Here is a 71,719-nt window from a genome sequence, read left to right as displayed (position 1 = left end):
CTGAAAGACTGTGTCTCGGTCATCCGTTTCTCAAACACCATGAAGTGCGAGAATCCCAATGGAGGAGATCGAGTCTTGTGGGGAAAAGCGCACAAACCTCTGCAGAGTGTATAAACTAATCATGGTTAGCCGTGTCCCCGGTTATGGACATCTTGAGTATCTAGTACTTGGATTTTCACATGAATCTCATCATGTTACTTTAATTAATTTTGTTGGGTTAATGATGATACTTAATTGGGATTGAGGATGCTGTCAACCATTCTCAATATTTAACAACCACCATGATAGTTAAATAAAATTTATTCCTTTGCAGTAGGGAAAATTGGCTTTTTGCAAAACTATAACCATAGAGCCTTCTACCAGCCATATATGCATGTAGTATAGTCTTATTATGTTCATTACTCTCTATGTGTTACATTGCCAGCATATTCCATGTGTTGACCCGTTTTCGGGCTGTGACTTTTCAGATGACGAGTAAGGTGCCTTAGGTCGTGGTCTTATACTCAGTGATGCCGTTGGAGTTGATGGACTCACTTATCTTCCAAGTTTTCCGCTGTTATCGTTTTAGATGGCCTTAAGCCATATTTGTCATACTTATTTCTCTCTTGAGATACTCGTTGTAATAAGTGTATGATTGCTACTCTGTTATAAATCCTCCAAGTACTGTGCGTGTCAGCATTACTGATCCAGGGATGACACTGGTGCACGGTAGATCAGACTGTTTGAGGTCTGGTCACTACACGAATCAATAAATTTGGGTTGAATACTCTACCCTCGAAAACTGTTGCGATCCCCTATACTTGTGGGTTATCACCCTCCATTAACTTGAAGTAGAGGACGAGCCCCACCGTCAGGCTGTGGATGCGAGCAAATGTCTTCCATCCACGACGAAGATACACAACATAAGGGGCGGGGAAGTCGACGTCGACCCGCGTGCCACCGGTCCCGCAGCCCCCCATGTGCAATATGAGGGTCTGGGGCGGATCAAGCTCCATCTCCTGAGCGAAGGGGGTGGGGAGACGGAGACGACGACGTGGTGGCCGTCGTAGCCGGATGAAGATCTCGCGGGGCCGGTCCCCGACATGACCCTCCATCGCGGGAGGCACCACTGGTGGAGGCGCGGCCGCCACGCCACCTCATCCCCCTCTCCCCCGGCCGCCGCGCCGACCTCGGCCAAGCCCCCTCCCCCTTCCTCTTGCGGCTGGCTCTGCCGCCGCGGGCTCATGGGAAGGAGGGGCGCACTGACGAGCAGCAACCCTTGCCGCCACCGTCGAAGGCCCAGCACCTCCTCTCGCCATGGCAGATGGGAGAAACAAACACAGGTGAAGGAGGATGGGTGCTAAAGGAATGTGGGACGACGCCCTCCCTCCCCCTACTTATAAAGGGGCGAGGTCGGGGCTCGGCCGCCCTACTCAGCCAATCCAGCCATCAAAGGCGCAGGGAATCAGGACCGACCCGCCGCCCCAATCAGCGACGGCCCGGTTTCCCGCCTCCACCGCCCGCCACTTGCAAGAAGGACGCGTGGCGGGCGAGCAGGGTCGAGAGGACAAGCGAGGCGACCGTTCCCCGCCCCGTGATCAGGGGGCGTGGGCGCCTTGAAGACCGCGACCCGAGTCCATCCAGTAAATGAGCCGCGCCTCCACGCCTCCCTCTTTTATGGGGAAGGCGCGAGCCGCCTCTTTACCATGATGTGACGCATGCATGCGGAAACCGCCCCACGCATGACCCCCACGTCACGCACGACCCTCCACGTCGCGCGCAGGTTGTGGGGAAGCAAGCAGATGGAAAATTACTGCGGTAGAATCCGCCCCTCCTGCCCGCGCACCGTTTTGGGACTGGCCCAACAACGTCTCGCGCTTATGTGTGGCCCAGGCCTGGGGGCTCCTGTCGGTGTACAAAAGTAGGGGCGGTCCCTTTGACCCCTTTACTTGTGCACGGACAATCGGAGCCGCGCCCACGGCCACACTAAGCAGAGCAGAAGGAGGGAAGCCGGAGAGATGCCGAAGCACAAGATAGCCAAGGAAACGCCAAGACCAAAGATACCAAAGAGTGAGAGGGCGAGGTGGACTCCCCCGGCAAGATCCTTGCCAGGGTAGGCCTCCGCGGCCCCGGCAAGAACCTTGCCGGGGCAACTTGCCCAAACACCAACAGAGCGAGCCGCCCTTGAGCCCACGGGTTCCAACCCAACCAACTACGATTGGACCAGGGCTCGGGAGGCACCTCCGTGGTGGCATGCAGATCTTTGTCAAGACCATAGATATATGAGATCAGATGAGGACCAGAAGATGGCGACCCTCGGCGGGATCCCTGCCGAGGAGATCCACACTTGCCGGGGACGACTGCAACACCATGGCAAGACCCTTGCCGGGCCCCCGGCAAGGCCCTTGCCGAGGGCATCAGCGGGGCCACAGCCAGGCTCGCGTCAATCGAAAATCCATCGCCGTCCCCAAGCAGCTGCTAGCTCAACCGGCTGGGCAGGCACCTGCGTGGCGACGGGCGGCCTCTACACCAACTCAGCAAGCACCTGCGTGGTAGCATGCAGATCTTCGTGAAGACCCTACCACCACGCCACCTCAGCTGCCTGCCTGCCTACATGGTGCCGCATGCATCGCTGGCCAGGGCGCGTGTCGAAGCGAAGAGGAGCGGCGACGGACGGGATGGGCCTCGCTCCCGTCCCCGATAAAGCTAAGGGACACCTAAGCTACGCATTAAATGCGTCTTGTCCTGTAACACGAGCGATAAGCTCGCAGCACAGTAGGCCTTTCCACCTCCTGTGTGCCACTGTGGCAGCCCCTTCTGACTATAAAAGGAGGCCCTTGGCATACTGGATAGGGATTCGGCTCTTTGGAACTACACAGCCACCATAGCTAGTTCGAGAGCTCAAGAACACTCAATACATCCACCAAAGCAGGACTAGGGTTTTACGCATCCTCGCGGCCCAAACCTGGGTAAACGATCCTTGTGCTGACTGTTAATCCTGCTCTTCTCACAACCCCGCGCCCCGGCAACCGTAGTAGGGATTCTTGTGATCCCATAGGTGTCGTTTCCCACCGACAGCAAGCACTTATCTCAATCTCCACTCAAAATAAGGACGATATTAGAATACCACACCGGCCATTCTAGATATATTCTTAGGGCGATAGATAAATATCGGCCATTACCATGAGGTCCATGTAGAGTTCACCCACAAAAGCATGAATAGCCAAAATAAACAAATGAAATGGCAATAAAATATTTCGGCCCCTTTGTATTAGCAACAAAAATGTAACTAACCAAATGCATAGTTATTTGGTAATACCCTCTCATGATATAGAAAATTATGTTGCATCCATGGATCAAAATAAATCCATGGATGATAATTGATCATACCTAGGGATGAATTCCATGACAAAGGCATCAATGGCATGGTTGAAGAAAATGGATGATGTGCTAACCGAAGATTTTTGATGTTGTGATGCACATCTTCAGCTTAATTATTTGTTGCTTCCATCCTTCTCTTTCTTCACTTTTATTGTACTTGTTGCAATAGAAGCACGCACATCATTTTTTTATGAATGATCCTCTTGGGAACCCATGCCATGTTCTTCTGTCTCAGCTCTTGTGCACTAAGATTTTATAATTCCTTCTTTTGCCAATACGTTAAGCCGAGTGGGCATCTCGGCTGCGATTCTGTTTTGACCAATGGCAATTCCTTTTTGGCCTAATGCACTCTAAACTTCTTTTCTTCATATTTGGCACTTTGACTCTCAATAATTGGTTGCTTTGTCTCATTGCCTTTAGTAGCCAATGTCCACACTTTCATTGGCTCTTTCTCATTTGAGATCAAATCTGAAGCAGCACCCTTACGACCATCTCTTTTAACGCGGTAAACTTGTTTGACCACCTCTTTCTTGTTCCATGGGGTCCGGACCGATTCCTTATGATTGAAACGGTCTTTGACATGTGATTGTTCAAATGTTGATCTTCTCGGAGCTGCATAATATTGGTGAGATGGTCTAAAATAAGATGGAGAATGTTCCCTTGTATCATACCTGTCCCATGATGGATATGGATCTATATGAGCATAGGGAGGTATCCACGGCATTGGCATTGGCGTCCCAAAATAAGGATATGAATATGTTGCATTAAAATTCTCACTTTGCCAATACTGATCCTCGAATTTGCGCCTTGGGGGTGATCTTGGTTTCTTTTCATGATTGGGCCGATAAGCATTCTTATCTTCACTCTTCTTTTGATATTTATCCAATAGTTTAGCGAATGTGATTTTTGATCTCTTACACTTGCGCTTATTTCGTCCTTTGTTTTCTTTTGGTTTGCTTACATCGATCATTGGATTTGCTTGCCGGCCCCAGTCCTTGGCATCTCCATTGTAGATTCGATGGAATTCGAGCCCTCAAGATTATGTTCATTATGCTCTTCAACAACTTCTTTATTTGAAAGCTTAATCCCATCACCTGCAGTTTTTACCTTCTCTTTAAATGGACCGGCTTGAAGCAGCCGATGCAAAAACTTTCTGCATTGGGACCAATCGGAATAGACTGGTCATCTCTTGGTGTCTCAACAAATTTCAATCGTCCTTTATCAATGGCCGATTTAACTATTTGACAAACATATTGCAATCCTCAAAATTATGCTTGAAAGAATCATGCAACTTACAATACATTCGTCCTTGAATTGACGGCTTGCCATGGTGATCAAGAATTCTTATGTAATTATTTTTCAGCAACAAATCAAATATTTGATCACACATGCTTGAATTGAAGGTGCACTTTTTATTTTCTAGCCGATCTTGCCATGAGAACGGCTTTGGAATTAAGAAAACGAATGGTTCAGATTTTGCATCACACCATTCGGCTATGCATTGTGTTTTGCACTCTATCTCCGATGTCTTTGGGTAAGATATTATATTAGCATCGGTTTTCTCAAAAGAATTTAACCTTGGCTTTAAATTTCTAAAACGAAAATAGTTAGAACATACATGTCTCAATTGAGACCAAGTGCAAGCCAAGTATGAAATAAACAAAGCTACCCAAATAGATATGAACATTAGATAAATCAATGGGGAAAGCTTTGGCTGCAACAATAAGTCATTATCAGTCTTTATAAATGGCACAATTGGTTGACCGATATGTTCAACAACAATTTTATTGCTAACAAGTAAATTACTGATAACCCACAAGTATAGGGGATTGCAACAGTTTTCGAGGGTAGAGTATTCAACCCAAATTTATTGATTCGACACAAGGGGAGCCAAAGAATATTCTCAAGTATTAGCAGTTGAGTTGTCAATTCAACCACACCTGGTAACTTAATATCTGCAGCAAAATATTTAGTAGCAAAGTAGTATGGATGTAACGGTAACGGTAAAGTAACTAAGCAAAGAGCAATATGTGAAAAGCTCGTAGGCATTGGATCAGTGATGGAGAATTATGTCGAATGCGATTCCTCATGCAATAGTTATAACATAGGATGACACAGAACTAGCTCCAGTTCATCAATGTAATGTAGGCATGTATTCCGAATATAGTCATACATGCTTATGGAAAAGAACTTGCATGACATCTTTTGTCCTACCCTCCCGTGGCAGCGGGGTCCTATTGGAAACTAAGGGATATTAAGGCCTTCTTTTAATAGAGTACAAGACCAAAGCATTAACACTTAGTGAATACATGAACTCCTCAAACTACGGTCGTCACCGGTAAGTATCCCGATTATTGTCACTTCGGGGTTAACGGATCATAACACATAATAGGTGACTATAGACTTGCAAGATAGGATCAAGAACTCACATATATTCATGAAACATAATAGGTTCAGATCTGAAATCATGGCACTCGGGCCCTAATGACAAGCATTAAGCATAGCAAAGTCATAGCAATATCAATCTCAGAACGTAATGGATACTAGGGATCAAACCCTAACAAAACTAACTTGATTACATGGTAAATCTCATCCAACCCATCACCGTCCAGCAAGCCTACAATGGAATTACTCACGCACGGCGGTGAGCACCATGAAATTGTTGATGGAGGAAGGTTGATGATGACGACAGGGACAGATTCCCCTCTCCGGAGCCCGAACGGACTCCAGATCAGCCCTCCCGAGAGAGATTAGGGCTTGGCGGCGGCTCCGTATCGTAAAACGCGATGAATCCTTCTCTTTGATTTTTTTTTCTCCCCGAACGTGAATATATGGAGTTGGAGTTGAGGTCGGTGGAGCACCAGGAGGCCCATGAGGCAGGGGGCGTGCCCAGGGGGGTAGGCGCGCCCCCCACCCTCGTGGACAGGGTGTGGGCCCCCTGGCCTTGATTCTTTCGCCAGTATTTTTTATATATTCCAAAAATATTCTCCGTGAATTTTCAGGTCATTCCGAGAACTTTTATTTCTGCACAAAAATAACACCATGGCAATTCTACTGAAAACAGCGTCAGTCCGGGTAAGTTCCATTCAAATCATGCAAGTTAGAGTCCAAAACAAGGGCAAAAGTGTTTGGAAAAGTAGATATGTTGGAGACGTATCAACTCCCCCAAGCTTAAACCTTTGCTTGTCCTCAAGCAATTCAGTTGACAAACTGAAAGTGATAAAGAAAAACTTTTACAAACTCTGTTGCTCTTGTTGTTGCAAATATGTAAAGCTAGCATTCAAGTTTTCAGCAAAGATTATGGACTAACCATATTCACAATAACATTTAGATCTCATGTTTACTCATATCAATGACATAATCAACTAGCAAGCAATAATAATAAATCTCGGATGACAACACTTTCTCAAAACAATCATAATATGATATAACAAGATGGTATCTCGCTAGCCCTTTCTGAGACCGCCAAACATAAATGCAGAGCACCTCTGAAGATCAAGGACTGAATAAACATTGTAATTCAAGGTAAAAGAGATCCAGTCATAGTCATACTCAACATAAACTAATAATAATGCATGCAAATGACAGTGGTGCTCTTCAGCTGGTGCTTTTGAATAAGAGGATGATGACTCAACATAAAATAAATAGATAGGCCCTTCGCAGAGGGAAGCAGGGATTTGTAGAGGTGTCAGAGCTCGATTTTGAAGCAGAGATGAATAATATTTTGAGCGGCATACTTTCATTGTCAACATAACAACCTAGAGATCTCGATATCTTCCATGCTACACACATTATAGGCGGTTCCCAAACAGAATGGTAAAGTTTATACTCCCCCGCCACCAACAAGCATCAATCCATGGCTGGCCCGAAACAACGGGTGCCTCCAACTAACAACAGTCCTGGGGGAGTTTTGTTTGCAATTATTTTGATTTGGTTTAAGCATGGGACTGGGCATCCCGGTGACCAGCCATTTTCTCGTGAGTGAGGAGCGGGGTCCACTCCTCTTGAGAATAACCCACCTAGCATGGAAGATACAGACAGCCCTAGTTGATACATGAGCTATTCGAGCATACAAAACAGAATTTCATTTGAATGTTTAGAGTTTGGCACATATTAATTTACTTGGAAAGGCAGGTAGATACCGCATATAGGAAGGTATAGTGGACTCATATGGAATAACTTTGGGGTTTATGGAAGTAGATGCACAAGCAGTATTCCCTCTTAGTACAAGTGAAGGATAGAAAAAGACTGGGAAGCGACCAACTAGAGAGCGACAACAGTCATGAACATGCATTAAAATTAATAAACATTGAGTGTATGCATGAGTAGGATATAATCCACCATAAACATAAATATCGTGGAGGCTATGTTGATTTTGTTTCAACTACATGTGTGAACCTGTGCCAAGTCAAGCCACTTGAATCATTCAAAGGAGGATACCACCCTATCATACCACATCACAACCATTTTACTAGCATGTTGGCACGCAAGGTAAACCATTAGAACCTCCTAGCTGATTAAGCATGGCATAAGCAACTATAATCACTTTGTCATTGCAAACATGTTTCATTCATAATAGGCTGAATCAGGAACGATGAACTAATCATATTTAAAAAAACAAGAGAGGTCGATTTCATACCAGCTTCTCTCATCTCCATCAGTCCATCATATATGGTCATTATTGTCTTTCACTTGCACGGCCGAACGGTGTGATAATAATAGTAGTGCACGTGCATTGGACTAAGCTGGAATCTGCAAGCATTCAATACAAGGGAGAAGACAAGGTAATATGGGCTCTTTGTTAGATCAACAATAATGCATATAAGAGCCACTTCAACATTTTCATTATGGTCTTCTCCTCTCGACCCCAAAGAAAAGAAAAGAATAAAACTATTTACACGGGAAAGCTCCAAACAAGCAAAAAGAAGAACGAGAAATCTTTTTGGGTTTTCTTTTTAATTACTACTACTACAGGCATGGAAAGTAAACTAGCTAAAAGCTACAACTAATTTTTTTTGGTTTTTCTTAAGGTTTTTCAAACACACAAGAAGAAAGCGAGAAAAAGGAAAATAAACTTAGCATGGATAGTACAATGAAAAAGTATGAGCACCGACAACAGGAATGAGTGTGTGAACATGAATGTAATGTCGGTGAGAAATACGTACTCCCCCAAGCTTAGACTTTTGGCCTAAGTTGGTCTATGCCCAAGGATCAAAGTGGCCTTCTCCAGTGTACTGAGGAGGATCCTCGGGGTGCCACTGGTTAGCGAGCTCCTCCGGATCCCACTGATAAATAGACTGTCGATAAGGGTCCAGGGGTGGCTCCGGCTCAGGCTCTGGAACTGGTGTCAGGCTCCAGTACGCATAAATGGCCTCCGGCAGGATGAGGTATGTGCCTGAAAATATGTCAAACAAAGAGGGCGCGGGCAAGGTAATAATGTCACAATAATTTTTATCAAATATTAATTTATACTTAAGCATCTTCTTCTTATCTTTAACAATAAAGTCATGTGCTACCATACTCCTATAATCTAGAAAGACGGGAGGCAGCAACTTTTCTTCTTTCTCATAAAACCTAATGGGTATATTAAAGTGTGCAGCAAGGTGCGAGGCAAAGATGCCACCGAGGATGGGGCCCTTTGTACGGTTCAGGCTTAATCATTTAGCAATAATAGCGCCTAGACTGAAAATTGTATCATGAAACAAAGCATGGCGCAAAATAACAATATCAGGAGCACTAAGATTTCCACTGTTCCCGCGACCAATCAAACATCTACTAGCAAATATTGCAAAGTAACGTAGAACAGGAAAATGTATGCTAGTAATTCTTGCACCAGAAACTTTCCTCATTTCCCCTACAGCAATTTCATTAATAAATCCCTCCACATCATTACGGTGTGGTTCCTCTATGCTGCCCTCAAAGGGTATCTTGCATACCCGACAAAAATCATATAAGGTCATCTCCTTAAATTCATCATATAAATGAAACTCCACTGAAGGTGGTGATCTCCTAGCATGGAAATGAAAATTTTGCACAAAAATATTAGTGAGTAAGAGATACTGTTCGCGCTGATCACGGAGGAAGTCGGTGAGGCCTGCATTCTCAGCCAAATAATAGAAATCGTCATGAATCCCGGCTGCTCTCAAGAAATCATCACAAGGCCATTCACACAGACGAACTTCCGTGGTGCGAGGAAGATTATATTTGGGCTTCTTATTCTCTTCACTTTGCTTACCCTTCGAGCTTCGGCTCAAAGAGCCCCTAAATAATCTCTTCATCATTTTCTGAAAATTTCTGAAATTTTTAGTGACTCAAAATAAAAGTGAACCAAACTCAACAAAGTTGATAGCAACTACTCCCATAAGTGCCTAGAGACTATATCATGCATTAAAAGTACTTGGGACCAAATAAATTTGACATGCAAGCTCAAGAATAGGGTCACCTCAGCAGCAAAAATTTGCAATAAATAAAGCACTAGAACAAAAACTAATTGGACCATTGGAGGAGTCACATACCGAAGAACAATCCCCCAGAAGCAGTTTTGTGAATGGAGCTTTGAGCAAGGAGATCGAAAATGGCAGCAAAACGAGCTAGAACACGAGTTTGAGCCGTGTGGTGATTTTTTCTGGAGGAAGACGAAGTGTGTGGGTGCTAGAATAAGTGGAGAGGGGCCACATGGGGCCCACGAGGCAGGGGGAGCGCCCAGGGGGTGGGCGCGCCCTGCACCCTCGTAGCCAGGTGGTGGCTCCCCCTGGTGTGTTCTCAGTGCCAAATATTCTTAAATTTTCTACAAAAAATTATATGTCAATTTCGGGACATTTGGAGAAGTCTTATTTTCGGGGTATTTTTTTATTGCAAGGATAATTCAAAAAACAGACAAAAAATACTATTTTTACTTTATTTAATCTAAATAACAGAAAGTAAAAGGAGGGTACAGAAGGTTTTGTGCTTTCTAACTTCATCCATCTCATGCTCATCAAAAGGAATCCACTAACAAGGTTGGTCAAGTCTTGTTAACAAACTTATTCTGAATCGCATGGAACCAGAGAATTTTCGAATAGCACTAGGTTACCTCAACGGGGATATGCACGTCCCCAATAATAAGAATATCATATTTCTTCTTGACAGTAGGAAGAGGAAATTCAAAACCTCCAATAGTAATCGTTGGAATTTTTCCAATAGAATTGATACTGTGGACTTGAGGTTGTTTCCTCGGAAAGTGTACCGTATGCTCATTACCATTAACATGAAAAGTGACTTTGCCTTTGTTTCAATCAATAGCAGCCCCTGCAATATTCAAAAAGGGTCTACCAAGGATAATCGACATACTATCGTCCTCGGGAATATCAAGAATAACAAAGTCCGTTAAAATAGTAACGTTTGCAACCACAACAGGCACATCCTCACAAATACCGACAGGTATAGCAGTTGATTTATCAGCCATTTGCAAAGATATTTTAGTAGGTGTCAACTTATTCAAATCAAGTCTACGATATAAAGAGAGAGGCATAACACTAACACCGGCTCCAAGATCACATAAAGTTGTTTTAACATAGTTTCTTTTAATGGAGCATGGTATAGTTGGTACTCCTGGATCTCCTAGTTTCTTAGGTATTTCACCTTTAAAAGTATAATTAGCAAGCATGGTGGAAATTTCAGCTTCCGGTATCTTTCTTTTATTTGTAACAATATCTTTCATATACTTAGCATAAGGATTCATTTTAAGCATATCAGTCAAACGCATACGCAAAAACATAGGTCTAATCATTTCAGCAAAGCGCTCAAAATCCTCATCATCCTTTTTCTTGGATGGTTTAGGAGGAAAAGGCATGGGTTTCTGAACCCATGGTTCTCTTTCTTTACCGTGCTTCCTAGCAACAAAGTCTCTCTTATCATAACGTTGATTGTTTGATTGTGGGTTATCAAGATCAACAGTCGGTTCAATCTCTACATCATTATTATTGCTAGGTTGAGCATCAACATGAACATCATCATTAACATTATCACTAGGTTCATGTTCATCACCAAATTGTGTTTCAGCATCAGAAATAGAAATATCATTGGGATTCTCAGGTGTATCAACAACAGGTTCACTAGAAGCATGCAAAGTCCTATCATTTTTCTTTTACTTCTTTTTAGAAGGACTAGGTGCATCAACATTAGTTCTCTGAGAATCTTGCTCAATTCTCTTAGGGTGGCCCTCAGGATACAAAGGTTCCTGAGTCATTTTACCCCCTCTAGTCATAACTCTAACAGCATTATCATTTTTCTTATTGTTTAGTTCATTGAGAAAATCATTCTGAGCTTTAAGCACTTGTTCTACTTGAGTGGTAACCATAGAGGCATGTTTACTAATGAGTTTAAGTTCACCTTTAACTCTAGACATGTAATCACTCAAGTGTTCAATCATATAAGCATTACATTTCAATTGTCTACCAACATAAGCATTGAAGTTTTCTTGTTTAACAATAAAATTATCAAACTCATCTAAGCATTGGCTAGCAGACTTATAACGAGGAATATCACCTTCATCAAATCTATAGAGAGAACTTACCTTTACTACCTGTGTCGGGTTATCAAGACCATGTATTTCTTCAATAGGTGGTAAATTCTTAACATCTTCAGCTTTAATACCTTTTTCTTTCATAGATTTCTTTGCCTCTTGCATATCTTCAAGACTGAGAAATAGAATACCCCTATTCTTCGGAGTTGGATTAGGAGTTGGTTCAAGAATTGTCCAATCATTCTCATTAGTCAACATATTATTCAATAGCAATTCAGCTTGATCAACAGTTCTTTCCCTGAAAACACAACCAGCACAACTATCCAGGTGGTCTCTGGAAGCATCGGTTAGTCCATTATAAAGGATATCAAGTATTTCATTTTTCTTGAGAGGATGATCAAGCAAAGCATTAAGTAATTGGAGAAGCCTCCCCCAAGCTTGTGGGAGACTCTCTTCTTCAATTTGCACAAAATTATATATTTCCCTTAAGGCAGCTTGTTTCTTATGAGCGGGGAAATATTTAGCGGAGAGGTAATAAATCATATCCTAGGAACTACGCACACAACCAGGATCAAGAGAATTAAAACATGTTTTAGCATCACCCTTTAATGAGAACGGAAATAATTTAAGGATATAGTAGTAACTAGTTTTCTCATCATTAGTGAATAGGGTGGCTATATCATTTAGTTAAGTAAGATGTGCCACAACAGATTCAGATTCATAGCCATAAAAAGGATCAGATTCAGCCAAAGTAATTATCTCAGGGTCGACAGAGAAATCATAATCCTTATCGGAAATACAGATAGGTGAAGTAGCAAAAGCAGGGTCATATTTCATTCTAGCATTCAAAGACTTTCCTTTCAGCTTAGCTAATAATTTCTTAAGATCATATCTATCATTGCAAGCAAGAAAATCTCTAGCAGTTTCTTCATCCATAACATAACCCTCAGGCACAAAAGGCAATTCATATCTGGGGGAGAATCTTCATCATCACTTTCATCAATATTATCAGTTTCAATAATTTCATTCTCTCTAGCCCTAGCAAGTTGTTCATCAAGAAATTCACCTAATGGCACAGTAGTATCAAGCATAGAAGTAGTTTCATCAGAAGTATCATGCATAGCAGAAGTGGCATCATCAATAACATGCGACATATAAGAATTAATAGCAGAAGCAGGTTTAGGCATCGCAAGCTTACTCAAAACAGAAGGTGAATCAAGTGCGGAGCTAGATGGCAGTTCCTTACCTCCCCTCGTAGCTGAGGGAAAAATCTTAGTTCTTTCATATTTCAAGTTCCTCATAGTGATCAGCAGATATAAATCCCAAGTGACTCAAAGAATAGAGCTATGATCCCCTGCAACGGCGCCAGAAAATAGTCTTGATAACCCACAAGTATAGGGGATCGCAACAGTTTTCGAGGGTAGAGTATTCAACCCAAATTTATTGATTCGACACAAGGGATGTCGGTGTCAAAACTGGCAGGTCTCGGGTAGGGGGTCCCGAACTGTGCGTCTAGGATCGATGGTAACAGGAGACGGGGGACACGGTGTTTACCCAGGTTCGGGCCCTCTCTATGGAGGTAATACCCTACTTCCTGCTTGATTGATCTTGATGAATATGAGTATTACAAGAGTTGATCTACCACGAGATCGTAATGGCTAAACCCTAGAAGTCTAGCCTATGACTATGGTAATGTGTATGTGTATATGGCAATGAATGTTTTTTATCCGGACTATGCTTCCCGGTTTATATAGACACCGATGGGATCTAGGGTTTACATGGAGTCGGTTACATAAGAAGGAATCTTCATAGTTGGTCGCCAAGCTTGCCCTCCACGCCAAGTAGAGTCCAATCCGGACACGGTGCTGTCTTCGGACTTCATGTCTTCGTAGCCCATCAGTCCAGCCCATGGATAACAGGCCGGACGCCCGAGGACCCCTTAGTCTAGGACTCCCTCAGTAGCCCCTGAACCTGGCTTTCAATGACGAGAGTCCGGCGCGCAGATTGTCTTCGGCGTTGCAAGACGGGTTCCCCTTTTTCCGAACTCCAAGATAGTCTTCGGATGTGATGATTGTATCTGGATCTGTCACACACACCATACACAACCGCAGAGAGAATATAATATTTGCATGAATCTAATCTATTGATAGCTTTTTTCCAACACGACATCACGTCCGTCCGGTCACAATTTCGAACCGTTTTTCTTCTGCCATCCCACGTTGCTATCGGCACGTCTTGTCGAAACAGAGATCGTGTCCCCTTATTGAGGGATTCTCATCAATGCGGGCATGGGTAACTCAACCGTGCCGTTTATACAGCCCTTGGGAACAGGCGAATCCTAAGGCGAGTGAGGAGGCGTTTAATTTGCTGCCTTTATAAGGGGACAAGGATTCCCCCTTCCTCTTCTCACGCCCTCTCTCCGTCTCTGCCTTTCCGATCTCAAGCTCCATCGCCCAAGTTTTCATCTCCTTTCCACTCAAGCAACCATGTCCGGATCCGGTGGTCAGGGCAAGTGGATGGTCTCCTCCGTCAAGGAGGAGGACATTACTGAGCTCCGGGCGGCCGGATATTTGGCGAAGGAGATCGCCCATCGTCTGCCGGCCGAGGGACAAGCTGTTCCCACGCCGGAGCCCACAGAGAGGGTAGTATTCATCCCCCTTTTCTTCCGCGGGCTGGGGTTTCCACTTCACCCTTTCGTCCGCGGGCTGATGTATTATTACGGGATAGATTTCCATGATCTATCCCCGAATTCCTTCCTCAACATCTTGGCGTTTATCATCGTGTGTGAGGCCTTCCTCCGCATCCATCCCCACTTCGAACTGTGGCTCAAAGTCTTCAACGTGAAGCCGAAGGTGGTGGATGGCCAGCACGCGGAGTGCGGAGGAGCCATGGTGAGCAAGCTATCCAACGTCTCCTGGCCCAAAGGAACTTTTGTGGAGACAGTAAAGGAATGGCAGAAGTAGTGGTTCTACATCACAGAACCTCGCGGCACCACCTGGGCCGCAGCTGCCGAATTCTGCTCCGGAGCTCCCATGCGACTCACCACCTGGGTCGAGAAGAGTCCGGACTGGTGTTCTCCTGATGAGCTGATAGCGCTGCAGACGCGTGTCCAAAGCATGGTGACTAAGAGCGTCAAGCTCGTTGACGTCATCCAGGTGATGCTAGTCCGCCGGATGCTTCCGTGCCAGCGCCGAAGCCGCCCTTTGTGGGAGTTCAATTCGAAGAAGCACCAGACCATGAAAAGGCTCTTCGAGACATCTCACGAAGGGGCCTGGAAGTTGCTCTTTAAGGGCAACGAGAAGCCACCGGCCACGGACTCAGACCGTGGTCATAATTGCAAACACCCAGTCAGCGAGGTATGTTACTTTTGACGTATTCCCCGCTTTAAATGCTTCGAGGATGATGTTTGAGATTTTAGTATTGCTCTCTTAGGACTGGGTGGAGAGGGCGAAGCAGATCCAGTGTCCGGCTCCGCTGCCCAAAGAACCGGTCATCCCGCACCTGGCGAAGATGCTGGTCCCGGTGCCATACACGGCGCCGGAGAAGAAGGCCAAGGGGGCCAAGAGCGGCCCCCGTCGCAAGGGCACTTCGGACGCGACGTCCGAAGACGACGAGGCCCATTCCTCTGTCCCCGAGGACAATGACGAGGAAGAGGGGGAGGAGGAGGAAAACAACCCTCCTCCCGAGGAGAAGAAGAAGAAGAGGGCGGCCTCGGCACATCCGGAGGCGGAGGCGCCCAAAAAGGGGAAGGGCGCCCCAGCGGTTAATACCGTGTGGGACGTTGACAGTAGTCCGGAACGACGCCCCCGCGCTAAGCCCCAGGCCGCATCGTAAGTGACATGGCTTATTTGTGTGCACATCCAGCCCTTTCTCTTTATTTTAACATGGTTAACTACAATATTGCAGTCCGGCCCATGACCTTGTCCAGCGATCCTCATCTGAAGGTTCGTTGGCTCCGTCGGAGATGGCGAGTGTCAGGACCGGTTTTCCAATAAAACCTTTATTGAGAAACCGACCCTTTTATCGGACCAGTATAGAAAAATCCTTCTTACTGGTAGACAAATCCTTGATACAGAAATCCAGAAGTACTAAATATAATACAGGGTTGAGCTGAGGCTGCTCAACAATTTATTACAAGCACGCCGGTATTATTCATAAAGGCGGATATGACACAAGGGGTATGGTGGCATAACTACTGACTCGTAATAAAAGTGGTGGTGGATATGTCACAGTGAAGTGGGTGACATGACTCCTAGATCTTACAACTCATCGAGCGCCGGAGTGAGGCTCGATGACTTTTATTCTGGGTAGCGGAAGCGTATATAATACAAGTGACCATTTCCAGGATCGCACGGGACTGACTGGGACTCCTTTAGGTGTCGGACTAGCTATCGAACTCTTCATCCATAAGATCGCCTTCGTCAACATCTGGCCAAATCAACAAGCCAGGTGAGTACTATGAAAGTACTCGCAAGACAGTTTGGACATAAGATATAACAAATGCAAACATGATGCACATGAGCAGATTAGTAATGCGCACTCAGATAATAAAATTTGCACTGCATGGTAAATAAAAAGGAAGTCGGGCGGTAGTCCTCCCGAAATCCCAATGAAATAACTGAAGACCGATCGAGTGTCTGAAGCGACGCCTCGAAAAGGTAAAAATAAATTAACAACGCCGCAGTCGGGCGTCAAGGCGACACCACATAAAGGGCTTATATTGGAATGTAAATGACAGTGCTTGCCACAGTCGGACGTCTGAGCGACATCACATAAAGGGCTTATATCAAAACTAAATAACAAGAGTGCCACAGTCGGACGTCTGAGCGACATCACATAAAGGGCTTATATCAAAAGTAAATAACAAGAGTGCCACAGTCGGACGACATCACATAAAGGGCTTATATCGAAAGTAAATAACAAGAGTGCCACAGTCGGACGACATCACATAAAGGGCTTATATCGAAAGTAAATAACAAGAGTGCCACAGTCGGACGTCTGAGCGACATCACATAAAGGGCTTATATTTCATTATTCGAAATTCAAGTAGCTTATGAATTTAAATCATCTCAAGAAAATACTCAGGTACGTAATAATAAAATGGTTAGTCCATCCACAGGAATAACATTCAACCTGGTTTACCACTCATGTTTGTTCACCGGGGATTTTCACTGAGACTGACACAGAGACTGACGCTGAGTCGGACGTTGAGATTGATATTGATACTGATATGGATATGTTGACCAAAATCCTTGACCACGGACACGGTTACTCGGATGGGTTTTGACTCTGTAGAGTTTGTACTTTTAACCACAGCCAACGGATTTCAGTAGTCACAAGAGACTAGTTCCGTTTACGGTATTTTAGGAGAAACACATCTAACCAGTACACACCCATTCCACCTTCCGCTGCCAGGAATCACCCTAGGCAACGTTCAAGAAAAACTTTAAGACGGGGAGGCTACAACCTCGCGTAGCATGGGATCAAATTTATATCACGCGCTCTAAGGGGTGCCCCCCTCTTGGTCCCAACCGGAAACACCCATGCCCCCTGACCAGATGACTGGATTTAATCCAGGGCCATGGAACCCTCATCACGGCCCCTCTATTTGGTGTGTACATGGAAAGAGGTTTGCAACTTACTAAACCGTATTCTTTGCAGAAAACATGTGGTAGCACGAAAAGGGGACGGACGGTAACGTGGCTCGGTCCACGTTGACGCCGGAGTTTAACGGTTGACATAAGACTGGCATGCTTCAACAATACCATCTTACCACCTTTCATGTCACCACATGACCAGGTTATCTCCCATCAAAAGATTACATCAAGTTTCGAAGCATACTGGTAGTTGCCTTGCATGCAATATAACACTCACTGACGCTCTTATAAACATGCCATGCACTAACTATTCAAGCAAACATGCAACACACTCATCATATCAAAGGTTCAAACATGCTTGCCTGGTTCGGAGTAGTCGGAGTCTAGCTCGGCGAAGTTCGCGGTTCATGGTGTCTTTCCGCGAAAAGGTAAAAATTTCAAATAAATACTATAAAAAACTAGACAAAAATATAAAACTGACAGAAAAAGAATCAACCAAAAAGCATCTTTTGTTTAAAAGATATAAAGGTTTTAGTCCAAGGACTAATCTGTGATGAAACAGAAAAGACCCAGGGGCTAGTTTGAAAAAGCACAAAACGTTTCGGTAGGAAATATGCCAGCCCAGAAGGAAAACGCACTTTGCCCGAAGGCGCTTTCAGAAAACGGTTCGAATAAGAAGAGGAGAGGCTGACGAGGGGGTCCCACCCGTCAGGTTCAAACTTTGAAACAGGGCTCGCCGGCGCCCGAGGGCTGCGGTGGTCGCCGGCGTTGATCCACGGCGGGGCAGGGGGATCGGAGGGTACCTATGGGTCCATGGTGTCTTTCCGCGTCGGTGGGTGGTGGTCTTGGTCGTCGGCGAGCACCACGTCGACGGTGGCCTTAACTCCGGCGGATGGTGGTTCGGGCGAGGATGGTGCTCTTCGACGGAAGCTGCAATCTTCAAATTAGGGCGCGGGTTAGAGAAGTGGTTGCACTAGGAGGCTACTGGCATGGTTTGAGAGGTGGAGGTGCACGCACTTGAGCAAATCTTGTCGGATCCCGAAGCGGGTCGGGGCGGCCGGAGTCGGGGAAGAAGGCCTTCCCGAGGTCTCCCCAGTGGCTGGGCGTGGTTCTGGTGAGGTGGAGTGATGGTGCTTGGTCGAGATCGAGCTCGGGGCCTCCTTTTATAGTCGATCCAAGGCGGTTGCCGTGAACGGGATAACGCCGGCGGGCGATTACGGCGAGGCAGGGGTCGGGCAGGAGGTTTAGGTGATTGGGCATCATCGTGGTGGTCCACTGGTTCCGTTTCTCAGTTAAATCTCGGTCGGACTTGGGCGATACATCCAGCCCTCGACGGAACGGCCTCACGGGCACGTCGGCGGCAGGGAGCGCGCTCCGTGCCTTCCAGGCCACGACGACGGCTCTGCAGCATGTACAGGGAAGGGGACGGCCACGCGTAGGCTTCTGGTGGTTTGGGCGGAGCTGGATGGCGCCGTCCCTCGCTGCGCCTCTCTGGCAGCCGCGGTGAGTGCTGCTGCCGCCGCTCACGGGGGCGATGCTCCTCTGCCAGCTCACCGCCGACGCCCGCAACTGCCCAGGCGACCGTGCGGCACGGTGGATAAGAAGGGGGAACAGGGAGCAAGGCGCCACTGCGGCTACTGGCGAGATCGACGTGAGGTTCTGAAGAAAACGACACCGATGACTGAAACTGAACACTGAACTCTGAACCTGCACAGAAACAGTGTATGCCAGGTGTTCGACGATATGTTTTGGGCACGAGGAAAAATTTTCTGGAGCTGGGACTTGGTGAGGTGACCTCTTGATGCATCTAGAGGCTGCCTGATTTTTCTCGGATTTTTAGGAGAAGAAAACAAATGAGTTTCACCAAAAATGGCAAATATGGTCCAAACTTGCAGCAAGCAATTTTTGAAAATTTTGAACTGTGGACCAGTGGATCTTCATGGATCTTGGTTGAGGGTTCTAAGGACTAGCCAGGGAAATTTGTTTGGAATCAAAACTCAAAGGAATTCTAGTGGTTCCTTTGTAAATCTCTAAGGGCCAAAATAGGGGACAGAAAATATTTTTGATTAGAAATAAATGGAAATAAATTTAAGGAGGAGTTAAACTTGCTGGATTTGTAGCTTGACTTGACACAAAGTGGGAAGATGGCTTTTTGGAGGGGGATTTCAATTTAGGTCATGGCAAGAGATAATTTTTGAAAGGGGAAGGATCACTCCATAAGCCATAGGGTTATTATTTTTTTCTTAAAAGAAAAGATTTTCAAAAACTTTCCCAAAGAAAAACATTTGTGTTGAGTCAACACAAGATGAAAAACCCTCAAGACCAAAGATCAAGTTTTGGATGAACCCAAAGAAAATACTTGTCATAAAAGAAATTTTTTGAGAAGGAGAGTCCTTTAGAAAAAAAAAATAAATAACCTCCTTCAAATCAAATAAAGAATTTGATAAAACCAAATAAACTTTTTGGGGTGTTACAACACCTACCCCCTTAGGAAAAATCTCGTCCGCGAGATTTCAGCTGATCCTCAAATAGGTGTGGGTACTCTGCCTGAAGAAAATCCTCTCTTTCCCATGTTGCTTCATCCTCGGTGTGATTGCTCCACTGAACCTTGGAAATTTTAATTGTTTTCTGACGGGTCCTCCTCTCGGACTCCTCCAATATTTTTATTGGCCGCTCTCTGTAGGTGAGGTCTGGTTGCATGTCAATGCTCTCATGAGATACATGCTTTTCCGGGTTGCTCACTCATTTCCTCAACTGTGAGACGTGGAACACGTCGTGGACATCTGACAGCTCTTTGGGTAGGTCTAGCTGGTAGGCTACTGTGCCTCTTCGTGCAACTACACAGAAGGGTCCAATAAATCTTGGGGCTAGCTTTCCTTTAACTTTGAACCGTTGTAGGCCCCTCATAGGAGACACTCGTAGATACACATATTCACCGGGTTCAAAGCTGACTTCTCGATGCTTTCGATCGTAATAACTCTTTTGTCGGCTTTGAGCTGTTTTGAGTCGGTCCCTGATTTGTCTAACTTTCTCCTCAGCTTCCTTGAGCATGTCTGGGCCGAAGATACGACTGTCACCTGTTTCTGACCAATTTAATGGGGTACGACATCTCCGCCCGTACAATGCTTCAAAAGGTGCCATTTGTAGACTGGCTTGGTAGCTGTTGTTGTATGCGAACTCGGCATATGGCAAGCTTTCCTCCCAACTGGTTCCACAGGTGAGAACACATGCTCTCAGCATGTCCTCCAGGATTTGGTTCACGCGTTCAGTTTGTCCATCAGTCTGGGGGTGGTATGCTGTACTGAATGCTAGTTGAGTTCCCAGAGCTTGTTGTAAATGATCCCAAAATCTAGAGACGAATTGAGTGCCCCGGTCGGATATTATAGTCTTTGGGACTCCATGCAGACAAACTATACGGGAGAGATAAAGCTTAGCAAGCTTCTGAGTGGAGTAGGTTGTCTTTACGGGAATGAAATGTGCTACCTTGGTTAGTCTATCTGTGATGACCCATATGGCATCATTTCCGTGTTGTGACCGAGGTAGTCCGACAATAAAATCCATTCCAATTTCGTCCCATTTCCACTCAGGTATCCTGTTTGGCTGTAGTAGCCCTGCTGGTTTTTGGTGCTCAGCTTTAATGCGCTGACACGAATCACAACATGCGACGAAGGTGGCTATGTCCCTCTTCATACCGTGCCACCAAAAAATTTCCTCGATGTCCTTGTACATTTTGGTCCCTCCAGGGTGGATTGAATATGGAGCGGTGTGGCCTTCAGTTAGAATTTGCTGTTTGAGGCCCTCTATGTTTGGTACGCAAAGTCTGTCCTCGTACCATAATATTCCCTCATCGTCTACGACGAATTCTGAAGCTTTGCCCAGGCTCACTTTTCTCTTTATACCTTCAATGCTGGGATGTCCATGCTGAGCTTTCTTAATCTGTTCCATTAGGGTGGGCTGTATTTCCAAATTTGACACGTTGCCCTCAGTGACCATCACCAAGTTGAGTTTGGTGAACTCCTGCTGAAATTCAGGTCTCAAATTTTGTAGACTCTCGTTGCCCGAGCTGGGGTTTCGACGAAGAGCATCTGCCACTACATTCGCTTTTCCTGGATGGTAGTGAATGCCGACATCATAATCCTTGACTAATTCCAACCAGCGTCGTTGCCGTAAATTGAGTTCGGGTTGCGTGAAAATATATTTAAGGCTTTTATGATCCGTATATATTTCACAACGATTCCCCAACAAAAAGTGCCTCCACTCTTTGAGTGCATGGATGACTGCTGCCAACTCCAAGTCATGAGTAGGATAATTTTCTTCATGCTTCCGTAGTTGCCTGGAAGCATATGCGACAACTTTGCCGTCCTGCATCAATACGCACCCGAGGCCCTTCCGGGATGCGTCACAATACACTTCAAAACTTGTGTGTATGTCTGGCACAACCAAAACCGGTGCTGTTGTTAATTTCCTTTTGAGTTCTTGGAAGCTTTTCTCGCACGCTTCAGTCCATACAAATTTCTTATCCTTCTTGAGTAACTGTGTCATTGGTTTTGCTACGGTGGAGAATCCCTCAATAAACCTTCGGTAATATCCAGCCATTCCTAGGAAACTTCGTACATCTGTTACGTTGGCTGGTGGTTTCCAGCCAAGTACGGCCTTGACCTTTTCCGGGTCTACGGCAACACCTTCTTGGGTCAATACATGGCCTAGGAAACCAACTTGTCTTAACCAAAATTCACATTTGCTGAATTTGGCGTATAATTTATGTTTCCTTAATTCTCCCAGTACAATTCGGAGATGTTCAGCATGTTCTTCTGGTGTCTTAGAGTATACCAGAATATCATCAATGAACACCACAACAAATTTGTCCATAGATTTCATAAACACTTTGTTCATGAGGTGGACAAAATATGCGGGGGCGTTTGTCAGTCCAAACGGCATTACTGTGAACTCATATAATCAGTATCTGGAGGTGAATGTTGTCTTAGGGATATCTTCTGTCCGTACCTTTAATTGATGATACCCCGATCTTAAATCATTTTTTGAGAAAACCTTGGCTTGTGCGAGCTGGTCAAATAAATCATTTATCCGTGGCATCGGATATTTGTTTTTAATGGTGACCATGTTGAGTGCTCGATAGTCAATACATAATCTTAGTGTCCCATCCTTTTTCTTTGCAAATAATACTGGTGAACCCCAAGGTGAGGAGCTGGCTCGTATAAATCCTTTGTCCAGTAATTCTTTTATTTGCTTCTTTAATTCTACCAACTCGGAGGGTGCCATTCTATAAGGTTTCTTGTAAATGGGGGTGGTTCCAGGTGCTAGTTCAATGCTGAACTCTATTTCCCGGTCTGGTGGCATGCCTGGTAGTTCTTGGGGAAATACGTCAGGAAACTCACACACCACTGGAACTTTTCTTAATTATGAAATGTCCACCTTGTTCAACTTTGGTTGTCGTGACCTTGGTCTTTCTTGAGCTGCAACTTTTATTGTCTTGCCGTGATGATGAGTGAGAATTACAGTCCGATTGAAGCAGTCGATAAATCCCTTGTTGGTGGTTAACCAGTCCATTCCTAGGATAACATCCAGTCCTTTATTTTCCAACACGATGAGATTCGCCTGAAACTTTAGTCCTTCAAACTCAATAATCACACCTTGGCAGTAACTCTGAGTGATTTGCTTATTCCCGGGGGACTTGATGATCATGGATTTTTCCAAAGGAAGTATCAAAAAATCATGTTGCAAAACGAAACTCTTTGAAATGAACGAGTGAGAAGCTCTAGAATCAAACAAAACTGTGGAATGTATTGTGTTGACTGGAACGTACCGAGTACGATATCTGGGGCATTCTGTGCTTCCTCCTTGGTCACATGGTTCAGGTGACCCTTCTTGTGATTGTTATTGGGGTTGAAGTTGTTACGCTTGGGAGCTGGATTATTTCCACCATTGTTCGGCTTGGGGGCCGAGTTCCTTGGTTTTGGGCATTGTTTGGCATAGTGTCCTTCCTCTCCACAAGCATAGCAAGTAACCCTTGGGTGATACGTAAAGTCCTTGTCCCTTGCATGAAAATGTTTGATTGGGCGTGGAACATTGGTCGTGGATTTGTTCGCTCCATTTTTCTGAAAATCAGTCTTGTTCCGGTTGTTGCGAACATGATTAGTCTCATCCCTTTTGCGCTTGCGAATATCCTCCAAGCTGCGGCGCTCATTTTCCAATGTAATTGCCTTGTCCACCAGTGTTTTGAAATCTGGAAAGGTGTGTACGACCAGTTGGCATTTAAGTGCTGGCGCCAAACCGTCCAAAAATTTCTCCATCCTCTTATTTTCAGTCATATGTTCTTCGTAGGCATAACGAGATAATCGAGTAAACTGAGTATTCTACTCAGTCACCGTCATGCTTCTCTGCTTGAGGTCATCAAACTCCCTTTTCTTGATCTTCATAATGCTCCTGGGAATGTGCGCCCCATGAAAACCTTCCTTAAACTCTTCCCAGGTGATGTTATTTTCATTGGGGTGCATGTGTAGAAAATTCTCCCACCATGATGCAGCTGCTCCAGTGAGGTAGTGAGGTGCATAAAGTACCTTCTCACGGTCTGAACATTGTGCAATAATTAATTTCCTTTCAATGTCTCGAAGCCAATCATCGGCCTCAAGCGGCCTATCAGTGTGAGCGAACGTTGGGGGACGTGTCTTTTGTTGTTCAGACAACTTGGAATGCGGCTGGTATGGTTCACGGTGATTTCCCATATTGATAACATGATTCATCATTTCCTTATGCTGCTGCTGGCTTTGCTCATAAAGGCGGCATACTTGAGAAAATGCTGCTTCACTGCCTTGCTGACTTGACTGCCCCTGTGTGAAGTTGTTGCTTGTCTGGGTACCATAATTTTCTTCCGGCGGGCTTGGCATGGAACGAGTCTAGGGACGAGGCATTTTCCACTCTGGGGTATTTTTGCAAAACTCGTGAGAAAAACCGAGTGGCAAAAATGAATAATCTTGCAAGGGCGGAAATTTTAAAGACTCCAAGATTTTTCAAGAAAATTACTTGATTTCGCATGGAGAAGGACTGCTCAGTACATATCTTACACGCGAGTCGTAATTATACAATACATCACTCAGGATGTGCGTACACATTCCTGACATGTTATTTAAGCTAGTGCACTCCTCCGAGTTCCTACATGATGCGCACACAAACTACTTCTCACCAAACCTATGTACATATGAACATATCATAAAAGCTGGCACATCGCACGGCTGCTAGGCGCACTCAGTCGGAGAGGGTGAAAATTTCCTTCAGCCTGCCAAGGGTAAGACCCAGTGGTGCAGGAGACCCAACCTCCTCCTCACTAATAGGCTCCAGGCGCGAAGTACTGCGTTGAGGAGTTGGTGCGGGTGCGGCAGGCGGTGCAGCTCTGATTGGAGTAGGAGCAATGACTTGGTCAAACTCCTCAGTGGTAGGCAGGCGGCGAGCGGTGGCTAAAATGGCAGGTGCATAGGATGCTGAGGACGAGACGAAAGTCAGCGGCGGTGCCATGTGGAGAAGCTCCCTCCTGTTGGTGGAACAGCCCTGAACTGAGTCCATACGGGTAGCCACAAGGTCGTCCACGAGGTTGTCAAAAGCTGCCTCAAGAGCTTTGAGATATTCAACAAGCATCTCAATAGCCTCATCTCTCTCTCCCCTAGGGCAAGCGAATGCATAGTGACAAGTATATGGCACATGGCATGGGAGGTAGCGGTAGCGACGAGTCTTCATCGTAGGAAGAACATCCCGAAGACGAGCTATCGCCTCACGGGCAGCCATCTGCATGGCATGCCTCTCCGTAGGCATGGCCCTTCCCACAAAACGGAAGTGGCGAGACGCAGAACGTCCTCCCTTGAATTGCACCACGGCCTGGTGCATAGACACATTGTCGCTGATCTTGTGCTGGTAGAGTGTGAACTCTGGACGAGTCGATGGCCCGATCGTGAGCTTGGTGATGGAGACGAGAAGCTTGATAAACCCCTCAGGCACATTGGCGAACACCTGAGACTCGCAGTCGTTGCCAGCCATCTACAAAAGTAGGCAAAAATTCCGAATAGTCAAATCATAAATTTATGATGACCAACAGAAAATAGCTACATTTGCAAAATGTTGGAAAAGCACTGAAGACGCTAATAACTGATTAGCGATCTCACCTAGTGGCTTCCTACAGTCAGCCTGGCTCTGATACCAAGGTTGTCAGGACCAGTTTTCCAATAAAACCTTTATTGAGAAACCGACCCTTTTATCGGACCAGTATAGAAAAATCCTTCTTACTGGTAGACAAATCCTTGATACAGAAATCCAGAAGTACTAAATATAATACAGGGTTGAGCTGAGGCTGCTCAACAATTTATTACAAGCACGCTGATATTATTCATAAAGGCGGATATGACACAAGGGGTATGGTGGCATAACTACTGACTCGTAATAAAAGTGGTGGTGGATATGTCACAGTGAAGTGGGTGACATGACTCCTAAATCTTACAACTCATCGAGCGCCGGAGTGAGGCTCGATGACTTTTATTCTGGGTAGCGGAAGCGTATATAATACAAGTGACCATTTCTAGGATCGCACGGGACTGACTGGGACTCCTCTAGGCGTCGGACTCGCTATCGAACTCTTCATCCATAAGATCGCCTTCGTCAACATCTGGCCAAATCAACAAGCCAGGTGAGTACTATGAAAGTACTCGCAAGACAGTTTGGACATAAGATATAACAAATGCAAACATGATGCACATGAGCAGATTAGTAATGCGCACTCAGATAATAAAATTTGCACTGCATGGTAAATAAAAAGGAAGTCGGGCGGTAGTCCTCTCGAAATCCCAATGAAATAACTGAAGACCAATCGAGTGTCTGAAGCGACACCTCGAAAAGGTAAAAATAAATTAACAACGCCGCAGTCGGGCGTCAGGGCGACACCACATAAAGGGCTTATATTGGAATGTAAATGACAGTGCTTGCCACAGTCGGACGTCTGAGCGACATCACATAAAGGGCTTATATCAAAACTAAATAACAAGAGTGCCACAGTCAGACGTCTGAGCGACATCACATAAAGGGCTTATATCAAAAGTAAATAACAAGAGTGCCACAGTCGGACGTCTGAGCGACATCACATAAAGGGCTTATATCGAAAGTAAATAACAAGAGTCCCACAGTCGGACGTCTGAGCAACATCACATAAAGGGCTTATATTTCATTATTCGAAATTCAAGTAGCTCATGAATTTAAATCATCTCAAGAAAATACTCAGGTACGTAATAATAAAATGGTTAGTCCATCCACAGGAATAACATTCAACCTGGTTTACCACTCATGTTTGTTCACCGGGGATTTTCATAGAGACTGACGCTGAGTCGGACGTTGAGATTGATATTGATACTGATATGGATATGTTGACCAAAATCCTTGACCACGGACACGGTTACTCGGATGGGTTTTGACTCTGTAGAGTTTGTACTTTTAACCACAGCCAACGGATTTCAGTAGTCACAAGAGACTAGTTCCGTTTACGGTATTTTAGGAGAAACACATCTAACCAGTACACACCCATTCCACCTTCCGCTGCCAGGAATCACCCTAGGCAACGTTCAAGAAAAACTTTAAGATGGGGAGGCTACAACCTCGCGTAGCATGGGATCAAATTTATATCGTGCGCTCTAAGGGGTGCCCCCGTCTCGGTCCCAACCGGAAACACCCATGCCCCCTGACCGAATGACTGGCTTTAATCCAGGGCCATGGAACCCTCATCACGGCCCCTCTATTTGGTGTGTACATGGAAAGAGGTTTGCAACTTACTAAACCGTATTCTTTGAAGAAAACATGTGGCAGCACGAAAAGGGGACGGACGGTAATGTGGCTTGGTCCACGTTGACGCCGGAGTTTAATGGTTGACATAAGACTGGCATGCTTCAACAATACCATCTTACCACCTTTCATGTCACCACATGATCAGGTTATCTCCCATCAAAAGATTACATCAAGTTTCGAAGCATACTGGTAGTTGCCTTGCATGCAATATAACACTCACTGACGCTCTTATAAACATGCCATGCACTAACTATTCAAGCAAACATGCAAAACACTCATCATATCAAAGTTTCAAACATGCTTGCCTGGTTCGGAGTAGTCGGAGTCTAGCTCGGCGAAGTTCGCGGTTCCGTAACCTCCTCTGGTATCTACGGTATAAAGAAACCGCATACTAACGTAAATACCGTGTGTGTATAAAACTTATTACAAAAAAATTCAAATAAATACTATAAAAAACTAGACAAAAATATAAAACTGACAGAAAAAGAATCAACCAAAAAGCATCTTTTGTTTAAAAGATATAAAGGTTTTAGTCCAAGGACTAATCTGTGATGAAGCAGAAAAGACCCAGGGGCTAGTTTGAAAAAGCACAAAACGTTTCGGTAGGAAATATGCCAGCCCAGAAGGAAAACACACTTTGCCCGAAGGCGCTTTCAGAAAACGGTTCGAATAAGAAGAGGAGAGGCTGACGAGGGGGTCCCACCCGTCAGGTTCAAACTTTGAAACAGGGCTCATCGGCGCCCGAGGGCTGCGGTGGTCGCCGGCGTTGATCCACGGCGGGGCAGGGGGATCGGAGGGTACCTATGGGTCCACGGTGTCTTTCCGCGTCGGTGGGTGGTGGTCTTGGTCGTCGGCGTGCACCACGTCGACGGTGGCCTTAACTCCGGCGGACGGTGGTTCGGGCGAGGATGGTGCTCTCCGACGGAAGCTGCAATCTTCAAATTAGGGCGCGGGTTAGAGAAGTGGTTGCACTAGGAGGCTACTGGCATGGTTTGAGAGGTGGAGGTGCACGCACTTGAGCAAATTCTGCCGGATCCCGAAGCGGGTCGGGGCGGCCGGAGTCGGGGAAGAAGGCCTCCCCGAGGTCTCCCCAGTGGCTGGGCGTGGTTCTGGTGAGGTGGAGTGATGGTGCTTGGTCGAGATCGAGCTCGGGGCCTCCTTTTATAGTCGATCCGAGGCGGTTGCCGTGAACGGGATAACGCCGGCGGGCGATTACGGCGAGGCAGGGGTCGGGCAGGAGGTTTAGGTGATTGGGCATCATCGTGGTGGTCCACTGGTTCCATTTCTTAGTTAAATCTCGGTCGGACTTGGGAGATACATCCAGCCCTCGACAGAACGGCCTCACGGGCACGTCGGCGGCAGGGAGCGCGCTCCGTGCCTTCCAGGCCACGACGACGGCTCTGCAGCACGTACAGGGAAGGGGACGGCCACGCGTAGGCTTCTGGTGGTTTGGGCGGTGCTGGACGGCGCCGTCCCTCGCTGCGCCTCTCTGGCAGCCGCGGCGAGTGCTGCTGCCGCCGCTCACGGGGGCGATGCTCCTCTGCCAGCTCACCGCCGACGCCCGCAACTGTCCAGGCGACCGTGCGGTGTGGTGGATAAGAAGGGGGAACAGGGAACAAGGCGCCACTGCGGCTACTGGCGAGATCGACGTGAGGTTCTGAAGAAAACGACACCGATGACTGAAACTGAACACTGAACTCTGAACCTGCACAGAAACAGTGTATGCCAGGTGTTCGACGATACGTTTTGGGCACGAGGAAAATTTTTCTGGAGCTGGGACTTGGTGATGTGACCTCTTGATGCATCTAGAGGCTGCCTGATTTTTCTCAGAATTTTAGAAGAAAACAAATGAGTTTCACCAAAAATGGCAAATATGGTCCAAACTTGCAGCAAGCAATTTTTGAAAATTTTGAACTGTGGACCAGTGGATCTTCATGGATCTTGGTTGAGGGTTCTAAGGACTAGCCAGGGAAATTTGTTTGGAATCAAAACTCGAAGGAATTCTAGTGGTTCCTTTGTAAATCTCTAAGGGCCAAAATAGGGGACAGAAAAGATTTTTGATTAGAAATAAATGGAAATAAATTTAAGGAGGAGTTAAACTTGCTGGATTTGAAGCTTGACTTGACACAAAGTGGGAAGATGGCTTTTGGGAGGGGGATTTCAATTTAGGTCATGGCAAGAGATAATTTTTGAAAGTGGAAGGATCACTCCATAAGCCATAGGGTTATTTTTTTTTCTTAAAAGAAAAGATTTTCAAAAACTTTCCCAAAGAAAAACATTTGTGTTGAGTCAACACAAGATGAAAAACCCTCAAGACCAAAGATCAAGTTTTGGATGAACCCAAAGAAAATACTTGTCATAAAAGAAAAATTTTGAGAAGGAGAGTCCTTTAGAAAAAAAATAACCTCCTTCAAATCAAATAAAGAATTTGATAAAACCAAATAAAATTTTTGGGGTGTTACAGCGAGCCAGTCGCCACCGCCTGCTTACTCCCCCAGGGCCAGGGACGACACCGAAGTGCTGTCCCGGAGGGCCGATCCGAACCGGGGAGGCGCCACGAGGCGAATCCTCCACTACCGGACACATGGAGGAGATGATCCCCATGGAGACTGGCGAAGAGGGCCGCATCCAGTTTGGCCCTCAGCCGAATATGATTCCGGAGACCCATATGGCTCCGGAGTCGGGCGAGCAGCCCCCTTTGAAGGAGGGGGTGCGCCGCTTCCGCCGGTGATCCCTGTCCATCCAGGGGCGCCGGACAACCTGATGGAGGCACTACGAGGCGCCTCTGTTATGGACGAGCACCGCGTCCTTATGGGCGCGGTGATTGAGAAGGTTCAGTCCGCCAAGAGTGGACTGAACAACGCCTGCAGCAACCTGTTGACAGGTTTCGAGGTAAGTGACATAGAAAGAGAAAAAAACCTGTAGTCAGTAGCCCCTGAGACACTGTCCGGTGTTCGGCGAGAAGAACCGGGCAGAGGATCTATTGTAGGAGACTAACGTAGCATGTATGCATAAGCAGGCGTCGGTGTTGGCCACAACCTCGCATGCTGTCGAAGTCTCTGAATTGAGGCAGAGGCTGGAGCGGACCGAGAACGAGCTCGGTGAGGTTAGGGTGCGGCTCCAGGAGAAGCAAGGTGAATAACGACTTGCTGTATGTTCGGAAAGCGTAGGCGATGAATATTGACTGTAGTGTCGTAATATGTGCAGGAGCCGCGACTAAGGTCAAGGCCCTGAGGAAGGCCTTAGGGGAGGCCGAGGAAAAAGCTGTCCAGCAGCAGGCCGTTCGTAAGAAGCTCAAGGCCCAAGTCAAAGAAATCCAGCAGGAGCTTCAAGATGCGGTGAAAAAAGTGAGACCTTCGAGAATGATGCGTCGGCTAAAGAGGCCGAACTCACCAAGGCTCGTCAGAGCGCGGAGACCACAGGGAATGAGGCCCAGGCCGCCCTCCAGGAGATCCAGGATGCCAAGAAGATCACGGCGGGTAAGGCATTTAAGATGCAAAGCAAGTATGCGGAGAAGCAATACCTTTTACTAACCCGGGTTCAAAGTTCCCCAGGGGCTTTTGCGGATCTACCATGCAGCATATCACATGCTGCAGAGTTCTACCGAGTCGAAGGAGGAGGTTCTACGGAGAAGCTATTCTGGTCGCAGTACGCGATGCCAGAGCATCCCGTGTCCTTCACCGACCAGCTGAAGCAGCTGGTGGAGCTGCACAGGGTGGCCGAACTAGCCATGAAGGATTTGACAATCCGGCTATGGCCAGCCGAAGCTATGCCCGGCAGCTACTTCGGACTCGTGAGGCGTCTGGTGGAGGCCTGTCCGCGGCTGGACATCATCAAGCACTCCGCCTGTATTGAAGGTGCCCGTATGGCCTTCGCTCGCTGCAAGATGTGGTGGGCGAAGATGAACGCTGTTGAAGTTGCCAGCGGGCCGCCGGAGGGCAAGGAGCACCGCACACCCAAGCGATATTTCGCGGATGTCATAGAGGGGTCTCGACTTGTGGCGGCGCAGTTCGCAGGACATTGTATTTGAATAAATGTATTCATGTTGCCTTTGCCTTGTATTATGGGAACAAAGCCGGTGTCTGTAAAATAATTTTATTATGCTTTGAATTGTTTCCTCCTGTGCGGTCGTGTTATTTGTAATCTGAGGGTTGGCAAGTCGTCGGCTTCTGCCCTCGCGTAGATAGTACGGAGGTGTTCGGGATGGATTCTAAACAATCTTGATCCAATTATATGGTCCTCTGGAGGAGTTGTTTAGCACAACGAACAAGGCAATCGGACTGTATGGCTTAAACGCCCTCACTTAGCCATAGGAGTTTTATAATTAAGCAAGTGCGCAGCTCCTGGTCCAAGCCAGGGTGCTGTCAGCATCTAATCGAGAAGTGCCGATCCTTCGCATGACGCGGAAAAAAATCTCCAACGATTTTGTAACCCTCGAGCAGCTGACCGGCTCTCACCTTATCATGACAGTCAGTTTTCGGCTTTCTCTACTGAGGTGCTCGTCCGGTCAAGGCCAGGGCACAATTGCAGTAGTTCTCCCTTTACTACCCTAGCCGATAGAGCGGAACGTAGGGTAGCAAGCACAGGAGCTGGGCAACCCAACTATTGACCAAAGACATGATTCGGAGCCAATGCATATAATGCTGAATTCGGGGTGCCAAACTAATATATAAGAAGTGTTCGGACTTTGCTGCCGTATTGTGGGGCGACAAGTAGCCCCTGGCGAATATGAAACGTACAAAACAGTATCGATGCAGCAAATAAGCAAATCGAAATAAAACGAAGTAAGAAGCAAAAACCACAGAAACTGGTCCACGAACCATTTTTATTATAACTGGATGGATACGTCAAGGCATATCTTGTACAGATGGTGCGAGTAGTGCCCGGGCTATTTAACATGCCGGAACCAGTAGGGCGCAGCGTGCGGGTCCTGAGGGATGAGTATTAATACCGTCAAGAAGAACGTATAGAGGTTACCCTACACACCTGTGCTGCTTGCTTCCGTTGTATGCCGATCCTTCTAAAGGACTCGCGATCAGGCCTGCGGAAAAAGGAACCTGAAACAAGAAAAAGGTAAAAGTATGTGTGTCCGGGATCGGTCTGGCCGAACTGTAGACCCCGGGTTATCTTGTGCCTCCGTCGATGTCCATGGGATTTTGAGTGCGTAATTGTGTATGCGGGGTACGAATGCCACCACCTCGTTAGGACTGGGACGGAGGCCGAATTGCTAGTCGAGCTCTTGACGAGCCGCGTCGTCCTGTTGCAGCGTAGTCCGGAACCTCTTAATGATGTCCGAGAGCTCGACAGCCGTACTATGATGCTGCTTGAGAAGGCCGCTCTGTGCTTCTGCTGCTAGGGCGGCGGTGTGCTCCTCTGTTCGGAGGGAGCGTTCCGTATTGCCATTGACTGTTATGACGCCGCGTGGACCGGCATCTTGAGCTTGAGATAAGCATAGTGTGGCACTGCGTTGAATCTGGCAAACGCGGTTCGTCCGAGCAGTGTGTGATAGCCGCTGCGGAAGGGGACGATATCATTAACTCTTCGCTTTGGAAGTTGTCCGGAGAACCGAAGACCACCTCCAGCATGATTGAGCCCATATAGCGGGCCTCAATGCCTGGTATGACTCCTTTAGAGGTAGTCTTTGTTGGTTTGATCCTCGAGGGGTTAATGCCCATCTTCCGCACTGTGTCCTGATAAAGCAGGTTGAGGCTGCTACCACCGTCCATTAGGACTCATGTTAGGTGAAACCCGTCAATAATTGGGTTGAGGACTAGTGTGGCTGAACCGCCATGGCGGATACTAGTTGGGTGATCCCAACGATCGAAGGTGATCGGGAATGATGACCACGAATTGAATTTTGGGGCGACTGGCTCTACCGCGTAGACGTCCCTAAGTGCTCGCTTACGCTCCCTTTTGGGGATGTGCGTAGCGTATATCATGTTCACCGTTTTGACTTGAGGGGGAAATTTCTACTGCCCTCCGGTGTTCGGCTGCCGGGGCTCTTCGTCCTCGTCCTCACTTTGTGATCCCTTTTCTTTGTTTTCGACATTTAACTTGCCCGCCTGCTTGAAGACCCAACAATCCCTGTTGGTATGATTGGCTTGCTTATCCGGGGTGCCGTGAATTTGGCACGAACGGTCGAGTATGCGGTCCAGGCTGGAAGGTCCTTCATTGTTTCTTTTGTAGGGCTTCTTCCGTTGGCCGGACTTGGAGCCGCTAAATCCGGCGTTAACTATGGTGTCATCGGTGTTGTCGCCATTGCTTCGGCGTTTGTGTCTATTGCGTCGGAGCTTGCCGGTGCTGTTTTTGGCCTTAGTGGGGCCTGCCTCGTTGGCTGTGTTTTTACTACGAGCCAGCCAGCTGTCCTCTCCCGCGCAAAAGCGGGTCATGAGTGCCGTGAGGGCTGCCATAGACTTCGGCTTTTCTTGGCCTCGGCATTCGTCAGCCATTCGTCACGGATGCTGTGTTTGAAGGCTGCTAGGGCCTCGGCATCCGGACAGTCAATGATCTGGTTCTTTTTGGTTAGGAACCTAGTCCAGAATTTTCTGGCTGATTCTCCAGGTTGTTGAACTATGTGGCTTAAGTCGTCGGCGTCCGGTGGCCGGACATAAGTTCCTTGGAAGTTATCAAGGAAAGCCTCTTCCAGGTCTTCCCAGCTGCCGATGGAGTTCTCAGGCAGGCTATTTAACCAGTGCCGAGCTGGCCCTTTGAGCTTTAATGGGAGGTATTTGATGGCATGGAGGTCATCTCCTCGAGCCATATGGATATGGAGGATGAAATCTTCGATCCATATTGCGGGATCGGTTGTGCCGTCGTATGATTCGATGTTGACAGGCTTGAACCCCTCGGGGAATTCGTGATCCAGTACTTCATCTGTGAAGCAGAGAAGGTGTGCGGTGCCTCTATATCGGGCCGCGTCGTTGCGTATCTCTGATGGAGTCCGTCTGCGGTATTCGGCCCGGGCAGAGTTAGGTTTATCACGTCCGAATAGGTAGCCGTCGTCGTGCCTCGAGGCACGCCCTCGTGATCCGTAGATCGATCTTGTATGTCCCGCTCTATCGTCCAGGATCTGCCGGAGGTCGTACGTGTGACCCCAAACTCTTTCGTCTCTATTTTTATGAGGCGGTGGGGCAGGCTGCTGTTCGGCCTGAGTTGCCGCTTTATCCCGGCCGCGGGGCGGCCGGTCGGCCGCCCTGTCTCGACCACGTGGTGGTCGTTCCGCATTACGCGAGGGACATGTGTGCTTCGGTGCTTCCTCATTGAATTGAGGTAGTAGTTTGCGTTTTGGGTAGCTCTTGGCTGGTCGCCTGAGGTCGTGTTCTTCGGCTGTCAAGACATTAGTCCATCTGTCGACGAGCAGATCTTGTTCAGCTTGAAGCTGCTGCTGTTTCTTTTTCAGGCTCCTTGCAGTGGCTATGAGCTGAAGTTTAAAGCGCTCCTGCTCTAGAGGATCCTCAAGCACGATGAAGTCTTCGTTGCCGAGGCTTGTCTCCTCCTCGGAGGGTGGACGGTAATTGTCGTCCTCCGAGTCATCTTCTATGACCTGTTCATCAGGGTTGTCTCCTGTTGTCATGTTCCTCCTGTTCGGATGTAGCTCCGACAGGGTCTTCATTGTTTTCGGCGTCGCCTGGAGTACTATTCTCTCCAGTGCCGGTGTTGTCGTCCTTTGAGCGACGAGGCTTAGAACGGCGCTTGGGGCGTCGGCGTTTGGGCTGCGTCTCAGAGGTTTTATTCGCATCTGGCTCTTCTTTGTCATCACCAGATCCTTTGGGTGTGTCAACCATGTACACGTCGTACGAAGAGGTAGCCGTCCAACGTCCAGTGAATGGCGGGTCTTGGCCTTGCTCCTGATCGACATCGTCGTCCATACCGTCGATGTCGTCGGAGCCATAGTCAAGCACGTCGGTTAAGTCATCGACAGTGGCTATGAAGTGGGTGGCGGGTGGGAAGCAAAATTCCTCGTCATCCGTCTCTAGCTCGAACCGGACGTAGTTCGGCTGTGAGTCCTTTTCCAAGGACAAATTCTTTAAAGATTTTAGCACGTCACCCGAAGGCGAGTGCTGGAAAACGTCAGCGTCGCTGAACTCGAAGATCGATAACTGATCTAGCTCGGTGTCCGCGGGCGTACACAATCCGGAACTTATAGCCGGAGACAAGTCCGAAGTTCCGTTAAAGCGAATATCGCAGGGCGTTGAGTCCGTGTGCGGCTCCAACACCGCGGACTCTGTGGCCTCGGACGGCACGATCTGCTTTGGCTCTAAGGCCGTTGCAGCAGCAGGAACCATCTCCTGGGTGTGATCCGATGACAGATTAAAGTCACGTTCATCGGGGTGAGGGGGAGCGATCGCCGTGATCTCAAATCCCTTGAAGATCAAGTCTCCACGGACATCCGCGACGTAGTTCAAGCTTCCGAATCTGACCTGATGGCCAGGGGCGTAGCTGTCGATCTGCTCCAGATGGCCAAGCGAATTGGCTCGCAGCACGAAGCCGCCGAATATGAAGATCTGTCCGGGGAGGAAGGTTTCTCCCTGAACAACGTCATTATTGACGATCGAAGAGGCCATTGAGCCCTTTGCCGACGGTACAGTGAAACTCTCAATGAAAGCACCAATGTCGGTGTCAAAACCGGCGGATTCCCGAACTGTGCGTCTAGGATCGATGGTAACAGGAGACGGGGGACACGATGTTTACCCAGGTTCGGGCCCTCTCTATGGAGGTAATACCCTACTTCCTGCTTGATTGATCTTGATGAATATGAGTATTACAAGAGTTGATCTACCACGAGATCGTAATGGCTAAACCCTAGAAGTCTAGCCTATGACTATGGTAATGTGTATGTGTATATGGTAATGAATGTTTTTTATCCGGACTATGCTTCCCGGTTTATATAGACACCGAGGGGATCTAGGGTTTACATGGATTCGGTTACATAAGAAGGAATCTTCATAGTTGGTCGCCAAGCTTGCCCTCCACGCCAAGTAGAGTCCAATCCGGACACGGTGCAGTCTTCGGCCTTCATGTCTTCGTAGCCCATCAGTCCGGCCCATGGATAACAGGCCGGACACCCGAGGACCCCTTAGTCCAGGACTCCCTCAAGGGGAGCCAAAGAATATTCTCAAGTATTAGCAGTTGAGTTGTCAATTCAACCACACCTGTTAAACGTAATATCTGCAGCAAAGTATTTAGTAGCAAAGTAGTATGGAAGTAAAGGTAACGGTAAAGTAACTAAGCAAAGAGCAATATGTGAAAAGCTCGTAGGCATTGGATCAGTGATGGAGAATTATGTCGGATGCGATTCCTCATGCAATAGTTATAACATAGGGTGACACAGAACTAGCTCCAGTTCATCAATGTAATGTAGGCATGTATTCCGAATATAGTCATACGTGCTTATGGAAAAGAACTTGCATGACATCTTTTGTCCTACCCTCCCGTGGCAGCGGGGTCCTATTGGAAACTAAGGGATATTAAGGACTCCTTTTAATAGAGTACCGGACCAAAGCATTAACACTTAGTTAATACATGAATTCCTCAAACTACGGTCATCACCGGTAAGTATCCCGATTATTGTCACTTCAGGGTTAACGGATCATAACACATAATAGGTGACTATAGACTTGCAAGATAGGATCAAGAACTCACATATATTCATGAAAACATAATAGGTTCGGATCTGAAATCATGGCACTCGGGCCCTAGTGACAAGCATTAAGCATAGCAAAGTCATAGCAACATCAATCTCGGAACATAATTGATACTAGGGATCAAACCCTAACAAAACTAACTCGATTACATGGTAAATCTCATCCAACCCATCACCGTCTAGCAATCCTATGATGAATTACTCACGCACGATGGTGAGCATCATGAAATTGGTGATGGAGGAAGGTTGATGATGACGACGGCGACGGATTCCCGTCTCCAGAGCCCCGAACAGACTCCAGATCAGCCCTCCCGAGAGAGATTAGGGCTTGGTGGCGGCTCCGTATCGTAAAACATGATGAATCCTTCTCTCTGATTTTCTCTCCCCGAACGTGAATATATGGAGTTGGACTTGAGGTCGGTGGAGCACCAGGGGGCCCATGAGGCAGGCGGCGCGCCCCCCACCCTCGTGGACAGGGTGTGGGCCCCCTAGCCTTGATTCTTTTGCCAGTATTTTTTATATATTCCAAAAATATTCTCCGTGAAGTTCCAGGTCATTCTGAGAACTTTTATTTCTGCACAAAAATAACACCATGGCAATTCTGCTGAAAACAGCGTCAGACCGGGTTAGTTCCATTCAAATCATGCAAGTTAGAGTCCAAAACAAGGGCAAAAGTGTTTGGAAAAGTAGATACGATGGAGATGTATCAATTACCCTTCTTCATTGGTCTTTGAAAATTACTTATGAGGATTTTTCTAATAGGTGCATCAACAATAAAGTTCTGACCAAATCTGAAAATAGGTAAATTACTTGCTAAACATACCTCTTCAAATATATTGGGAGAGCATGATGGTTGTATCACTTTAATAATACTTTTCTCCGTCTTTGGATGGCTCCCCAATGCCTTGTCATCATCTTTTTCTTGATTTCGTGCATCATTAGTTTGAAGATCTTTGTCCACCAAACTTTCTTCGGCTACTTGTTCTTGTTCTTGAAGCGCGTCAATTTCTATGGCACGAAACTCATAGGGCAGGAAGTAGGTTCCATTAACTTCAGAAAAATCAAGTATGGTTGTCTTGCTATAATTTTCATGCCCTTTCTCAACAATGTTTGCCTCTTTGGATTTGATGGATTCTGAATTTATACTACTTGATTCGGCTTTTTCAACTGAAGCACTTTTAGTTTCCGAATCATCATTCTTTTCACCGGTTATATCAATTGGCAAGGCTTCTTTTCTTTTAGCTAATCCCCTATTAATTCTCTCTTGGCGAAGTACTTGCACCCTATCGCGCAAAGTTTTAACTCCCCTCTCAATTTCAGCTTGCTCTAGATTAGTTTGGCCCCCAATGCTTTTAGGATCTTTCGGCAATGAAGTGTTAGTGTTGCCGAAATTTTGCAATTGTGTAGGGGGTGTATAATATGCTGCGGTACTAGGTGGAGGTGTATGCACTGCTGTATAACCATATGCTCTCTCACCAATACTATCAATTGATAAAGTTTCATCTTCCTGCAAAACTTTAGCCTTTATTGCAGCATAATCAGGAAACAACCCCTTTTCATATTGTTCGAGGCAAAGAGCACTAATTCTCTTGTTTTGTGCCAAGCTCTTTTTTAATGCAGCCACAACCGCTTCTGGAAGGGATTGCTCCGCAATACTTTCAGATTCTTTCGGTAATGATTCATGAGTGTTGCCGAAATTCTTGAATTGCGTAGAGTATGCATTATATGCTACTATATCTGATGACGGCACATGTATTCCTGTAAAATTTTCACTTATTCAGCTATGACCATGAAGATGCGTGGCCGAATTATGAACATCTGCAGTTGCATACGGTGCTGAAAAATTACTAACATGAGGTGTAGCATATGATGATTGAGAGTAACTGGCCGAATAGCTAGTAGTTGGCTGATTCTCCCATCCATCGGCAAGGTTCGATTCACATATTGCAAATTAGTTGCCGATGAATAAAAAGGTGAAACACTTTCTTGTATGTTATTGAAAATTTTAACATGAGGTGTTTCAAATTGATTAACCAAACCCATCATGTTGTTCATCGGCATATGGATTTGTGGGGATGCCGATGCATGAGAGTTTGGATACATATGTTGTACGTTGCTAAAATCATAAGGATTTGAAGCATGAAGATTGTTTTGCATCGGCCCTTGCACATAATTAGATGCATGATTGATAAAACTAGGGCTAGCCAATACATTATGCTCATTAGGTGATCCAGCAACAACATATGGATTATTTGCATGTACAAAGGGGGATTGGGTATTCATATTACCTTTGTAGATTGCAGCAACTTGATGACGATCTCTTCGTAGCAAGAACGGGCTAGAGACCGTTCAAAGCTTCGTCCCCAGCGGAGTCGCCAAAAAGTGTGTTCGCACACGAACACGTCACCGTGTACCCTCGACGCCGGGGGTGATGCACCGCAGCTCACGTTGAAGGAGACCCGTCCGGAAGTGCGATACGCAAGCAATCCGGCGGCTGCTTTTGTAGACCCGAAAGCCCACGTGCCCGGGAGGGACCCCGTCTGGACGCGCGGCGGCTATGGGCCGCCCTAGGTCGACCTGATCGCCCCTAGGGCCTCGAGGTTCGCCGCCCTGCAATGAAGAAGAACGAACGAAGAACGAGGAAGAAGAAGGACAGGGGGAGAGATAAAAGTAAAGGTAAAAGTGGTAGATGATTGTTCGATTGTGCGTTGTTGTTCAATCGGCCGTGACCTCTTGTTTATATAAGAGGTGGATGGACTTCCCGTACAAGAAAAGGTCTTGTCTTGTCGTCCAAATCATCAAAATCTAGCCAAATTCGGACTTCTCACGACCTCCGGCCCGGATGATCCGGCCTAGCCTAGTTTTATGACAGCAGCTCACTGTTTTGGCTCTAGAATCCACATACGACCTCAGATTTGAACGAATTTTATATCGAAATCAACCGTCTCGACGAGACGCACAACTTTAATGTTGAACACTTTTCAATCTGAGGCCATCTTGAGGGTGTTCCTGTCCGTTTTCTAAAGTCTGCAGCAGAAAAACTTGTCCGGACGTCCGGACGATTTCCCGGATTGTCCGGCCTTTAAACGGATTATCCGGGACTTGACCCAGATCATCCGGCTTCAACTTTTAGCTTCTGTTATTTTGGTCAATTTTTCGGCCCCCGGCCGGATGATCTGGACCCCGGTTCGGATGATCCGGCCATGCAGTGCTGCAGCGCACAGTTTTTGTTGTAACTTTTGCATACGACCTCGGATTAAGACGATTTTTATATCAAAATCGTCCGTTTTGACGAGGCGAAGAACTTTGCTGTTGAAGACTTTTTCATATGATGCCATCTTAATTAGGTTTCGTGCTATTTTCTAATCTGATGTCAACACGGGTATCTCCGAAATTGTCATATCTTTTGCACTTGAGCTCCGTTTTGGTCTATCTTCATATTTATTTCGATCATCTTGAAGAGGGCCATCAAATAGTGACACAAACTCATAATTTTAACCTCATCTCATTATAGACTCAAATCACTCTTTGCGATCATGCCATTTTTAAGCGTCAACAGGTATCTATTTATCCCATGGCGTCACTGTTCTCTGAATGTCGAGGGGGTGCAAATGGCTGCTCTATGCTCTTCTTTGGGAAGACTTTGTAGCCTCGAGGAGCTGAGTGTGGATATCAAGGGTTGCATGGATGGCTTGATGCCACTGTCTCCTCCCCCCACCCCGTATTGCCTCGAGAGACTTTTGTTGTCACGGCACTGTCCGTTTTCCAAGGTGCCTGCATGGATGGGAGAACTCCGTAACCTTGATGAGCTACGATGCCACATTGATGTGCTACTAAATGATAGTGTTGGTATCCTTGCGGAGTTGCCCGTCCTCACTCACCTCGATTTGGTAATCTGCAAAGCCACTAGTGAAATGATTGCCATATATGGGGGAGGAGCATTCCCTGCTCTAAAGCGCTTCCATCTCCGGTTAAGGAGCCCTTCATGCCTGACCTTCCTGGCTGGTGCAATGCCCAAGCTCTGGGAGCTCCAGCTCAAGTTCAATGTCCACGGATGGAAGCAGAATGGGGCCGCGCCCGCCGGCATTGACCACTTGTTAGCACTCAAACAATTGTCTGCACAAATTGGTTGCGCCGATGCTCTGCGATCCGAACAGGCAAGCGCCGTGTCTGCCTTGAGGAGTGCTGTAAACATGCATCTAAGCCAACCTCATCTTGGAATCCATCTTTCCAATTACGACTTCTTTTTTGCCAATGAATAATTTATCCTTTGGCTCATGAGCAAGCAGCTGGTATGTGCAAATCTCTCTTCCTCCCTTCCCCTCCCTCCTACTCTGTTTGTTTCATAGGAACCATACCGTTTGAAGTTCGTCTACCTGTCCAAGGCACCATATTTTGTTTTTCTAGCTAGCTAATGACTTACAAAGAACTAATCTTTGCTCTAGCCACAAACGAAGTTTTAAATGTTGTGCACTTCTACACCTGCCTATTTCTTATGGATCTTTTGCCTAGTTTTCAGTACTGTCATTTGGGACAACACCATCATAACTCAGAACAGCAAGTTAAAAGAGTTGGAGATGCGCTGTTGTTTCATCCAGTACCATTTAGGCCCTCCTCCTCACCCCAACCCTAGCCGCCCCTCCTCCTCACCCCCGCCCTTCCTCCTCCCAACCCTAGCCGCCCCTCCTCCTACCCCCCCCCCCCTCTTCCCTTCCTCGCCGCCGCCTGAGGCAGCCGCCGGGCAAGCCCGGGGCGCCAAGGATGGTGGCAGCGGGGCCTCGGTTGCCCTGCCTTCTACGTGGGGAACCCGGATCTGGAGCGGCGACTCCATTGGCAAGGCATGGCCGGCTAGCAGCCGTGCGGGCGGTGGATCTGGCGTCCCGGCCGCGCGGGCGGCGGGATCCGGTGGTCGTTGGCGGCCGGCGGCGGCTTCTGCGCCGGTCGGTGCGCGCGATCTGGCGCCTCCCCTCCTCCCATGTTCGGTGTGCGGGCCAGCCTAGTCGGGCCGCGCTTCCTCTTGGTCGCCGGTTCTGTACAGGAGGCGCTGCTGGTGGCGGGGATCTAGTTCGGGCGAAATCCCTGGCCGGCCATGACCGGCCGCGCCAAAGGCGACGCCTGAGGGCGCCGTTCCCCTCCTTGGAGGCGTCGGTATGGACTGATCTCTTCACTTCCCCTTCCCCTAGTCTCCCGGGCGAAAGCCCTAACTTTGTTGGGCGGCGGCGGCGCTCACGGCGCCGTTCCCTTCATGAAGGCGTTGCTTTGGGAACCTTGGGGTTGGGTGGCGCTTGTGGGTGGTGGGCGACGGCGGTGGTGCGGCCCATCCTAGCATGAATTTGCGTCCGTTGCTTGGAGATGGACTCGTGTAGGTGAAGGTCGTCGTCTGACGTCGTGGTGGTGTCAATGGCTGAGGACCTGCCAAGGCTCGCGTAGGTGGAGGTCGTCGTTTGGCGTCGTGGTGGCGTCGATGGCGGAGGACCTACCAAGGTTGTCATCTCAATCTGCTTTGAAGATGGACCAGTGGAAGATGGCGGCGACGACACATGTGAGTGCGTCGGACCGGTTTGAGCCCCAGACCCGGCAGATGGCTCGGTCGGGGCCTCCGGCTTTAGATGTTAGGCTTAGATGAAAGGTCTGGGGATGTGGCTCAGCTTGCACCCCTTCATCATTTGGATAGGAGTAGCAGCAGATGTTGCCAAGATGGCGGATTCAGACATATTGTTGTTTTACTTTGTAAGGTCCTCGAGAATAATCAATAAAATGACCGCATGCATCTCCCAGATGCAGAGGCTGGGGTCATCCTCCTTTTCTAAAAAAACAAAATTTAGGCTCCCTGCAATGATGCTGATCACGATCTAGCTACATATGCATGTAACAAAACTTGTGATGGCGGCTTTCTCCCGGTGCTTGAATTATGGGCTCCCTTGAATTATCTATCGTGGTTGTTTCCGTATGCTTGTTTTGTCATCTTATCATACTTCGTACTGAAATGAAAGCTGCCTGTTTAAAGATTCATCGTAAAATTTATCTTCTCTTCTCTTCTGAGAAATGATGGATTTTATTGATTCAAAATGAAACATCAACGAGATACAAACACATCAATGAATACACATTTGTTATCTACACGATTAAGATGCACACAACTAACATCAACGTACACATAGAAAATAATAAGCCGGCAAAGAGCAAATCATAGAAGGCCGAAGCTGTGCCTAAGCGGATTGTTGAAAGAAAAATTGCAACGATGATCCACGCTGAGTAGGCTGAGCCAACGAAGATGATGCAAGCACGCACTACCTAATATCACAAGCACGCAAACTGAAAACCGTGCATGGCCGAAGCTGTGCCAAAGCGGATTGTTGAAAAAAAAGTGCAACGATGATCCACACTGAGTAGGCGCTGAGCCAACGAAGATGATGTAAGCGCACACAAGTGTCCAAACATCATAACCAGACAAACTGAAAACCGTGAACACACACTAGCAGGCAGTCGAGACGCCAAGAGCCATATGTGGAGCCAGGAAATATCCGTGTGATTCTGGTCGTAGCACAAACTGGCAAGAGCGGACAATACCACCAAAAATTTACATTGGAAACGCTTCGGCGATCACACGCCTCAAGCACAGGTGAATGTTGGAAGTAAATCTGGGCATGGCCACTCCCCAAGACAATACCACGAGCCGTCACTGCGTGCAAGGTCGTGGTCTGCTGCCACTAGCTTGTGACTAAGGCGGACAATCCAATACACCCCAAATTTCTTATTCCACAACCGGATATCTTAATCACAAGCTATTTTTTTAATAATACATTTTTATTAAATTTCAGAAATATTACGCCGTAATTATATATATATATATATATATATATAATTATATATATATTTAAATAATACTCAGTCGGCCTATTGCTAGCCGATTGGATCCAGTCGTCCTATTGGTGGCCCCCAGTCGGCCCACTGCCGGCCGATTGAATCCAGTCGGCCCACTGCTGGCCGATTGGCACCCAGTCTGCTTCCTCTAGGCCGACAGGTGCATGCACCTATTTATCTGTTGAATAGGTATTTGAAAAATGTTGAAGAAGTATTTGAAAAAATATTGATCACGCATATAAAAATCTTAATGAAGCATTTGAAAAAAATATTGAACAAGTATTTGAAAAATGTTGAACAGATATTTAAAAACTGTTGAATAGGTATTTAAAAAATGTTGAAGAAGTATTTAAAAAAATGTTAATCAAGCATTTGCAAAATAATGAACAAGTATTTGAAAAAAAATGTTGAACAAGTATTTAAAAAAATATTGATCATGTATATAAAAATGTTGAACAAGTGTTTTGTAAAAATGTTGATCATGTATATAAAAATGTTGAATAAGTATTTGAAAAAATGTTGAACAAGTATTTAAAAAAATTGAACAAGTATTTGAAAAAATGTTTACCATGTGTATAAGAATGTAGAATGAAAAACAAATCGGAGAGGAAAAAAGAATTTTGAACAAGTATTTGAGGTGACTGAGCCGGTCTTCTCCATTTTTTCTTTTTTTCGAGATTATTTTTTTATTCTCCGATTTTTTTTTCATTCTTTCTTTCTTCTCCGAATTATTTAATTATTTTGTTTCTTCTTTTCCTTCTATATATTCTTTTTTTGTTTCTCATTCTACATTCTTATATACATGATCAACTTTTTCAAATACTTGTTCAAAATTATTTTTTCCTCTTTGATTTGTTTTTCATTCCACATTCTTATGCACATGTTAAACATTTTTTCAAATTTTTGTTCAAATTTTTCTAAATACTTCTGTAACATTTTTTATATACTTGTTCAACATTTTTTCAAATACTTGTTCAACATTTTTATATACATGATCAACATTTTTACAAATACTTGTTCAACATTTTTATATACATGATCAATATTTTTTTAAATACTTGTTCAACATTTTTTCAAATACTTGTCCAAAGTTTTTTACAAATGCTTGATTAACATTTTTATATACATGATCAACATTTTTTAAAATACTTCTTCCACATTTTTTAAATACCTATTCGACAGTTTTCAAATATTTGTTCAACACTTTTCAAATGCTTGATTAACATTTTTATATGCATGATCAATATTTTTTCAAATACTTTTTCAACATTTTTCAAATACCTATTCAACAGATAAATGGGTGCATGCACCTGTCAGCCTAGAGGAAGTACGTAGACTGAGTGCCAATCGGCCAGCAGTGGGCCGACTGGGGGCCAATCAGCCACAAGTAGGATGACCGGATACAATCGGCCAACAGTAGGCCGACTAAGTATTATTTTTAAAAAATAAAATTATGGCGTAATATTTTTGAAATTTAATAAAAAAGGTATTATTTAAAAAAACAGTCAATTACAAATCGTCAATTCCATATAATTACATGCAACGTAATCTAAATCATCGACGGCGCCACGACCGTATCCATGTCCGGCAGCCGGCTAAGCCCCCAGGAGCGAAGGTGTGCTCGCTGGCGAGTTAGAGGAGGACATGGGACACGACCGGCTCACGGACTCGAGACGCCGCCTCTCCCATGCCCTACTCTTCCTTGTCGGAGCCCATGGCATCCACGTCGCCGATCGATGAGAGACCCATGACAGATTTGTCGTGGTCGGTGCCCGGCACGTCTACCACGGCGTGGTTGCGACGCTAGGGTTTGCCGGTCATCCGTAGCGGCGCCGTGGCGTGCGACTCCGCCTCGCCGGCCACTGCCTCGAGGGCTTCTGTGGCCTCCCGCGCCCTCTAGCTCGCATGGCGGGCACGCCGCGCCATATTAGCATTCGTCCAGCACGGGCCATAAGTGTGGGCATTTACCTCCGCCTCGACGCGCCAACAAAGGTGTTGCACATTTTCAAAAAAAACAAAGGTGTTGCACCTCTGCCACAATGTTGGGGTGCCAGACAGGCCGCATGGCCTCCTGTGAGGCAGCAGCGACACGCCTAGCGCCGGATCCAAGCGCCATTTGGGCGGGCGCAATGGATCCCGCCGGATCGAGTCTGACCGCTGTCGGGCGGTCTCCTCCAGGGAGCGGCCCGATGCGGACGGCCATCTTCTCCTTGGGCCCGCATGGGATGAGGTCCCGGTCCACAAATCGGGTAACCGATGATTCGGATCCGCTGGCCGCCATACTTGAGAAGACCGAAGATCAACGAAAAAGAGCTTGGGGACCCTGAGCGAAGTTGAGTGGTTAGGGTTGGTTCGGGGAGCGGATGGGGACGAATATATGTAGGGTCGGCGTGGGCACGACGTGGGCCGGATTCGACATGGCAGACGCGCTCAGGCCTCTCATATCCGCCCCTTATTTGGTTAGATACGAGGGATGATGGTCAACGTGGACGAATGGAATAGGTATAAGGCGTCAGTCTGGGTTGGGTTTTTTGACCGGTCCGAGATCAGGCCGTCCCTCCGCGGGGTTTTGGCCTTTTGGGAGCCCTGTAGATGCTCTTGGTGTTGTTGTATAGGAAGAAGCAACGTGTGTCACGCACGGCCCGTCCATTTTCCTCGTCGATGTCAACGGTTGGCCCATACGGCCTACGGGAACCGAAAGAATCCCGACGGGTACCAGCACCGGAGCCGACCACCACCACCCCCGACCCCTGCATTTACTTGTCGGTGAAAAAACGAAAACGGCAGCCGAAACGCGACCCAGCTTTTATCGAAAGCGATTAGCCTCCTCCAGTCCTTCCCCCTGCTACCATGGTCGTCCGTCCATGCGTGGCGGAGAACAACCCGCGAGGATTCGGCCGCGCCAATTAATCGGGGGAGAACAACCCCGTACCTACCCGCGATCGCCTCACCGGGGATCACGGAGCATCGGCGAGCCGGCCGCGCGTGGTGGCGACCCATGCCGTAGCGCCGTAGCGGGGCGGGCCGCCGCCATGGAACAGTCATATGCTCCAGCGCACGCCGCACGGGACTTGCATACGCGTGCCGAACGATTACTCGGCCGGCCGGCCGGCAGAGAGGCAAGTACAATGCGGACGGGTCTCTCTACAGTCTCAGGGTCGATATCGTGTGCATCGATCGAGTGGTTCAGACTCAAGACGAATAATCTGCAGAGACTGTAGCTACAAGCTAGCGGTGGCATAGTGATCCGAATTGTAAGGACTCTTGGACGCCTTCAGTACACCATAGACCATAGCTATCACAAGTGGTACTACGTTTTTTTTTTTTTTGCAGGCCGCATGACATGAACAGATCAGAGAGATATGCCTAACCGCCGCAATGAAACCACCGTGGTTCCAATCCGATTTCGGTCTCACGCATTCATTCAGTCACTACGAGCATCATCTTCGTGCGAGCGAGTGGTAGACCTGCTTGGGTTGACGGACACATGCCTTTTTGTGACAACCTCGTCTACCCGCCCCAACGCTGACACAAGTGAGTCACTCCCCGCGGGAGTAAGGCGAGGGCGACGCGTGGTTGTAAAGGCGCCCGTCATCACTGCCGTGTCCCGTGCCAAGTGACAGAGTAGCTAGCGTGGATAAACCAACTGCCCAACGGATCAGACCAGAAGGGAGAGGAGTGATCCCCTCGATCGACCTCAGGGGCAGCTGTGCTTACAAATGCCACGCTATGCTGTCTGTGCACGCTATGACCAAGCAACAGTGTCCGGCCATACTGGTGTACGTACAGCACGTAATGCTCCACGTATGGAACGTGTACGGCACAGTGTGCTTGATTTGCATTTACAGGCAACAGTGGCATATATTCCTCTCTTAATGGACATTAATAAGTGACAGATGCGGTCGTGCGATGATCGGAGGACACGAGGGCTCAACTGAGTACATTGTCCTTTTCCTTTCTGGGTACAACTGGGTACAGCCATTAAAAAATGAAATTAGATTGAAATTCATGGGCAGCCGAGAATTACATTGAAGTCCATAGGTTCGAGACTTCTTCCTCTCGAACAGATCGATGGCACGCCGCCACAAGCCGCTCCAATATTGGAGCCAGACTAACACTTCTTATCAAGGCCAAGGCCCTAACGGACCCCCTAACGAGGATTTTGTCACAACTGAAAGAGCCACAAATCCAAGATCCCAACCGTCAATAAACCCCAGAGGCCTTACGCCGACGTCAAAAGTTACAACAACGAAGGGAAGATGCCATCGTCGTCACATTGACGGACAGTGCAAAAAACCCTACCCTCACTATCCAAAACGAACGATCGACATTGCCACAAACAACAAGTCGAGATGAAAAGGCTTGAGGAAGACTTATTCCTCAGGTAGACACTGCCACCACCATCAGACAGTCCATCGAAGACGACTTTATTTCATTAATAGAAAGAGTTTAGTTCAAACAAATGGAGGGGATATGGTAGAGTCCTGCAAGCATGTACACAACCGAATGGAAAAAGCATGAGCAGTAGAGCACTTAGCTAGAATGGGGTGTGCTCCCCTGAGAAAACCGAAATCAATGTCGTTGACTGAAGATGTGCCAATCCTTTGGCGACGGCCTTGGCCCAGTAACGGCCTTCGTCTTCGATGATCAGCACGAGGTGAGTGACGGAAAGGTTCTCTCACTTGAAGAAACATCATTTTTGGTGCTTTCTCGAGGTTAGGATGACGAGGGTAGAGACCCCTTTGTGCATGCTCGCCAGTGTCGTAGATGAGGTGGAGGTCCACCAAGCAAGGAACTCGTCGTCCGGGCGGGGAATGGTGGTCGCGGCGCGACCCCAAGGGAGAACCTCATGCCAAACCTGGCGAGCGAAGGAGCGGCCGCCCAGGAGGTGAGGCATGGCCTCGGTTTCCTTGTCACAAAAGACACGGCGACGTGGGTGCGGAATACCGTGGCGAGCGAGGTGGACCACGGTCCAGCACATGCCTTGAAGTTTTTCATCTAGCCTGTCGAAGAGGGGTTGAAGGGCAGAAGTAGCGGGCTTACGGATTGAGAGGGGAAAACCAAGGTAGTGCATCGGGAAATGAGCAACCGGGCAAGCCAAACCATTGTTGATGGTGACTGAATGGGTGGCACATAACACATATAGAAGTTTGTGCAGACGACATAGATGGGAACGACTATATTATATGTTGCCGCCACCGTCGGCAAGGCCAAAGCAGGACGTAGGCTAGAATTCTATCGTAGGAGAAGACAATTTATCTTTTGTACATAATGTTGTCATTCGATTAAAAAAGAATGTTAGTTTTGATCATCATGTAATTTTTGCATTCACATGAGATAGGTGCCACTAAAGGATAATCTTTACCTCTTGCATGATATATTTTCATTGTCCTGTCTATTTGGCGTGAAGAACGAAAAACAAGGTTGAGAAATGCAATTCTAATTTCAGGTTCACAGGAACCCAATAATCAAATCTCTGAAGTTTCAAAAATGTTGTGAAGAAAAAATCTACTCCATTCGTTCCTAAATATTTGTCTTTCTAGAGATTTCAAATAGACTACCATATACAGATGTATATAGACATATTTTAGAGTGTAGATTCACCCATTTTGCTCCGTATGTAGTCAGTTGTTGAAATCTCTAGAAAGACAAATATTTAGAAATGAAGGGAGTAGCATACAAAGTATGAGTAGAGACACATACATGTGAATTAGGTGAAATGTTAATTTATTTATGCTCACTATCATGCACTTTTGTACAACAAGTAAATTGTATTGTACTCCTTTGCGATCCGGAGCCCAGGCTCAGCTGCTCCCGCACGTGAACTGTAAATTCATAACCAATGGCAAAAAAAAAATCCGCACTACTGGGTGCATGCAAAAAATCATGACAGTTCAGTGAAAAGATTTGGAGATGGTCCAAAAAAAATGCAAAATTTCGTGGTCAAATGACATTCCAGGAACTCTTGAAAAAAATCAGTTATCAATGAAACTTTGAATAAAGGATTTGATTATTGGGTTCATGTGAACCTGAAATTCGAATTGCATTTCAGTTGTCAATGAAACTCTTGAAAAAAAAATCAATTGTTCAGACCTGATTTTTGTGTGTGTGTGTGTGTGTGTGTGTGTTGAATGGCATTTTCTTAACATGCAATAGAGAAGGACAGACGAAGAAACGCGGATTACAATGTGGGTTCGTCCACAATTTTACCGCCCAATTAATCAGTCAACCCTTGTTTTGTCCTTTCTCCTACTATCCACAAACCGCCCGTCTGTCACGCGTCGCCGCGCTCTATAAATCCTTGCGCACACTTGCGCACAAACCAAACCACAGAGGCGCAGACCACACGACCACACGCAGCCGGCTCAACACAAACGGGTTAGCCTTCGCGTTCAAGCTAGCTAGTGCAATGGTGGTGGCCATTGAGGAGCCGTTCCCGGCGGTGCGCAAGTGCGACGCGTCGCGCCGCGGCGACCACACCGTGGTGTCGGACCTGGACGGTACGCTGCTCCGGTCGCGGAGCGCCTTCCCCTACTACGCGCTCGTGGCCTTTGAGACCGGCGGCGTGCCGCGCCTCGCGCTCCTCCTGCTCCTGGCGCCGCTCGCCGGGTTGCTGTACCACGCGGTGTCCGAGTCGGCCGGCGTGCGGGTGCTGGTGTTCGCGGCGACCGCGGGCGCGCGCGTGGCGGACATCGAGTCCGCGGCGCGCGCCGTGCTGCCCAGGTTCTACGCGGACGACGTGCACCCGGACGCGTGGCGCGTGTTCGCGGCGTGCGGGCGGAGGTGGGTGGTGACCGCCACGCCCAGGGTGATGGCTGAGCCGTTCCTGCGGGACCACCTCGGCGCCGACGCCGTCGCCGGCACGGAGCTCGCGACGTGGCGCGGGCGCGCCACGGGGCTGGTGGACTCGCGCCGGGGCGTGCTCGTCGGCGAGAGGAAGGCGGAGGCGCTGAGGGAGATGGTCGGCGACGGAGACGCGCCGGAGGTCGGGCTCGGCGACCGGAGGTCCGACTACGCCTTCATGAGCATTTGCAAGGTTACTTACTTGATTCTTTAAGCACTGGGTAAATCCCTGATGTTACCCAGAGTTTCGACGTACGCTGCCCGTCGCGAAAAAGTTGGCCGTCGGCGTTCTAGTCAACCTGAGCTGATCGTTCGTGTCATACCATGTTGCTTATGCATCTAGGCATGCATGAATATCATGCAGGATGGCTGAGGGTCAGCTTATAGGAGTACTAAACATATCGTGCATTCATCTCTCGCTCATCATCAGCTCTTTTGTGCATGCATTCATGATGCATGCCAATTTAGGTAGAGCAACCCAACAGCCGTTTCCCCGTACGATGAGTAGTTGCTTGGACCAATATGGTAACCACGTCCCATGGCGTTGAGGCATTGATTCTGCCATTTTTGCATGCTTTTATTGTAGTATACTGTTCTTCTTGTGCAAACTAACCATTTCTTGTTCATCTGGTTAAACTGCTTACCAGTAACCAAAGGTCTGATCATGGTTACTACTTGTAACTTTGGTTATGGACTGCAGGAGGCGTACCTCGTGCCGCGGGAGCCGGTGGACGCCGTGGGCGCGGACAAGCTGCGGAAGCCGGTGGTCTTCCACGACGGCCGCCTCGTCCAGCGCCCGACGCCGCTGGCCGCGCTGCTCGCCGTGGCGTGGTACCCCATCGGCTTCCTGCTCGCGTGCGTCCGGGTCGCCGCGGGGTCGCTCGTCCCGATGCCGTGGCAGTACCACGTGTACCGTGCGCTGGGCGTGCGCGTGGTGGTGCGGGGCGCGCCCCCGCCGCGCCCGAAGCATGCCGAGGGCCGCACGGGCGCGCTCTTCGCCTGCTCCCACCGCACGCTCCTGGACCCGGTCTTCATCTCCGTGGCGCTCGGCCGTCCCGTGTCCGTCGTCACCTACTCGCTCTCCCGCCTCTCCGAGTTCCTCTCGCCGATCCGCACCGTCCGCCTCACCCGCGACCGCGCCACCGACGCCGCCGCCATCAGGCGCCTGCTCGCCGGGGGCGACCTCGCCGTCTGCCCCGAGGGGACCACGTGCCGGGAGCCCTTCCTGCTGCGCTTCTCGTCGCTCTTCGCGGAGCTCAGCGACGACATCGTGCCCGTGGCGACGGAGTGCCGGATGAGCATGTTCCACGGCACCACGGCCAGGGGCTGGAAGGGGATGGACCCCTTCTACCTCTTCATGAACCCGCGGCCGCAGTACACGGTGACGTTCCTCGACAGGCTGCCGGCGGAGCACACCTGCGGCGGCGGCGGGAGGTCGAGCCACGAGGTGGCGAACCACGTGCAGAGGCTCATCGCCTCGGCGCTCTCCTTCGAGTGCACCGGCTTCACCAGGAAGGACAAGTACCTCGCGCTCGCCGGCAACGACGGCGTCGTCCGGCCGAACAAGGGCACGTGAACGTGATTGCCTATTTGCCTTGTCCGGACAATGATTTGATGATATATTTGTACATGGCAAATCATTGATAAACAGATATTTTATTTCGATTAACCACCTGCGATTACAACTCTACAATGAACTGGTGCACGCGTTGCAGCTCTTCCGGCAGAAGCCGGGGTTGCCGGCGGTTCCGACCATGTAGCGAGGGTTCCTGGCGCACTCCCCATTGGCGGCCCACCGAGGGCAGAGATCGTTCTCGTCCCCGCATCCGGTGACTGGCACGCGAGGGCGGCTGTCGAAGGATCGGACGTGGATCCACTTGGTCGCCGACCACTTCTCCCCCTCGATCACGGGGCAGCTCCCGTGCAGGCTGTCCGGGTCCGTCGTCCCGTTTGGGTGCAGGCTGAAGAACAGCACCGCGTCGCCCTTCACAGGTTTCACTGCCACGCAAAAGAAATCAGTACTCCAAAGTGCAGTGTAGTGCGTCACATCAAAAGATAGTAAGACTATCTGCATGACCAAGTGTCCACGCTTACTACCTGCGTACCCACGTCGTGCACACTCTGACCATGTGTCGTCTTTAGGCTGCAACGTCTCGGCCTGTGGCCAAACAAATTAATTTCGAGGTCGTAGGTTGGGAAGAATGAGATATGCATGCAGCTAGGAAACAGATCTGCGATTAATACGTCGGAGTTGGGGAAGACGGTCTCGCCGCCCATCTTGACGTCGGACAGGTACATGAGCACGGTGGCGACGCGGTGCCCCCCGCGGGAATGGTAGCCTTTGGCTGTGTGCCGGATGAAGTCGACGTGCGGCTCGTACTTCTGGCCGCTCTCGTACCGGAGCACCTGGATGCTCTCGCCGTTCTCTGCCCAACATTGCAGTTTGAATCAAAATTGAAATGCAGCGTGCGTCGAGTTCAGTGCACCGGGGAGAGCATAGCATAGCATACCCTGTGGCAGCATGGTCCAGGCGGCGATCCTCTCCTCTATCGTCGCCACAACTCGGTCCTGGAGTAGATCAAATCAAACAGGCGGATAGATCGGGCAGATGGTGAGGCAAACCCGTCGGAAAAAGAACCCGGATTTGTGGCGGGAAGGCGACGCGCACCTGCTTCTTGGGGAGGAACGTTCCGGAGCTAGTGCGCACCTGGCTCATCACGCTCTTCCCCGTCAGCCGGTCCACCACCATCGACTTCTGCAGGCCACCCTCCTCCGCCTGCCACACCACTCACACGCAGATCACGCATGTATTGCAAGTGATGGAATGTCTACGTACGGTGCGCCGGGCGCCGAGAGAGAGAGATGGTTAACTCACCAGCGCGACGAGGTGATCGCATTCCGCCTCCGACAGGAACCCCTTGTACAGGAACGCCCTGCGGCACAGACGTAAGCACGGACGTTATGTATGCCGACGAGACTGTGGTGCTAGCGGGCGGCGGAGGAGGGTGGTCGGCGTCGGTCGGTCACCTGGGGCGCCATGAGACGTGGACGGCGCGGGTGGGGTCGAAGCGCCCGCCGCCGTCGTCGCGGCTGGCGGTGACGAAGGATGAGGAGGCCGTGCTGGCGAGCAGCAGGGCGGCGAGGAGGGCGCGCTGGAGCAAGGGAGCCATTGGATACGGTGACGAGACGGTCGGGTCGTCTGAGTCTGACTTCGGGTCTTCGGCGACGCGACGACGACGACGACCGAGGTGTGGGGCCGTTTGACGGGGCTCACTGGCTGAAAGGGCTATTTTAATAAGCCGCGGACCCACCTGCATGGAGTGACGTCGACGGGTTTCCTTGACGAAGGATTCGCACTATTAATCACGGATAGATTTCTTTTCAGGGTTATTAATTGGCCTTATTAATTCCTTGACCAAGGATTCGCTTTATTAATCACGGATATATTTCTTTTCAGGGTTGTTAATCATGGGAGATATTCCCTAAGAAAATCATGGAAGATATGGACTCTTTTTGGAAAAGTATTCCTTCCAACCGACTGATTGCCCTCCACGCGTCCAATCGGACCCACCCACCTCCCGCACAGCCTTATCTCCTCAACAGCCGCTTTTTTTTTCTTTCGTCTCCTCCGTCTCTCGATCCTACCTCTGTCACTGCTGTCATCCCCACCCCTCTTCCTCTCGGCTCCCTCTCTAGCATAAGGACGGCGAGCACCGGAGGCCGGGACTACCGGAGCTCTCTCCACCTTATCTTCCCAACAGCTACTCCGTCTCTCTCGCATCCCCCAATACCTCCACCGACGACGCAACATCGATACACCACCGGTCACCAACGATGCAAGGGGATGAAGCACGGCTGCTTCCCGTTCCCGGCCACCGGCACTACAAATCTGTTGAGGCGGGTTCGGGGCTGTGAGCCGGGGACGCGGGCTGCCTCGTCGGTGGGCGGTGGGGCTACAATTGAGCGAGCGTGCCGCTGCACAGGGAGGGACGACGGAGCTGCAGCGCAGGTGGTCGATGGAGAAACTGCAGTGCAACGGCCATGGTGCTGCGCGTCGGCGGCGGAGATGCAGCGCAACAGCCATGGTGTTGCGCGCCGTTGGCGGAGCTACAATGCATCACGACGGTGAGCGACGGAGCTGCAATGCCATGGGGGCGTGGTGTTGTGCACCGGCGCAGGAGCTGCAACGCAACACGCTGGTGTTGCTATGGAGAGTCGTCGGGGGCTGCCAGGGTTGCTATGGAGAGTCGTCAGGCGGCCGATGTTGTATTGGAGCATCGCTGGAGGCCATTGGTGCTGCGATGAAACATCACCGGGCTACCGGTGTTGTATTGGAGCATCGCCGGGACCATCGTGTGCCGCGCTGTGCTGCAATGGAGCTCCGCCAGGTGCCCATAGGTGTTGCATTGGAGCTTTGCCATGCCGCTCGGTGCTTCCATGGAGCTTCAATGGAGGAGTAGCTCTACCTTGCTCGCTACTGCCATGGAGCAGCAATGGAGAAGATGATGGGGGTAGCGTTGTTGAGGGAAGTGTGCTCCAGCTGTCACAGATCGAACGCACACGCTGACTTCCATCGAACGGTCACCAAGGCGGTTTATAAATCTTGTCCATCATCCGACTTACGCCTAGCAGCGGCCCTCTTTTTTTGTTGAGAATGGGTGATGTGGACTCTGGAAGGTTTGTATGGTCGTCGATGGGAGCTCCTAAGAGCATCTCCAACAGCCGCGCAACGCGCCGCGCGCAAAAAAGGCATTTGCCGCGCGTCGTTCGTCTGGTTTGGCGCGGCCGGCAGCGGTGGCTCCAGCAGACGCGTTAAAATTGAGCGCGCGCGCGTAGCTCCAGCGGTCGCGCTAAAATGCAGCGCGCGCTAAACAGTGCGTACATTTTTTAAAATAAAATTCATAGATAGAAAAAACGATACATATATATTTTACATAGTCCCATAGCATAGATAGATTAAAACTATTTAGATAATACAAGGACATAGATAAAAACTACTAGATAGTGCAGCTACAGCCTACTCCCAGTCGTCGTCGTCGTCGTCATCGTCGCCATCCTCACTGGTCTGATCCGAGGTATCGAGCCACATGTCTTCCCAACGATCATCATCAGACGCAAAGATCGTCTCACCACCATTCTCAACGACATCGCACTGGGATAGCGCCAGGGCCTTCCGCCGACGCCTGTCCAACCGCTCAGCGCGGCGCCTTTGCGTCTCCTCCTCGCGGCGCCTTGCCCAGTAGGCTTGCTCGTAGGTGACATCCTCCGGGTGTTGCTGGCGCCACTCCGTCATGACCCGCTCGTCCTCATGGGCGACGAGGAGGCGGTTCTGCCGCTCAGCGTGATACGCACGGTCTTGTGCCGTGCGAAGACGAGGCGGCGGGGCGACGTCCAGCGCCTGCTGCAGCGTGTGGACGTCGTGGAAGTTCATCAGCTGGCGCGGCCTGCCTAGGCGCCACGCCGCCGCGTTGTACGCGCGGGCGGCCTCGTGCGCTGTCTCGAAGGTGCCGAGGCCGAGCCGGAGTTGGCCGGAACGTATCTCCGAGTAGAACCCGCCGTTGGGGCGCTGGCGATGCCGCGGTAGCCCGACGCTCCTCTGCAGCGCGGCGGCATGGTGGCGGGGCGCTGGAGCGGTGGCTCGCGTGGCAGCGGAAGCAACCGAGGAAGCGGTGAAGGCGGGCATGGCGCGGAAGAGGAAGAGAAGCGTGTGGAATAGGCGCGTGGCGAGCGCCGCATTTTATAGGCGCGCCGGAAACGGTGCGCCAAAAAAAAGCGCGCGACCTGTCGCCTTTTCCCCCGCGCGCGCGACTTTCCCGTCACCGCTGGAGCGCGCCGAAACGTCCCGCGCATCCAAAAGACTCGGTTTACCGCGCTTTGGCGCGGCTGTTGGAGATGCTCTAACCGGCGCCTTTAGCGTCGGTTGGAGTTTCTGGCGCCCACGCGACTCCTAGTATGGGCCAGGCCCACGAACACGCAGCAGTTCGATTTAGTAGTAGCGCAAAAAAAAAAAAAACTCAGAAAATCTGGCGTTCCTAGGAATCGAACTCGCGGCCCTTGACTCAACTTACTGGTTGGCTAACCACTCGAGCAACTACACATTTCAGAAATACTGCAGCGCGACGTTGTATAAGAACAAAACACTGTAGTCAGGTAGAATTTTGAATTATTTGCAAACATTTTGAAAAAACGTGATTTCTTCTGACAAAAGTCTCATTTTTTTTCGAAAGTCCATATATTTTAGAAAGAATCACGAATTAGAATAAATTTCATCCATTTACAAAAACTTCACAAAATCTGAAGAAGTTCATCAATTTTTAGAAAAGTCCAGAAAATCTGAAAAAGGTTCATTGATTTTGAACAAAAAGTTCACCGATTCACAAAAATAGTTTATCAATTTTCAAAAAAGTTCATCGATTTAAAAAAGTTCACAAAATTAATTTTGAAAAATAGTTCACCAATTTGAAAAACGTTCGTCGATTTTGGAAAAAAATTCATCATTTTGGAAAAGAGTTCATCAAATTTGAAAAAAAGTTCATCAATATTGGAAAAAGTTCATTAAATTAGAAAAAAGTTCATCGAATTTGGAAAAAGTTCATCGAATTTGGAAAAAGTTCATCGATTTCAAAAAAAGTTCATCCAATTAAAAAAAAGTTCATCGAATTTGGAAAAAAATTCATCGATTTTGAAAAATAGTACATTCAAGTGAACAAAAGAAAAAAACACCGAACAAAACCGTTCCAAACAAAATGACGAATTTTAAAAAATAATCACGAATTGAAAATAGTTCACGCATTTAGTAAAGGAAAAAAGAAACACAAAATGAGAAAAGTAAAGTAAAAAACCGTTCCAAAAATAGAAACCAGGATTCCGCGACCTTTATAAAGAATAAATAAAACAAAGGAAGCGTGTAGACACATTGGTAAACTTGTCGTAGTGGTTGGGGCGCTCCTCTTTGAACGTCGAGAACCTGGGCTCGAACCCCGCCTCAAACACTCCCTTTTTGCGTTGCTTCAGTTTGAAACAGAAGAAAAAAAATTGACAACGGGACGGCCCAGCGCAGCAGGGGGGGTGTGCGCCCGATTGCACATAGTACTGTAACGGGCGCAGCGAGCACCGTTTAGGATTTGCCGTCGTCGATGCGGCGCCTTATGGGCCCGTATATGCACGCCGGCCAGGCCATCTGGGCTTTGTCTCGTTATGAATCATGTTTCCTTTTGGGGAATACATCATTTTTAAGAAATATTTCTGGATCGTTCTTTTTTGTGGCAGCCTTTGGATTAGCATCGAGAAATAAGGATGACGGGCAGCTCACAGCGATTAGGGACTCTCGACCGTCGGATTGGTTTGCTTGATGCGATTTCTGGGTGTTGGATTGAGAGGTGGAAGGAGCTGGGCCGTCGGATCGAAGATGAGCTCCTGTAGCAATGAATAGTTACCGCCCGCTGTAAAGATCTCGTGCCACCACGTGTAAAATCGGTGCCCCTCCGAGGGCATTTGCGTCATTTCACACGTAGGCGTATAAAATGCAGACGCTCCCTGTGGAGATAACCTAGCCGCCGCCTCCTCGTGCACTCCCGCACACGCGCCGGCTACTCCTGCACGCGCGTCGCGCCCTCACCTCTCTCTCCCTCCAAACCCTGCCCCCGCCCGCCTCCCTGCCCCGCCGCCGGCGGCGCCGCCGCCGCTCGCCCGGGCACCCATCCCCGGCCTCACTGTAACGCCCCGAGACCGACGCTCCAGACGCCTTCCATGTTTTGTGTGACCGCCGTGTGTTTTATTTGTTTGTTGCATTCATCATGTCATCATGAGCATTGCATTCCATGTTTCCTAAAAAACTTGCATCCTTTCATAGTGCCGCTTCTCCTTCATCTCGGTGTCCTTTCTCAGATCGACCGGGTTTTGCTTCCCTCTTGTGTGGCCGCATAACCTCTCCGCGCAACCCACACTCTTTGCTACCTTGTCCAAAAACTTCCCCGAACCGCACGGTCATGACCAGTGGGTCCGGAACAATCCTGAGTTATCCTAAACATCATCCGTTCTTTGTTTAGACCACCCGAAGCCGTCCGATAAAAATCTAGGGGCTAATCCCCTCTCATATTAGCCACCTACTATATATAGTGGGCAGCCCCTAACCAAATCAGATCAAACCCTAAATTTTAGGGAGATGTCCCATCCATCAATCCCCATGCCGCCGCCACCTTCTCCACCTTCCTCGTTTTCCCCATCGAGCCAACCACCAGCCAGATCCATCCATCCCGCAGCCACCCCGCGCGCCTGCAGTTCATCTGCCCGAGACCCCGAGCAGGAGCGCTCGGCTCCGTCTCCTCCGCCCGCTGGCCGCACCTCACCTCCTCCCGTGCGCCTCCATCTCGCGCAGCCAGCCGTGCCTCCCCGCCGGCGATGAGCAGCAGCACCCGAGCCCCTGTGTCATGCTCCTCCTCGCCTCGCCGTCCGAAGACCAGCGCCGCCGCCGACAACCACCAGGGCTTCGACGCCGTCGCCATGGTCTTCATCGCCGCGACGCCCAGCTCGCCTCCGCCCTGTTCCTGGACGGACCCGCCCTCCGGCCTCGCCTTTTGCCGCTGAAGACCCGCGCTGGGGTCTGCTTCGCTGCGCCGCCTCGCAGGCCCTCTGCTCTCCTGCGCCTTGTCCACTCGCCGTCCTCGCCGCCCGTGGGCCTCCCTGCCCGACGCCATGGATGGCCGCCGCCCCGCTGCTCCGAGACCCAAGTCCCGTCGATCTGTAGCCCGAGCTCGCGCCTGTCCTTGCCGGAGTCCTTCTCCTCGCCATCACCTTGTCTGCACCTCGCCATCGGTTCCCTCGACGCCTCTTGCTCGGATCCAGCCATCTCCGCCGCCGCCGGCGGTGATGCCTCTACTTCAGCTGCAGCGACACATCCTCCCAGCCCCCTGCATCGAACGAGGAGACGCACGCCCGCGTTGACCTCTCCCCTCGCCAAGCCGCCGAGCCGCCCGAGCACCTCCTCCAGTTCGTCGCCTCGGTCGCCGCCTTGCCAAGCTCCGCTCGCTGCCGGCCATCGCAGGGAGACGCCAACGCCAAGTCCCGCTCCCTGCATCCTCTGCATCGCAGCCGCGGCGAGGGCTCTGCTTCTTCTACGTTGACCGCGTCGCCCTTCACCCGCATCAGCCCAGCAGCGCCAAGGCCGTGCTAGGCCTGCGGGGCCTCTCCACCGACTGGGCCTGGCCCATGGTGAGCGCCCCAGTCCGCCCAGTTTCAGCCCGATGTGTTTTTTTTCAGATCTGTGATTTTAGCTATTATCCCAGGAACGTCTGTTTTACAGAAAACCCCTTGAGTTCATGCATATAATAACTAATTAATCATGCATGAGATTTAATTAATCTATATATGAAAAATATTTAGAATTTTATCTAGTTTCATAATATGCTGCTTGCATCCATGTTTAAAATGTTTAAAATGCTGTTTGTTTAATTTTGCTCGAATGCCATGTTAAAATGATTTATTCCATAACTAATTAACCGTAACTCGGAATTTAATAAAATTTATATGTAAATGGGCTAGAAAAATGCATAGATTAACATGTTGCACTTTATTTTCCTGTTTAACAACAATAAAATATGGTTGTAGGCAGAACAGTACCAAATCTAAAATATGCATGTGGGGATTTTCCGGAATTGTTATTTGTTGTTCCGACCTCATTTAAACTTGCCTAAATAGTTAGTTTACTTATGCTTCACCTCTTGCCATGTTAATCAACATTTAATATTGTTGGGTACATAACCGAGAGAGAACTAAATAATTGATGTGGTGTTTCGTCAATATGCAACTCGTTGCATATTGAGCTCCACTTAATTTGTAGTGTTGTTTGTTGCACTTTGCCATGCCATGCCTCATTAAACCGGACATGCATCATACTTGTTTGTGCATCATGCCATGTGTATGTGGTGGTTGTTTACTATGTTGTTTGTTTCTTTCCGTGTTGCTTCTCTCGTTAGCTTCGGTTTCATTCCGGAGTTGTGAGGATTCGTTCGACTACATCCGTTTGTCTTCTTCATGGACTCGTTCTTCTTCCTAGCGGGATTTCAGGCAAGATGACCATACCCTCGAAATCACTTCTATCTTTGCTTGCTAGTTGTTCGTTCTATTGCTATGCCGCGCTACCAACCACTTGCTATATCATGCCTCCCATATTGGCATGTCAAGCCTCTAACCCACCTTTCCTAGCAAACCGTTGTTTGGCTATGTTACCGCTTTTGCTCAGCCCTTCTTATAGCGTTGCTAGTTGCAGGTGAAGATGAAGTTTGTTCCATGTTGGAACATGGATATGTTGGGATATCACAATATCTCTTATTTAATTAATGCATCTATATACTTGGTAAAGGGTGGAAGGCTCGGCCTTATGCCTGGTGTTTTGTTCCACTCTTGCCGCCCTAGTTTCCGTCATACCGGTGTTATGTTCCTTGATTTTGCGTTCCTTACGCGGTTGGGTGATTTATGGGACCCCCTTGACAGTTCGCTTTGAATAAAACTTCTCGAGCAAGGCCCAACCTTGGTTTTACCATTTGCTACCACCTATCCCCTTTTCCTTTGGGTTCTGCAGACTCAAGGGTCATCTTTATTTTAACCCCCCCGGGCCAGTGCTCCTTCGAGTGTTGGTCCGAACTGCGCTGCCTGCGGGGCCACCTTGGGGAAACTTGAGGGCTGTTTTTACTCGTAGCCAGTCTCATCCGGTGTTGCCCTGAGAACGAGATATGTGCAGCTCCTATCGGGATTTGTCGGCACATCGGGCGGCTGTGCTGGTCTTGTTTTACCATTGTCGAAATGTCTTGTAAACCGGGATTCCGAGACTGATCGGGTCTTCCCGGGAGAAGGTTTATCCTTCGTTGACCGTGAGAGCTTATAATGGGCTAAGTTGGGACACCCCTGCAGGGTATTATCTTTCGAAAGCCGTGCCCGCGGTTATGTGGCAGATGGGAATTTGTTAATATCCGGTTGTAGAGAACTTGACACTCGACTTAATTAAAACGCATCAACCGCGTGTGTAGCCGTGAGGGTCTCTTTTCGGCGGAGTCCGGGAAGTGAACACGGTTTTGGGTTATGTTTGACGTAAGTAGGAGTTCAAGATCACTTCTTGATCATTACTAGTTGATGACCGTTCCGTTCCGTTGCTCCTCTTCTCGCTCTTATTTGCGTATGTTAGCCACCATATATGCTTAGTGCTTGCTGCAGCTCCACCTCACTATCTTCTCCTACCCTTAAGCTTTAATAGTCTTGATCTCGCGGGTGTGAGATTGCTGAGTCCTTGTGACTCACAGATACTTCCGAAACAGTTGCAGGTGCCGACGATACCAGTGCAGGCGACGCAACCGAGCTCAAGTGGGAGTTCGACGAGGAATGTGGTCGTTACTATGTTTCTTTTCCGGATGATCAGTAGTGGAGCCCAGTTGGGACGAGTGGGGATCTAGCATTTGGGGTTGTCTTCTTTTATTTTGGTTCCGTAGTCGGACCTTGTTTGTACTCTGAATGATGTATGTTTAATTTATGTATTGTGTGAAGTGGCGATTGTAAGCCAACTCTTTATCCCATTCTTGTTCATTACATGGGATTGTGTGAAGATGACCCTTCTTGCGACAAAACCACAATGCGGTTATGCCTCTAAGTCGTGCCTCGACACATGGGAGATATAGCCGCATCGTGGGTGTTACAAGTTGGTATCAGAGCCATCCCCGACTTAGGAGCCCCCTGCTTGATCGAATCGCTGACGTTGTTGAGTCTAGAACAAAAATGTTTTGAGTCTTAGGATTATATATATTGGAGAGTAGGATTCTTTTTACTCCTCAGTCCCTTCGTCGCTCTGGTGAGGTCCCCTGACGTAGAAGTTTTGACTCTCCTCTCCTTAAATTTCACTAAAAAAAATTTAGGATCACGCGGGTATCTTGGAATCGTTCCGATGGTTTTGTGACGAGAACATTGTTCTTGGTGCCTCCTGACATTTAGGGGTTGCGGCAGTGTCCCGGGGAGTTGAGCTCCGAGGTGTTGTCGTCACAATTTTATCGTTGCAGTTCTGGAATACCTGAGTTTCGCCGACATCGAAAATCTCTTTTATGTAGTTGTTGGTGAGATCACCTCGACGCCACCCAGTACTGGGGCGGGAGTTCGGGAGTATTGCCATAACTCGTATAACGGATGCTTTTCAAAGGTTGAGGTACACGATTTCCGAAGGTTTCTTGGTTATGTGTTGACGGATGGATACAACTGGATCTAGGGATTGTTAGTTTGGGTGATATATTTTGTGTCCCCTGTATCCCCAACACCAGATTGCATAACCAGAAAGTTTCGGGAGTTTATAAGTGGGAATTCAAGTAGCTCCTAGGATATCTTTCCGACAGATGCATGATATGAGATTGGGGTTCGACGTCTAGTGGTCCCCTATCCACGGTTGGTTTTACAGTGGTCTCGCAGTGTCTTAAAGAGTCCTTGGCTATGCCGACTCGGGGACGCTTCGTATGTCATGTGCACTGCCTTGTACATGATGGTGCTGTACGATCGAGCCCGTGTGGGCCCCACCACGAAAACTTCGGACGTAATCTCTATCATATGTTTGTTCCGGCTTATTCTGCAAGCCAAATCCTTTGTTTTGTTTTATTTGTGGTATTCGAGTTGCTTCGAAGTCAAATGTTGAATCTATACATTTCCTAAGCGGTGTTCTCATACTTCTATGTGAATACCAATCCTTCTTGATCATCGAGATTGTCATTCCAATTCTTTCCAACCGGCGTGTTTCTCTTCAAGTGCATCCAGTCATTCCAACATTCGCAAGATCAATTCTAAGTTTTTTCTCAACGGTGTTCGTTTCATCCGACCCAAGTTGCCTTTGTTTTTCCCGCCCTCCCACCCTTTTCTTCAAGGACTCAGATTTCTTAACCAAGTATCCATTTTATTCATGTGAAGTCCCTTCATTCTTTTCAATCAATGTTCTTACCCGGTGGTTCTCATGAAGATGTTCTTCAAGTTTATCATTCTTCATTCTTCATTCTTTTTCTTCTCTGGTGGACTAAATTCAAGCCTTCAATGTTGGTCACATTCCTTTCCTTGTTTCAAATGCTTTCTCATGCCGGTGTACCTCTAATCAGTTCATGATCTTTTCGTTCTCATGTGTCTAAATTCTGTCAAGTATCTTTATTCGTTTTCTAATTCTTCCCGATGAATTGCGCCTTTGCTACTTTCATTTCCAATTCTTACAGTGGTTCGTTCAAGAGTTCTCTTCCTTGGTTATCATATAAATTTATTCGTTCTTTCAATCCTACTGGTGGTTCGTTGAAGACTTTTCTCAAGTTTGTGCTATATCTATCTTAATCCTTTCTACGAGAATAAGTAGTATGCCAAATCCATTGCTTGTCATCAATTTAATTTGATGAAGGATAAACATACAATAAATCTTATTCTTGTTTTCCTCAAGGTGATTTAATTCCTTATTCCGAAGATTCATCAAAATTCTTGATCTCATTTGTTCATTTTTCTTTCCGGAGCTCCAAGTTATTTCAATTATATCATTTCAAAGCTTCATCTAATCATTGCAAGGCTTCTCCCGGAGTTCTTTTCAACTTTCCCTTTTGTTTGATCATTCTTTTATTATCGGAGTTCTTCATGGAGGATCAACATGGTGGCTCATCAAGGATTCCTTTCATTCTTCAATTGTTCTTCAAGAATTCTCTCGAAGTTATGATCCGCTAAGCTATACTCAAAGATAAACATGGTGTTCTACACATGTTTTGTTTTGAGGAGTTCAAGCATTCTTCATCTTGCATTCCGAAGTGCAATTCTCTCTATCTTATCTTTCGAGATGGTGTTATGTCATTCTTGATAATTTTCTTCATGTTTCATGATTCACAAGTTGTCAAGAATGAGATATTTATACCCATCATATTTTCTTCGTCCATGAGTTGTTTCAACCCATAATAATCTCTTTGTTTGAGTTATCTTGGTATAGATTTCACTTAAAGCCTTCTCGAAGGAATGTTGCTAATTGTGGTGTCTATCAATGATCCAAGTTTTTCTCCTATCCTCTCGGCGAGAGAATTTTTCATCGCTTCGTTGATCTCAAGCAAGTAATTGTTTTCGTTAGTGGCAGAATTTCACCTCATAATTTTGAGAAGTTTTCCATAAGCCCACTACAAGCTTATTCTTTTCGTTGTTGGTTTTCCAACAACTCCGTTCTAACCTTCTTGGAAGGATGCTTCCCAAATTCAATTGTGGTAGAAGTTATCATTTCCTTCTCCGTTCTCTTATTCCGACGATCTATCTTCTATTCATTCGTCCCGGAGGCATTGTGATGTTGCTCTCTCCGACCAATCATCTTGTTTTGTCAAGATCATGTAATTTTTCCTTTCTTATCCGTTTAGCCGGAGTGTCGTGTTTTCATTCGAGTTCTCTCATCTTATCAAGTTTTTTTCTCCTTCCTCAACCGGAGGTGTTGAGGATATAGACCTTAGAGTCACCCGCCAGGAGGGGCCGGGTTACTCTAATGGTCATTACCAGAAGCCCGGAGCCAAGCTTGAAGATGATGGGCCAGAGATGGGCTTAAGACCCGGAGATGGCTTAAGGCCCGTGGTTACAAACGTTATTATGGTAGAACTTGTAGTGCAAGGCAAGTATGATTGAGAGTCCGAGCCGGACACTCTTATGAGCCGGCCGGGACTCTAAGGGCTGCTGGGCGTCAGCCTCTCTATATAAAGGGACGACCCGGCAGCGGTTTAGGAACAAGAACAATCTCATCGAGAACCGGGCATAGCAGTTTAGCTCCCTGGTGATCATAACCCTAATCAATACCATCTCAAACTGGACGTAGGCTTTTACCTTCACCGTAAGGGGCCGAACCAGTATAACCCTCGTGTTCCTTGTCCCGCATTAACCCCTTCAAGCTTCCTAGTTGCGATGGCTCCACGACTAAGTCCTAGCCCGAGGACATCTGCCGTGATAATTCCACGACAGTTGGCGCCCACCGTGGGGCCAGCGCACGGTGGATTTGAGTTCTTGAAGGGCAGCTTCGAAGGGCTCAAGGGATACGCTGTGGGCCGGATGACCAAGAGTCGTCGCGGCAAGCTCTACATCGACGATGCAAACTGGGGCCCCGACGCCGGCTCAATTGAGTACGGGTACCGGGTCCCCTTCGGCGGAATTCATGTTTTCATTGGTAAGATTGGTGAGCCGGGCCCTGAGCCGGATCTCTGCGCCGATCTCATCGAAACGGCTCAGCGCGCACGACCCGCCCGGGCCCGGCCTGCCTTAAGGCGCGCTTTTGTGGGATGCATCCACGGAGGGCCCTCTGATCCGTCTGGGTCTGGTGGTGAGGCGGCCGCCGGCTCTGACGGCGAGTCGGCCACCGATGAGTCGAACTCATTGTATCAACTTCAAGATGGCAGGCTCATGGGCTGTTCCGATGGTGACAGCATTGCGGACCCGTTTGAGCCGCCAAGTCAGGTTGGAGTCTTTATGGCTGGCGCGCAGCCTGTTCAGAACCCCCTGCGGGAGCAGGAAACCCGGTGCCCTCTCCGGCTCAGGTGCTGATGGATCTCATGGACAAGATGACGGCCCTGCTAACCGCCACGGTTGACCCGGCAGATCAAGCTCAGCACGACGCAGAGGTGGCACAGTTAAAATTGGATCTAATAAAAGCTAAAGAGGATCTTGCAGCGGAGGGGATCAGGCTGGCTGCGGAGAGGGCGGCTCTCGATGCCCAAACTCAGCTGATACAGGCGCAGTCCTTCCAACTCACGATGGATCAAAACGCAGCCAATGAGGTCCTGAGAAGGAGGCATCAAAAGGCCCAATCTCGACTCCCTCCGGTTTACGATCCACGCAACCTCTTCAACACGCCGGGTGCAGGGTCTAGTAACCCGCCAGGGGTCATAGCGCCCGGGTCTGGACCCCTTACTCAGCCACGAGTGATGGGGCCTCCCCAGGTGCCCCCTGCCCCGCCTCAGTATGTGCCAATACCCCCGGGTCATTATAATAACCCGCTGGAGAACATGGTCGCTGCGGCAGCACGGCTGGCGGCTCTACCAGTTGACGGCGACTCTCCGACGGCTATTGAAACCCGCCGGGTCAGGGAACTCCTTCAGACAGCACTGGCACAGCAAGAGGCGTACTCCTACAGCCGGGACAGGATCCACTCGACCCCTCGTCCAGGCCAGAGCCCGAGTTACAGCCGGCACATGGTCTCAGCAACCGGCTCAAGTAACGTCCGACGCCATGACCCGCCCCCTAGCCACAACCAAGCGCGGCAAGAGGCGGAGCAAGTACCTCAATTGACGGCTTACCAGACCCCCCGGCTTATCCGACGGCTTCCATTGATGTGGGTATCCCTACCAGGACCGGGGGTGTCCCTTGTTTAGTGCCAGCTATCCGTAATGAACGTCTACCTAAGGACTTCAAGGGCCCTAGGAAGGTGCCTAATTACACAGCTGACTTACAACCCACAGCCTGGATCGAGAGTTATGAGATGGCTATGGAACTGCTGGAGGTCAGTGAGGCGGCCATGGCCAAGTATTTCACCATGATGTTAGATGGGACTGCCCGCACTTGGTTGAAAGGGCTACCACCGAATTCCATTGGGTCTTGGGCTGAGCTGAAAGCCCGGTTCATCCAAAACTTCAAAGATACCTGTAGGCAGTCTATGTCAATTGTGGATTTGACTAACTGTAAGCAGCAGGAGGGTGAGTCCACGACACATTGGGTTCGCCGGGTTAAGGAGATCATACATTCGTCAGACAAGATGGATGCCGGCTCAGCGGTTTTAATGCTGGAGCAGAATTGTCGTTTTGTGCCCCTGAAGATGAAACTCGGGCGGCTTAAGCGCGACTGCAGTGATATGGGTACACTAATGGCAGCTCTTGTCAAGTACGCCGATTCTGATGGTACCAAGGATCCCCCTTCAGATGATGAAAGGACAGGGAAGGGAAAGAAGAACGGCAATGGCAAGGGTCCTCAGTTTAACCCGGGGAACCAAGGAGGAGGCAAGCGCAAGGCAGATGGCAGCCTAGAGTTTGTGGCCAACGCCAGCGCACAAGGCAATAACCAGCGACGCAAGGGGAGGCCCCCTCCCCGAGGCGGCGGGTCAGGACCTTCACTGGAGCAGCTGTTGAATGAGCCTTGTCCGAGGCACGGCTCTAGAGAGAAGCCAGCGACTCATCTATGGAAGGATTGTGCAATCATGAAGGCCTTTAAGAACTACAATGGCCCGGGCGGCGGCTCAGGCGCCGGCGGCTTTCATGGCCCGGGGGGCGGCTCAAATTCCGGTCCTCAGAACGGTCAAGGGGGCTTTAATCAACAGTCTGGCCAGGGTCATCAACAGCAGCAGGGGGGTTATCAGACCAATCCAAAGCAGCTTAGCGGTGGACAGTATCATGTGTTTACCACTAGTTTGTGCAAGCGAGATCAGAAGCTTCACAAGAGGGCTGTGAATGCTGTTGAGCCGGCGATCCCACGCTACTTGCGGTGGTCTGAACAACCTATAGTATGGAGCAGGGAGGATCACCCTCCCCGGGTGGATAACCCGGGCCACTTGGCCTTAGTGGTGGCTCCTCAAGTGGGAGGATATAAGTTCACAAAGGTGCTCATGGACGGAGGCAGCAGCATCAACATCCTCTATTATGAGACTTTCCGCCGTATGGGGTTGGTTGATAAGAACCTCAGCCAGTCAAACACTATCTTTCATGGCGTAGTACCTGGTAAGTCGGCTTATCCAGTCGGCAAGATCGAATTGGAAGTGGCCTTTGGTGATGAGAACAATTACAGGGTGGAGAAATTGACCTTTGAGGTGGTCAAGATAAGAAGTCCATACCATGCTATATTTGGACGGCCGGCTTACGCCAAGTTCATGGCACGGCCGTGTTATGTGTATTTACAGCTCAAGATGCCGGGTCACAATGGGACCATTACGGTTCACGGCAGCCGGAAAGTGGCTCTGGAGTGTGAGGAAGGCGATGCGGCTTATGCAGAATCTGTGTGTGCTACAGAGGAGTTGAAGTTTTACAAGGACAATGTTGACCCAACAGATATGACCTCTCTGAAAAAGCCAACTACAGAACAAGAGCCGGCAATGAAATTTAAATCAGCTGATGAGACTAAACTTGTTGATTTCGTTCCAGGTGACTCATCTCAGCAGTTTAGCATCAGTGCAAATCTGGATCCAAAATAGGAAAGCGCGCTCATCGAGTTCATCCGTGAGAATAGGGACATCTTCGCATGGAAACCTTCTGACATGCCAGGTGTACCTAGAGAACTCGCTGAGCATACTCTCAATGTTGATCCTAAATTTAAGCCGGTCAGACAGTTCCTTCGGCGGTTTAATGAAGAGAGGCGGAAAGCTATTGGTGAAGAGGTGGCCCGGCTCTTGGCGGCCGGGTTTATCGTTGAAGTCTTTCACCCAGAGTGGTTGGCTAACCCGGTGCTCGTACTCAAGAAGAACGGCACCTGGCGGATGTGTGTGGACTACACGGACTTGAACAAGGCGTGTCCGGCTGATCCTTTTGCCCTCCCCCGTATTGATCAAATCATTGATGCTACGGCAGGTTGTGCACGTCTAAGTTTCTTGGATGCTTATTCCGGTTATCATCAGATTAAGATGGCAGTTAAGGACCAGGAGAAGACGGCGTTCATTACTCCCTTTGGAGCCTTCTGCTATGTATCCATGCCTTTTGGACTCAAGTGTGCACAGGCGACTTACCAGCGTTGTGTACAGAACTGTCTTCATAAACAGATTGGGCGTAATGTTCACGCTTACGTGGACGATATTGTGGTTAAGTCCATAAAAGAGGAAACCCTGATAGATGATTTAAGGGAAACCTTTGATAATCTCCGGGTCTATAAGATGATGCTTAACCCGGCCAAGTGTGTCTTTGGTGTTCCTGCAGGCAAACTCTTGGGCTTCTTGGTTTCTGACAGGGGTATTGAGGCTAACCCGGAGAAGATCAAGGCCATCACCTCCCTGGCTAAGCCGGCGTGTATAAATGACGTTCAGCGCTTGGCGGGTCGCATTGCTGCTTTAAGCCGTTTTATAAGCCGTTTGGGTGAGAAGGCCATGCCCTTATATCAGTTGATGAAGAAAACTGATAACTTTGTCTGGAATGATGCAGCTAATACCGCCTTTGAGGATTTGAAAAAGCAGCTGGCAGAGCCCCCAGTCCTTGCTGCTCCGGTTGATAAGGAGCCCTTGCTACTGTATGTGGCGGCAAACGCACGAGCCGTCAGTGTGGCTATTGTGGTAGAGCGCAAGGAGGCGGGTAAGGAACAGCCGGTTCAGCGGCCGGTTTATTATGTCAGCGAAGTGCTCATTGAGTCCAAGCAACGGTACCCGCATTGGCAGAAGCTTGTGTATGGTGTGTTCATGGCGAGCCGGAAACTTAAGCATTATTTTCAGGGTCATCCCATCACTGTGGTCAGCTCTGCCCCCCTTGGTGACATCATCCAAAATAGAGAGGCCACAGGGAGAATTGCTAAGTGGGCTATAGAACTTGGACCTCATGGTCTCAAATATGTGCCACGCACTGCTGTTAAATCTCAGGCCTTGGTGGATTTCATCAATGATTGGACAGAGTCACAAGTGCCTGAGCAGAAGCCGGATAACACATATTGGACTATTCACTTCGATGGGTCCAGGCAGTTGGAGGGCTCGGGGGCTGGTGTTGTATTGGCTTCCCCTAAAGGTGACAAGTTCCATTATGTGCTACAGTTGATGTTTCCTTGCACTAACAATGCGGCTGAGTACGAGGCCTTGCTCCACGGTCTTCGGATGGCTAAGGAAATGAGCTTGAGCCGGGTAAGATGCTTCGGTGACTCAGACTTGGTGGCTCAACAAGTATCAGGCAAGTGGGACTCTAAGGACCCGCTCATGGCGGCTTATCGCCGCGAAGTTGATGCCATTGCTGGGCACTTTCAGGGCTACCAAGTAGAGCACATTGATCGCAGGAAGAACGAGGCGGCTGATGCCTTAAGCCGGCTAGGCTCTCAGCGAAAGCCGGTGCCGCCTAACACTTTCCTGGATGTTCTGTATAGCCCTTCGGTTAAGTTGCCTACGGAGGAAGACTTGGCTGTCCCTGACCCGGAGGCACGACTGGTGGCGGCTCTCCATATCATACCAGATTGGACAATGCCATATCTGGCTTACATGACCCGGGGCGAGTTGCCTGAGGATGAAACCTTGGCCAGGCAAATAACCCGGCGGGCCAAGTCAATGATTGTTATTGATGGCGAGTTACATCATCGCAGTGTTACAGGAGCGTTTCAGCGTTGTGTCTCCCCTGAGGAAGGTCAAGAGATCTTGCGTGAGATCCATGAAGGGGATTGTGGCCATCACGCCGGCTCAAAGTCTCTTGTGGCCAAGGCTTTTCGTCATGGTTTTTATTGGTTGACGGCTCATGCTGATGCAGAAGACTTGGTCAGTAAATGTGATGGTTGCCAGAGGTTCTCACGACGGGCTCATGTGCCGGCTCAGGAGCTGAGGATGATCCCAATCACTTGGCCCTTTGCGGTCTGGGGGCTTGATATGGTGGGGCCTTTTAAAAGGTCCAAGGATAAGAAGACCCACCTCTTGGTGGCAGTTGATAAGTTCACAAAGTGGGTGGAAGCTGAGCCAGTTAGCAAGTGCGATGCAGCCACGGCGGTTCAATTTATGAAAAAGGTGATTTTCCGCTTTGGTTTTCCGCACAGCATCATAACTGACAATGGCACCAATCTCTCCAAAGGCGCCATGGAAGAGTTTTGTCAACGAGAGCATATCCGACTTGATGTTTCCTCAGTGGCTCATCCTCAATCCAATGGTCAAGCTGAGAGAGCTAACCAGGAGATTCTGAAGGGCATCAAGCCCCGGCTTTTGGTCCCTTTGCAACGGACGCCGGGTTGTTGGGTAGAGGAGTTGCCCTCCGTCTTATGGAGCATCAACACTACTCCTAACAGGTCTACAGGCTTCACGCCTTTCTTCATGGTTTATGGAGCAGAAGCAGTCCTCCCCAGTGACATCCGTCATGACTCACCTCGCGTGGCGGCTTATGTTGAGACGGATAATGAACAGGCGCGCCAAGATGCTCTTGACTTGTT

The 71,719-nt window shown here is 48.6% G+C and overlaps 2 protein-coding genes across 2 annotated transcripts; one reads left to right on the top strand and one right to left on the bottom strand.

Annotated features, from left to right (window-relative positions):
* Positions 1 to 50,141: 50,141 nt before the first annotated feature.
* Positions 50,142 to 52,314, top strand: LOC123098542 (glycerol-3-phosphate acyltransferase RAM2-like). Its single transcript, XM_044520572.1, has 2 exons — positions 50,142 to 50,837; positions 51,345 to 52,314. The coding sequence occupies exons 1-2, from the start codon at positions 50,211 to 50,213 to the stop codon at positions 52,218 to 52,220; spliced, it is 1,503 nt and encodes a 500-aa protein (XP_044376507.1). The 5' UTR covers positions 50,142 to 50,210; the 3' UTR covers positions 52,221 to 52,314.
* On the bottom strand, positions 52,220 to 53,921 carry LOC123098543 (probable prolyl 4-hydroxylase 6). The gene is made up of 7 exons (XM_044520573.1): positions 53,672 to 53,921; positions 53,520 to 53,577; positions 53,313 to 53,420; positions 53,155 to 53,212; positions 52,889 to 53,070; positions 52,742 to 52,802; positions 52,220 to 52,642 (listed from the first exon to the last, which is right to left on the bottom strand). The coding sequence occupies exons 1-7, from the start codon at positions 53,812 to 53,814 to the stop codon at positions 52,332 to 52,334; spliced, it is 921 nt and encodes a 306-aa protein (XP_044376508.1). The 5' UTR covers positions 53,815 to 53,921; the 3' UTR covers positions 52,220 to 52,331.
* Positions 53,922 to 71,719: the final 17,798 nt, after the last annotated feature.

The sequence above is a fragment of the Triticum aestivum genome, chromosome 4D (assembly GCF_018294505.1).
Source record: "Triticum aestivum cultivar Chinese Spring chromosome 4D, IWGSC CS RefSeq v2.1, whole genome shotgun sequence".
Classification (NCBI taxonomy): Eukaryota; Viridiplantae; Streptophyta; class Magnoliopsida; order Poales; family Poaceae; genus Triticum; species Triticum aestivum.
The sequence above is the reverse complement of the archived record's forward strand: the minus strand, read 5'-3'. Positions and strand labels throughout refer to the sequence as shown.

What these genes read in the sequence shown, in the direction of transcription:
- LOC123098542 (XM_044520572.1), top strand. Translation starts at nt 50,211, where the DNA reads ATGGTGGTGGCCATTGAGGAGCCGTTCCCGGCGGTGCGCAAGTGCGAC. An exon ending in CCTTCATGAGCATTTGCAAG is followed by an intron (nt 50,838 to 51,344) that starts GTTACTTACTTG and finishes TATGGACTGCAG; the next exon opens with GAGGCGTACCTCGTGCCGCG.
- LOC123098543 (XM_044520573.1), bottom strand. Translation starts at nt 53,814, where the DNA reads ATGGCTCCCTTGCTCCAGCGCGCCCTCCTCGCCGCCCTGCTGCTCGCC. An exon ending in GCGATCACCTCGTCGCGCTG is followed by an intron (nt 53,421 to 53,519) that starts GTGAGTTAACCA and finishes GTGGTGTGGCAG; the next exon opens with GCGGAGGAGGGTGGCCTGCA. An exon ending in CGTTCCTCCCCAAGAAGCAG is followed by an intron (nt 53,213 to 53,312) that starts GTGCGCGTCGCC and finishes GATCTACTCCAG; the next exon opens with GACCGAGTTGTGGCGACGAT.